Consider the following 72089-nt stretch of genomic DNA (forward strand, 5'->3'; position numbering starts at 1 on the left):
ATCAGTCTTTTCTCAATCTGGGATTGGCATTTTTCTCTGCCTGCCTCACTTACTTTGATACCAAGACCACAATTAGTGACCTGGGTTTAAAGTCAGTTGTACCCACCCACAGTTGAGATACCCGATGATTCACTATTTTAATATACTATGTATTACCAAACAATTGCCCTTTCCCATGACAGGTTAAAATTCATATCATGATGTAAAGAAATCACCTAAAGAAATGTGGTAGCAAACTTTATAGTGCTTTTCTTGAACTGCTTAGTGATGGAATGTTTAGTTTTTGCACATTTCTGTTATTTCTGTGCTAGAAACAACAAGACTATATAGGTTATAGATTTCACTTTGCTGTTACATTAAAATAAACAACAGTTTATTTTTCTAAATAACAACTTACTTTTCTACATCACATTTAATCTAACTATAGTCCATATCACTTCTGTTATGGTGAAAATTTTTATCTCAGTTATTATGTCTTTAGCCTCTTGTGATGATTTCAGATTTAGAAGTGGAGAAGGGTCTTGTACTCTTTAATGCACACACAGGTTATTCCTGGATAAGTATGACCAAATCTGTATGGTCATAAATTTGATTGGCTCTGAGTTGTTATGCTAAACAACAAGGCTGGGAGTCCCTGGTCCCCAAAATGAGCCTCCCTCAATCTTGAAAATATCTCCCATTTCCCTGGTCTATTGCTTCTGTGTCCACCTTTCCAACCACATCTCTCCATTCTGGCTTTTTGTGGAAGGATGCAATATATTTTCTTTTAATTGTTTTTAGAAACAAAATGTGGTTTCCTTCTTACTGAGAATGTAGGATACGGAAAGCATCATTTTTTTCTGTATCTTTATCTATATCATTTGTCAGTTGTTAAAACAATGTAATCAAAATTATTTTTTTCTTCAAGACCTCTTCCTGAACTCCATCCTCTCTTCCTTGCATTGCTAGTCATGTGAGATTATTGGCACTCTCTAATGGGTCAGACAAGTTAATGTGTTGCTAGAAAACTAGGAACCTGTACGGTATAGCCTTGATACTGAAAAAGAACAAAACATTGCCTAATGTCAGGTAACTGATATGACCTCACAGCTAGATTTCAGTGTTAAAATGTTACTTGTGCAAACTGATCTGACATTCACACATAACCCTCAATATTTATTCCAAATGATATGAAGCTTATAGCTAAATTATACTGTTCTCCTGTTGGACATAAACAGTATCATAGAACATATATCTCAATACAAGGTCACCCTGAGACCATAATAAAGTGAGAAAACAATAAGGTCACTGTGAAACCCATAAAATGTCAAACATCGTGTTCTTCCACTAAATGAGTAACTACTACCTCTTCATTAATCATGACTTCATTCTCACTGTAGTCTTCTCTCTAGATGAGATTTATTCAGATACTCAGTTGTGAAATTGGCCCCACTTCCTGACACCATCCAATCCAGAGCAATCCCTTACATGCATAGACTCTCCCCCAAATTACCCAAAAAACCACAAATCCTGTAACAAGTGCTTTACCAGACCTTCTTGCTGAGATGCCCCATGATTCTAAATGGTATATGTTCTCCCTTGCTGCTGTTATTGGTAAACCCAATTTGTTGAACTATAGGAATTCCTGGGAGTCTGGCTGAGTGGCATTGACAATGCAAATCACTGCATTAATACCGGGCTGAGAAGAACTCATCGCAACTTCACAAGGAAATCATTGAGCACACAATAAAGTTAGTTTCAAATTAATCCTTTTTTCCAACAGAATTCCACTATGTAAACAACCTATATACTTCCACACTTCCCTAAAATAGATATAAACATGTTATTTCCATGCCAATTTGATTTTCAGGATTCCTGCACATGGTAACAGTGCTACTAGTATGTTTTTTCAATATTTACTTTGCATATAGATTTACATATTAACAGATTATGTTGAATACAAATTTCTGTGGCTTATATTTAAGGGCATTTTATCAGTAATTTCACTGATAATCATTGAAATTTAAGGTCATTTCATTGGTAATCATTACATTGAAGAATATAATGTATTATGCACACGTCTTGAGTCTATAGCTTGTTACACTTTTACAATGAGTATATCTATGTAACTACTAGCCAGATCAAAATATAAAATATTACCCACAGTCCAGAAGCCTTCTTCAGGTAGCCACCCAGTTGTAACCCTACACAAAATAAACTAGTATAAGCTCTATTATTCAAATGAAATTCTATTTATTATATATATGTATTATTGAATATATCAGTATCTACATTTATAATTAATGTCCATACATTAAATATGTGTTAAATATTGTATGTTAAATTATGTATTATAGAGCTTGTATATAATATGTGATGTATATTGTAATGTATATTACATATTATATATATTTTAAATTTAGTCTGTTTTGGGTTTTTTTTTTTATTAAGGTATCATTGATATACACTCTTATGAAGGTTTCACAAGAAAAGCAATGTGGTTACTACATTCACCCTTATTATCAAGACCCTTCCCATACCCCATTTCAGTCATTGTCCATCAGTGTAGTAAGATGCCACAGAGTCCGTGTTTGTCTTCTCCGAACTACACTGTCTTCCCCGTGACACCCCACACACCATGTGCACCAATCACGATACCCCGCAATCCCTTTCTCCCTCCCTCCCCACCCATGTTTTGAGCTTTTTATAAGTGATATGAAGGAGTCTTTTTTTCTTTTTTCTCTGGATTCTCTCATTCAATAAATATCGTATGAGTTCTATCCATGTTCTGGCATGTAGTGGTAGTTTGTTCATTTAATTGCTGTAGAATATTCCATTCTATGAAAGTAGTAGTTTATTTAACCATCCAACATTTGATGGGCAATGAGTTGTTCCCAATTTGTAGTGACTACTAATGATGTTTACATGTTGAATATGTATCTATGGATGCAGTTACTGAATCATATATTGTGCATATATTCAATTTTAGTATGTACTGACAAATAGTTTCCAGATGTGTTTTCCAGTAGTGTTCTAGATGCTTCACATTCAAGCAAATAATTGTCTTTTTAGCTTTTTTTTAATATCTGTATTTTTAATGTTAGCCATTTTGGGTATGACTAATAAAATCTCATTGTGGTTTTGCTTTGCATTTGTTGATGAATAAAAAATTGAATATGTGTCCATATGCTAACCGGCATTTTGCTACTCCTTTCTGTGAGTATTCTCCCATTTTGCATAGATTGATTTTCTTTTTCTTATTCATAAGAAACTTATATAATCTTCATATAAATTCTTTATTACACACTCCCCTACAGATACATGCACACACAAAATCTATATAGTGTTTTTCTAAATATCTCTCCCATTTTGAGGCCTGAAAAAATTATATATCCTGCAGTTCTTATATACTATGTTCTATTAAAATCAATTAGGCAAACTTTGTTAATTATATGATTCAAAAATCTCTCCTACACCTCCTCATCTGTTAGTCTTTTTCTGAAAATTACTGAGAAAAATGTTAAAATATTTAGCTTCAATTATGGATGCAACTATTCCTCTTTTTTAGTTCTGTCAGTCTTTGCTTTACATATTCTGAGGCACATGTATTAAGTGCATACAAATTTAGAAACTTATGTCCCTATTGAATACATTATATTTATTTTTGTCTGAAAATTTCTATTTCTATTACATCTTAGGGTTTCTTTTTTTTACTGTGTATTGAATTCTGTTTTGATTGACAGTTAGTTTCCTTCCCCAGTTTATAGATGTTATTCCAAATTCCTTTGACTTATTTTGTTTGAGCTGAGAAGTCTTTGTCAGAATTATTTATTTATTTTTTATTGAGGTATCATTGATATGCAATCTTACACTGGTTTCAAGTATATAACAGTGGTTCAGCAGTTACCCACATTATTACATCCTCACTTCACCCCCACTAATGCAGTTACTACATTTCTTCAGAATTATTGCTGCTGTTTTTAAAGGAACATTTTTGTCTGTGAGGCTTTGAATATTTTTACTGCTTTCTTCCTTTGGTGTTCAACAGCAGTATGACCATAGCATTCTTAGGGATTTTAAATCTTTGCTGTTCATAGTAACTCTTTAATTTGTGGCTTTGTATCATCTGAAGTTTGGGAAAATTCTTAGTATCTTTTCAAATATTACTTCTGCCTCATTTTTTTTTAACTTACTGATTTCAAATATATATACTTTTCTCAGGACCCATGTTGTATTTTTTTTTTTTTTTTTTTTTTTTTTTACATGGTGAACGAATTCTTACAGAGTGAATAAATTCTTACATGGTGAACAGTACAAGGGCAGTCATCACAGAAACTTTCGGTTTTGATCATGCAATATGACCTATAAACCATCAGGTCAAATATGAATATTCATTTGATTTTTGTACTTGATTTATATGTTGATCCCACATTTCTCCTATTATTATTATTATTTTTATTTTTAATAAAATGCTGAAGTGGTAGGTAGATGCAAGATAAAGGTAGAAAACATAGTTTAGTGCTGTAAGAAGGCAAATGTAGATGATCAGATGATCAGGTGTGTGCCTATGGACTAAGTATTAATCCAGGCTAGACAAGGGCAGCAAAACATCCACGGATGCAGAAGATTTCTCTCAAAACAGGGGGGGTGAGGTTCTGAGCCTCACCTCTGTTGATCCCCAAATTCTCACCTGATGGCCCCCCTGCGACTGTGCCTGTCTTAGGTTGTTCCTCCCTTGAGGAATCTTACCCGTCTCTGGCTAACCAGTCATCTTCCGGGGCCATACAGGGAAATGTAAAGTTGGTAAGTGAGAGAGAAGCCATATTGTTTGCAAAGGTTAGCTTTTTACTTCTTTGCAGATTTATGCCCTGTGGCTTCTATGCCCAGCACTTGTCTCGAGGTATCTTTACCACCTGGAGGAATTATGATACTCGGTAAATTCGATATGAGGCACGAATTCTATTTAAAGTTTGTAATTAGGAAGGAAGAAGAAAAGCTATAGATGTAGCATATGAAGGAAACTTGGGAGGATTGATTATTTCTTTGACATATCTTCTTGTATAGTACCTTAAGTATGTATAGGTTTTAAACTACTAACTAATTTGCACACACATATTGACATAATAGGAATACGGTGACATAAACAAAGCAAATCTATAATTACCAGCCATCTCCAGTGAAGCCAAGAAAACCATTTAGGCACCCTAGGCATTTGTGAAAATTTATCTATGATATGATGGATATTTTCCAACTGTACTTGAACCATCAGACAAATTAAAGCAGCCCATTTCTGGGATCTGTTCACATCCCATATGTTCTTTTAACCATAGATAGTCTATAGTCATGAGATTTTGGGGTGCTACAACTTGCACCCCTCCCAACTCCTGGTTGAGTTCCAACAGACAGATCCGGTCAAATTCGTTGTCTCACTGTATGCACATGCCAGCCTAGACATCTCCCTCCTCCTTCTCATGGCAAGTCCAGGAGATGGTGGGCTGGATGCAGCCACAACCGCAGCATCGTCCGGATCCCTGTGGAGGCTTTTTGATGATCATCCCCCGGCACGAGTCCTCCAGAGAGTGCTGATGCCGGAAGCTCCTCCTCATATCGTATCTTAGTTCATTTTCTGGGTATCCAAGCTAGGCCTTGATCTTCTGCGTAGAAACAAACAGACCCTTTGCCCACACTTTGACATGCCCTCTATACCACTGTGCAGAACTCATTGGAGGTCAGCACACAGTAACTGCTTTTTTTTTTTTTTTTTTAATTAAGAGAAAGGAATATTATCAGAAAAGAGTACCTCCATAGCTGATCATCTGACACCCTTTAAGTGATCAACATTAAGGATATTTAAAGCATGCGTTGATCTTTGATTTACCAATAGTTTTATCCTGTTAAGGAGTAATCCCCCTTTTCTTTCTTTCTTTCTTTTTTTTTTTTTTTTTTAAATTTTTAATCTACACTTACCTGAAGAATACTATGTTTACTATGCTCTCCCCTATATCAGGTCCCCCCTAACAACCACATTACGGTTACTGTCCATCAGCTTAGCAAAATGTTGTAGAGTCACTACTTGTCCTCTCTGTGTTGTGCAGCCCACCCTCCCCTTTCTCCCTCCCCCCCATGCATGCTAATCTTAATACCCCCCTTCTTCTTCCCCCCCCTTATCCCTCCCTGCCCACCCATCCTCCCCAGTTCCTTTCCCTTTGGTACCTGTTAGTCCATTTTTGGGTTCTGTAATTCTGCTGCTGTTTTGTTCCTTCAGTTTTTCCTTTGTTCCTATACTCCTCAGATGAGTGAAATCATTTGGTATTTCTCTTTCTCCGCTTGGCTTATTTCACTGAGCATAATACTCTCCAGCTCCATCCATGTTGCTGCAAATGGTTGGATTTTTCCACTTCTTATGGCTGAGTAGTATTCCATTGTGTATATGTACCACATCTTCTTTATCCATTCATCTACAGATGGACATTTAGGTTGCTTCCAATTCTTGGCTATTGTAAATAGTGCTGCGATAAACATAGGAGTGCATCTGTCTTTCTCAAACTTGATTGCTGCGTTCTTAGGGTAAATTCCTAGGAGTGGAATTCCTGGGTCAAATGGTAGGTCTGTTTTGAGCATTTTGATGCACCTCCATACTGCTTTCCACAATGGTTGAACTAATTTACATTCCCACCAGCAGTGTAGGAGGGTTCCCCTTTCTCCACAGCCTCGCCAACATTTGTTGTTGTTTGTCTTTTGGATGGCAGCTATCCTTACTGGTGTGAGGTGATACCTCATTGTAGTTTTAATTTGCATTTCTCTGATAATTAGCGATGTGGAGCATCTTTTCATGTGTCTCTTGGCCATCTGTATTTCTTTTTTGGATAACTGTCTGTTCAGTTCCTCTGCCCATTTTTTAATTGGGTTATTTGTTTTTTGTTTGTTGAGGCGTGTGAGCTCTTTATATATTCTGGACGTCAAGCCTTTATCGGATCTGTCATTTTCAAATATATTCTCCCATACTGTAGGGTTCCTTTTTGTTCTATTGATGGTGTCTTTCGCTGTACAGAAGCTTTTCAGCTTAATGTAGTCCCACTTGCTCATTTTTGCTGTTGTTTTCCTTGCCCGGGGAGATATGTTCAAGAAGAGATCACTCATGTTTATGTCTAAGAGGTTTTTGCCTATGTTTTTTTCCAAGAGTTTAATGGTTTCGTGACTTACATTCAGGTCTTTGATCCATTTTGAGTTTACCTTTGTATATGGGGTTAGACAATGGTCCAGTTTCATTCTCCTACATGTAGCTGTCCAGTTTTGCCAGCACCATCTGTTGAAGAGACTGTCATTTTGCCATTGTATGTCCATGGCTCCTTTATCAAATATTAATTGACCATATATGTTTGGGTTAATTTCTGGGGTCTCTAATCTGTTCCACTGGTCTGTGGCTCTGTTCTTGTGCCAGTACCAAATTGTCTTGATTACTATGGCTTTGTAGTAGAGCTTGAAGTTGGGGAGTGAGATCCCCCCTACTTTATTCTTCTTTTTCAGGATTGCTTTGGCTATTCGGGGTCTTTGGTGTTTCCATATGAATTTTTGAATTATTTGTTCCAATTCATTGAAGAATGTTGCTGGTAATTTGAGAGGGATTGCATCAAATTTGTATATTGCTTTTGGCAGGATGGCCATTTTGACGATATTAATTCTTCCTAGCCATGAGCATGGGATGAGTTTCCATTTATTAGTGTCCCCTTTAATTTCTCTTAAGAGTGACTTGTAGTTTTCAGAGTATAAGTCTTTCACTTCCTTGGTTAGGTTTATTCCTAGGTATTTTATTCTTTTTGATGCAATGGTGAATGGAATTGTTTTCCTGATTTCTCTTTCTATTGATTCGTTGTTAGTGTATAGGAAAGCTACAGATTTCTGTGTGTTGATTTTGTATCCTGCAACTTTGCTGTATTCCGATATCAGTTCTAGTAGTTTTGGAGTGGAGTCTTTAGGGTTTTTTATGTACAGTATCATATCATCTGCAAATAGTGACAGTTTAACTTCTTCTTTACCAATCTGGATTCCTTGTATTTCTTTGTTTTGTCTGATTGCCGTGGCTAGGACCTCCAGTACTATGCTAAATAACAGTGGGGAGAGTGGGCATCCCTGTCTGGTTCCCGATCTCAGTGGAAATGCTTTCAGCTTCTCGCTGTTCAGTATAATGCTGGCTGTGGGTTTATCATATATGGCCTTTATTATGTTGAGGTACTTGCCCTCTATTCCCATTTTGCTGAGAGTTTTTATCATGAATGGATGTTGAATTTTGTCAAATGCTTTTTCAGCATCTATGGAGATGATCATGTGGTTTTTGTCTTTCTTTTTGTTGATGTGGTGGATGATGTTGATGGATTTTCGAATGTTGTACCATCCTTGCATCCCTGGGATGAACCCCACTTGGTCATGGTGTATGATCCTTTTGATATACTGTTGAATTCTGTTTGCTAATATTTTATTGAGTATTTTTGCATCTACGTTCATCAGGGATATTGGTCTGTAATTTTCTTTTTTGGTGGGGTCTTTGCCTGGTTTTGGTATTAGGGTGATGTTGGCTTCATAGAATGAGTTTGGGAGTATTCCCTCTTCTTCTATTTTGTGGAACACTTTAAGGAGAATGGGTATTATGTCTTCTCTGTGTGTCTGATAAAATTCCGAGGTAAATCCGTCCGGCCCCGGGGTTTTGTTCTTGGGTAGTTTTTTGATTACTGTTTCAATTTCTTTGCTTGTAATTGGTTTGTTTAACTTTAGTGTTTCTTCCTTGGTCAGTCTTGGGAGGTTGTATTTTTCTAGGAAGTTGTCCATTTCTTCTAGGTTTTCCAGCTTGTTGGCATATAGGTTTTCATAGTAGTCTTTAATAATTCTTTGTATTTCTGTGGAGTCTGTCGTGATTTTTCCATTCTCATTTCTGATTATGTTGATTTGTGTTGACTCTCTTTTTCTCTTAATAAGTTGGGCTAGAGGCTTATCTATTTTGTTTATTTTCTCAAAGAACCAGCTCTTGGTTTCGTTGATTTTTGCTATTGTTTTATTCTTCTCAATTTTGTTTATTTCTTCTCTGATCTTTATTATGTCCCTCCTTCTGCTGACTTTAGGCCTCATTTGTTCTTCTTTTTCCAGTTTTAATAATTGTGATGTTAGACTATTCATTTGGGATTGTTCTTCCTTCTTCAAGTGTGCCTGGATTGCTATATACTTTCCTCTTAAGACTGCTTTCGCTGCATCCCACAGAAGTTGGGGCTTAGTGTTGTTGTTGTCATTTGTTTCTATATATTCCTTGATCTCTATTTTGATTTGTTCATTGATCCATTGATTATTTAGTAGCATGTTGTTAAGCCTCCATGTGTTTGTGAGCCTTTTTGTTTTCTTTGTAGAATTTATTTCTACTTTCATACCTTTGTGGTCTGAAAAATTGGTTGGTAGAATTTCAATATTGTGGAATTTACTGAGGCTCTTTTTGTGAGCTAGTATGTGGTCTATTCTAGAGAATGTCCATGTGCACTTGAGAAGAATGTATATCCTGTTGCTTTTGGATGTAAAGTTCTATAGATGTCTATTAGGTCCATCTGTTCTAGTGTGTTGTTCAGTGCCTGTGTGTCTTTACTTATTTTCTGCCCGGTGGATCTATCCTTTGGGGTGAGTGGTGTGTTGAAGTCTCCTACAATGAATGCATTGCAGTCTATTTCCCTCTTTAGTTCTGTTAGTATTTGCTTCACATATGCTGGTGCTCCTGTATTGGGTGCATATATATTTAGAATGGTTATATCCTCTTGTTGGACTAAGCCCTTTATCATTATGTAGTGGCCTTCTTTATCTCTTGTTACTTTCTTTGTTTTGAAGTCTATTTTGTCTGATATTAGTACTGCAACCCCTGCTTTCTTCTCACTGTTGTTTGCCTGAAATATGTTTTTCCATCCCTTGACTTTTAGTCTATGCTTATCTTTGGGTTTAAGGTGAGTTTCTTGTAAGCAGCATATAGATGGGTCTTGCTTTTTTATCCATTCTATTACTCTATGTCTTTTGATTGGTGCATTAAGTCCATTTACATTTAGGGTGACTATTGAAAGATATGTACTTATTGCCATTGCAGGCTTTAGATTCGTGGTTACCAAAGGTTCAAGGTTAGCTTCTTTAGTATCTTACTGCCTAACTTAGCTCGCTTATTGAGCTGTTATATACACTGTCTGGAGAGTCTTTTCTTCTCTCCCTTCTTATTCCTCCTCCTCCCTTCTTCATATGTTGTGGGTTTTGTTCTGTGCTCTTTTTAGGGGTGCTCCCATCTAGAGCAGTCCCTGTAGGATGCCCTGTAGAGGTGGTTTGTGGGAAGCAAATTCCCTCAGCTTTTGCTTGTCTGGGAATTGTTTGATCCCACCATCATATTTAAATGATAGTCGTGCTGGATACAGTATCCTTGGTTCAAGGCCCTTCTGTTTCATTGCATTAAGTATATCATGCCATTCTCTTCTGGCCTGTAGGGTTTCTGTTGAGAAGTCTGATGTTAGCCTGATTGGTTTTCCTTTATAGGTGACCTTTTTCTCTCTAGCTGCCTTTAAAACTCTTTCCTTGTCCTTGATCCTTGCCATTTTAATTATTATGTGTCTTGGTGTTGTCCTCCTTGGATCCTTTCTGTTGGGGGTTCTGTATAATTCCATGGTCTGTTCGATTATTTCCTCCCCCAGTTTGGGGAAGTTTTCAGCAATTATTTCTTCAAAGACCCTTTCTATCCCTTTTCCTCTTTCTTCCTCTTCTGGTATCCCTATAATACGAATGTTTTTCCTTTTGTATTGGTCACATATTTCTCTTAGTGTTGTTTCATTCCTGGAGATCCTTTTATCTCTCTCTATGTCAGCTTCTATACGTTCCTGTTCTCTGGCTTCTATTCCTTCAATGGCCTCTTGCATCTTATCCATTCTGCTTATAAATCCTTCCAGGGATTGTTTCACTTCTGTGATCTCTTTCCTGACATCTGTGATCTCCTTCCGGACTTCATCCCACTGCTCTTGCATTTTTCTCTGCATCTCATCCCACTGCTCTTGCATTTTTCTCTGCATCTCATCCCATTGCTCTTGCATTTTTTTCTGCATCTCTGTCAGCATGTTCATGATTTTTATTTTGAATTCTTTTTCAGGAGGACTAGTTAGGTCTGTCTCCTTCTCAGGTGTTGTCTCTGTGATCTTTGTCTGCCTGTAGTTTTGCCTTTTCATGGTGATAGAGATAGTCTGCAGAGCTGGTACAAGTGACCGCTGGAAGAGCTTCCCTTCTTGTTGGTTTGTAGCCTTTTCCTGGGAGAATAGCGACCTCTAGTGGCTTGTGCTGGGCAGCTGTGCGCAGACAGGGCTTCTGCTTCCTGCCCAGTTGCTTTGGGGTTTATCTCCACTGTTGCTGTGGGCTTGGCCTGGCTGGGGCTGTTCCTCCAAAATGGTGGAGCCCCGTTAGAGGGGGAGCAGCCAGGAGACTATTTATCTCCGTAAGGGGCCTCTGTGCTCCCTGCTGCCCAGGGGGTTAGAGTGCCCAGAGATCCCCAGATTCCCTGCTTCTGGTCTAAGTGACCTGTCCTGCCCCTTTAAGATTTCCAAAAAGCACTCTCCAAACCAAAACAACAACAGCAACAATGAGAGAGGGAACAGAAAGGAAAAAAAAAAGAAAAAACACGCGATTTTTTTTTTTTTTTTTCCTCAGGTGCCGGTCCCAGGCACCCGCGCACTGGTCCTGCTGCCCTGTCTCCCTAGCACCAGGGTCCCTGTCCTTTCAAGGCTTCCAAAAAGCACCCACCCACCGGTCCCGCAGGGAAGGAACGCTCAATATTCTTTGTCCTCAGGCACTGGTCCCACGCACCCGCTCACCAGTCCTGCCGCCCTGCCTCCCTAGCACCGGGGTCCCTGTCCCTTCAAGGCTTCCAAAAAGCACTTGGCAAAAAGAGAGAAAAAAAAGGGGAAAAACGCGCGATTTCTTCCGTCCTCAGGTGCTGGTCTCAGGCACCCACCCACCGGTCCCACAGGGAAAAATGCGGGATATTCTTTGTCCTCAGGTGCCGGTCCCAGGCACCCGCTCACCAGTCCCGCCGCCCTGCCTCCCTAGCACCGGGGTCCCTGTCTCTTTTAGGCTTCCAAAAAGCACTCGCAGAAAAGAGAAAAAAAAAAGGGGAAAAACGCGCGATTTCCTCTGTCCTCAAGTGCCGGTCTCAGGCACCCGCCCACCGGTCCCGCAGGGAAAAACGGGGGATATTCTTTGTCCTCAGGCGCCGGTCCCAGCCACCCGCTCACCAGTCCCGCCACCGTGCCTCCCTAGCACTGGGGTCCCCGTCCCTTCAAGGCTTCCAAAAAGCGCTTGCCATAAAGAGAAAAAAAAAAAGGGGAAAAACGCGCGACCTCCTCCGTCCTCAGGCACCGGTCTCAGGCACCCGCCCCCAGGTCTCGCAGGGAGAAACGCGGGATATTCTTTGTCCTCCGGCGCTGTTCCCAGGCACCTCCTCACCGGTCCCGCCACCCTGCCTCCCCAGCAACGGGGGCCCGTCCCTCTAAGGCTTCCAAAAAGCGCTCGCCAAAAAAAAAAACTGCTCCGGTTTCTCTCCACCCGCCGGGAGCCGGGGGGAGGGGCGCTCGGGTCCCGCCGGGCTGGGGCTTGTATCTTACCCCCTTCACAAGGCGCTGGGTTCTTGCAGGTGTGGATGTGGTCTGGATGTTGTCCTGTGTCCTGTGGTCTCTATTTTAGGAAGATTTTTCTTTGTTATATTTTCATAGCTCTATGTGTTTTTGGGAGGAGATTTCCACTGCTCTACTCACGCCGCCATCTTGGCTCCCGCCTCCCATGTTGTATTTTATGTTTTTTCCTTGTAATATATTATCCCCTTTTTCCTGTTTACTTCAATTTGGATTATTTTACACTGATTTATGTTTTAGAATATTAATTGTCTTTTCTGTTACTTCCAACTGCTTTTAAGTATCTACTCTATTCTTTCAGTAACTGTGTTTCTCCATTTTTAAAAAGATATATTCTTTGTTATACATTACAAATGTATTCTTTGTTATGAATTACTAATAAATTGCTTTATCTTTTCCTCAACATTCATGTACATATTAGTCATATTAAAACCCATTTCTACTAATGATAATATATGGTACACTTTGCATCTATTTATTGCCTGGGTATTTAGTTCTTTGTTTTCTTTTAGATTCATGTCTTTTCTTGTTGTGACATGTCTAATTTTATATTAAATGTTAGATATTGTGATTAAAAATTATAGAATATCCAGATGATATTATATGCCTTCAGGGAAGAATATTTTTCTTCTGGCAGGCAGGAAATATGGATAAATGAACTTGATCGAATGAAAAAGTGAAATACATTGAAGGTACATTTCTGGCTTTTTGGATGGCTGGTGTATCTCTACTTTGCCATTACTCCTAGAACTGAGGCTTTTGTATTCTCAATCGAAAAACAGGAGTTTTTACCATATTTACTTTTTTTTTGGTTGACTCTTAGTTCCAGTTGTTGACTTCTCAACAATGACAAATAACTGAAATCTCAACTTCGTTTTTTATCTCTGTAAGTTTTACTTCGTGTTCAGTTTTTCAGAAACTCTAACCATGGTCCATATGGAGATTAGAATTGTACATACCTTAAGGTAGAATTATGTGCAGATTATTTGACTCATTTCTGTGCAATTTCCTTTTCTGCAGAACTTTGATTCTTTAAGTATTTTGTAGTCCTGTACTTCATGTTTATCAGTTATGTGCTGTGGAGAAAAAGCAGCAGTGAATAGAAGGTGCACATTTGGACAGCTGGTGTATCTACCTTGCCGTTACTCCTAGAACTGAGGCTTCTGTATTCTCAACCGAAAAACAGGAGTTTTTACCATATTTACACTTTTTTTTGGTTGAATTACTTTGAACTTACTTTCTGTCTGGGATCTTGGATTCTCTAGTTCTGGATATCATGGTGTTTCTGATACATTCAAAAAAGCTATTTTAGTACCTTTAACATATTTTATTTTTATCATCAGCAGAAGTGTTATTTCATGTCAACCATGTAGCAATAGCTGAATATGGCCATGTCATGTGTTTTCCCTTAGTCATGTTCTATAAATAACTGGTCCCAGAGTTGGTTCCAGAGGTGAAATATTAAGAACCCTGGATCTTTCCACTCTAAAATCTTCTGAGTGTTGGGTTTAACACAGAGGCTTGCCACCTCATAGATGTAAGAGCTGATGTAACTTCAGGTATAATGACTTCTCATCACAGAATCCTAAGCCAGAATACAGGAAGAAAACAAAAAAGGATTTTCACTTTGTAGATTTTTCTCCTTTGACAGAGTGATGATTCCAGCATTTCCAGGTGTCTCCAGAAGCCATCCTTGGTCAGAAAATTTTCTCTTTTTAGCCACTAACTAGTAAAGAGGAATGGGCTACCATGGTTAGTGTGGGCCAATTATAATTTACTCCCTGGGCTAAGCAAATTGATAGTCCCTAAATTTCGGGTACATTTAGTAGAGAAGAAAGGGGAATGAATATTCATTAGGCAAACAAACCCTGTCAGACAAAACACTTCACAATCTTTACTTACTCCCTTTTTTCCAATGTCAGCTTCCACTCTCGCTACCATGTCTCCTGTGTTTCAGGTCAGGGTTTCTCATGGCACTGTTGATTGACCTTTAAGCCAGCTAATTATTTGTTGTGGATGTTGTTATGGTGATTATAGGATGTTTGGCAGCATTCCTGGTATCCCCTCTCACTGATTTGAGAAAGCAAAAATATCTTCATGTATCACCAGATGCCCTCTGAAAGGCAAAAAATTCCTCCAATCGAAGGTCACTTATCTAAATGGCTAGAGTAGAATGGAATAGAAAAGATGTCTTGAAAAAGGGAATTTGTCTGCAGAATTAAACATCTATCCAGAAGATGAACATACATTGTTTATAGAATAAATTAAAGTACATGAAAAAAGATATGCAGTACTTACTGTTTCTTTGTAATAAACTTTCCAATCACACAGAAGCAGTAAAATGCTTAATCCAATTATTGGCTCAGCCTGCTATGGCTGTAAATGGAATGACTAATTCATTAATATAAAAGAATATATACAAAAAATGCTTAACATATCAAAATAAAGAAACTGCCAGAACTGCAAATTTCCAATAATCTTCCTTTTAAGATGAGGAAATCAAAGAGGAATTTAGCAGCCCTAGACCTGGAATTCTTAGGAGTCTCCAGGAATGTGTTTTCCATTGTGCATACTTAGAAAATTGCATGGTATCTAGTCCAATGGCACTACCAAACTTGGATCCCTGTGGCAACATAGAATAGTGTTATGCCAGGCACAGGTCTCCACAGTGCTTCCATTTGTACCCACTGGACTGTTAAGGGGAAAATTTTAGAGAAATAGTTCAGCAGTCATTCTGACTTTTGAAATAAAATCAAGTAATTACTTTCAGAATATATCTGTTCAATATCTAGATTCAATGTTCTATGTTAGGTTTGGAGCAAAGGTATTCTCAAAAGCACCATTCATTCATCTTTGACAGACACTAAGAAGTTCAAATTTTCAATAATACAGAAAGAGTTCTGCATTGCCTTTGTACAAAGTATTACTTAGAAAACTAAGGAAGTTTGCTAGAAAGTTTAAATACTACTCTGGTTATTTTTAATGTTTACATGTAGAACCCAAGTTATTGCTTAGTATAATGTTCTTATGCTTCAATTTCATTCTTTCTTTCTTAAAATTGATTTAGTTTCTCCAGTCCTATTAATTGTCTCTACTTCTCTGACAGGGTTTTGCTTGTGATCTCATTTTATATTTTTACTTAGATTAATTTTACAGTGTTGACTAATTTCTCATTTTATATGCTTTGTATGCTAGTGAATGGATGAGAAATTTTCTTGCTGACTATCATAATTCCCTTCTCAATATTTAACACTATTTACTCTTCAAAATCCATTGATATGAAATATTGGAAGTTCAGTTTCCAAGGAACATATGAGAATATCTCTTGGTCATGAAAACAAACAAGACAAATATAGATAATAAACACAGTTAGTAGTCTTATGGTCAAATGAGTGCCATTCAAGAATCTTGAGCCCCAAACCATTAAGTTTCAGCTACCCATTGACAAAAGGATTCTTATTATATATTGATTTAGTTTGAGAATTTTCATAATTACATATTTATGTCTTAATTATGTATTTGTTTCACAATTAAGGTTTGTTTAATGTCTGTTTCCCAAAGAGGAGAAAGCTCCTTAAGGATAATAATTGCTCTATTGGAGAGTGACATCAGTGTCATGGTGGAGTGAGTCGTTCCTTTTCTCACTCCCCTTCAATTTACAACTAATCTAACACCTACAGCCCAAAGAAATGCCTTATCACAACACAACAGGACTCAAAACACCCATGCACTGTGTACACAGAAGCGGAAAGTTGTGGATCCAGGAAAGTGGCAGTGGAAAAGGCAGCGGCAGCTGTAGTGGCCGTGGCAGAAGTGCCGGTGGCAGAGGCACCAGAAGGCCAGCGTGACCTGTCTAGCAGAGGCAGAGGGGGAAGGTGGCTCATGAGCGTCTACCAGCTGCTGGTGCTGTAGCTGGAAGGACCCACTGTTTTCCCTGAGAAGAAATCACAGTGACTGGAGAGAGGGAAAAGAAGACGAAGAAGGCAAACAGAGATGAATGACTGTGTTCCTGCTCTTTGCCCTAGGATTCTGGCAAGAGTTTGACCGACAGATCTCTGGGACCCCAGCCCCCTTCCTGTGGCTGCCCCTACCAGGCTGTAGGCACACCCAAAGCTCCAAGTGCCAAACACATACCTCCCTCCACTCTGCCACCACCACCCCCCTTTTCTCTTTATCAGTTTTTTTTTTCATGCTTACTCCTAATCTTAGTGATGATTCAACTCTAGTAAGACAAACAAGAAACTTGTGCTATACCACCTCCTTCTGGAAAATAAAAGGAAGGCGCCCAATTACCAACCTGTTGAAATCTTAGAATCAAAGTAGTCAAAGCCTTACCTAAATAAAAAAATGTTCACTACTTCAAAAGTGGTAGCAGAGTCACTTTTCATCAAAAACCATGAAAAATCATGACAATACAGTATAACAGAAGGTTGTGTTACAACTGCTAAGGTATTCAAAATAGCTCTTATGAAGAAATTCGGCAGGAAAACTCAGAAAGGCAATACCACGATATTAGAAATATAATTAATGAACACGAGTACTTTACCAAAGAGATTGAAATTCTGAAAAACAACAAGGAAATTATGGGGCTGAAGAACTCAATAAATGAAGTGAAGAATGCATTTCTACTCATTAAAAATGAGTAGATTAGATAGAAGATGGAATAAGTGAGCTCAAAGATAGGAACATAGGAACGTTTTAGGTGGAAGAGGACAAAAAACTAAGAGTTTTAAAAAATGAATAAATTCTATGAAAACTTCCATACTCCCTTACAAGAGCCAAAATAATAGGCTTACCCATTAGAAGGGAGCAGAGAGCATATTTAGAGATATAATAGCTGAGAACTTCTAAACCTTGGGAAGGAACTGGATATTGCAACTCCAGAAAGGTAATAGAACACTTTATTATCTCAACGCGAAAGACTTTCTCCAAGATGTATTACACTGAAACAAACAACGATAAAGAAAGAATGTTAAACAAAGCCAGGGAGAAAAAGACGGTAACCTTCAAAGGTGCCCCTATAAAGCTATCAACAGATTTCTCAGCAGAAACTCCATAGGCCAGCAAAGAGTAAAGTAACATATTTAAAGTATTGTAAGACAGAAACTGCAGCTAAGAATACTCAATCTGGCAAAATTATCCTTCAGATATGAAGGAAAAATAAATGCTTTCCCAGGCTAAGAAAAGTTGAAGGAGTTCAGTACCACTATACCTGCCTTGTAAGAAATGTTGAAAAGGGCTTTTCAGGTGAAATGAAAAGACAAAAGTACACAAAATTCTGCTCAAGGTGATAAATCAATTGCCAGAATTAGAAAACTGTTAACTCTTTTCTATAATTATATATTAAACATTTATCAAGCTTAAAGGAAATGAGCATTAAAATAACTATAGCTACAACTTGGAAATAAAATCTCAACAATGAAATAATTTGTGGCATCAAAAATATAAAAGGGGGCAAATAAAATGATGGAACTTTTATAGGCTAATGAAGACAAAGAGTCAGTCAAAACCTTGGAATTAATCAACAATTTCAGTAAAGAAGCAGAATACAAAGTCAACATTCAGAAATCAATTACATTCTTTTAGACTAATGATCAATCATCTGAAAAAGAAATATAACTAACCTATTCATAATAGCATCAAAAACAATAAAATACTCAGGAATAAGTTTGACGAAGGATGTGAAAGTTGTACAATGAAAACTTCTAAAACTGCTTAAAGAAATTGATGACACAAATGGAAATAACATCCATGTTCATGGATTGGAAGGCTAAAATGGCCACATCCAAAGCCATTTATAAATTCAACACAATCTCCATCAAAATGCCATAGTCATTCTTCAGAGATACAAGAGAAATAATTCTAAAATATGTGTGGAATCAACGAAGACTCCAGAAAGCCAAGGAAAAAGAAAGCCAGAAGTATTACAGCTCTGGATTTCAAATGATACTACAAAGTAACAGTATTAAAAACAGAAATAGACATATTGGCCAGTGGAACATAATATAAAGCCTAGAATTAAATCCTAGTGTCTATGGTCAGTTAATATTCAACAAAAACCAATGTCACCCAATGTAGAAGGGATAATCTCCTCCATAAATGGTGCTGGATAAAAAGGGGGAAACACATGCAGAACAATGACATTGGGCCTCTATATCATACTCCTCACAAAAATGACTTGACATAGAGCAAAGACTTAAACATTAGATGTAATACTATAAAACTCCTAGAAAAAAATGCACGGGAGGAGCTCACTGATATCGATCTTGGCAGTTTTTCTGGACATGATGCCAAAAGCACAAGCAACAAAACCAAAAATCAACAAATGAGACTCCATCAAACTCAAAAGCTTCTGTACAGCACAAGGAACCATTAACAAAATGAAAAACTCTACAGCATGGGAGAAACGCTTTTCAAATAATATATTGGATAAGGGGTTAATATCCAAAAAATATAAAGAATTCATACAAATTAATAACAACATAAATAACAGTCTGATTCAAAAATGGGTGGAAGAACTAAACAAACAATTTTCCAGACGTCTTTAAAATGGCCAACAGGCACATGAAAAAATACTCAACATAACTCATCATCAGGAAAATACAATACCATAATGATATATTACCTCACATCTCTCAGGATGCCTATCATCAAGAGGACAAGAGACAACAGGTGCTGGCAAGGATGTGGTGAAAAGGGAACCCTTATACATTGTTAGGGGAATATAAGTTGGTACAATCACTATGTAAAACAATATGGGGAGTCCTCAAAAAGATACAAATCTACCATATGATTCAGCAATTCAACTTCTGAGTATATACCCAAAGGAAATGAAAGCAGGATTTCAATAAGATATTTGTATTCCTATGTGAATTGCAGCATTATTCACAATAATCAACATATGGAAACAATCCAAATGCCCATCAACAGGTGAATGGATAAAAAAGAAGTGATACACATAAGCAATGAAATATTATTTGGCCACGAAAAAGGAGGATATCCTATTTGCTACAATATGGATAGACCTTAAGCACATTATGCTAAATGAGATAAATCAGAGAAAACCAAACACTGTAAGGTTTAACTCCTTAAAAAAGAGCAAGTAAAATGGTGGTTACCAGGTGACAGGGGGACGATAAGATTGGTGGTGTTTAAGGGTACAGACTTGTAACAAGTAGTAAGTTAGCCAGAGATGTAGCACAATATGACTAATGTAAATAATAATATTGTACTCTAATGATATAATTTAATAAATATCATGTTTTAGATATGTAATAAACATCAATATAATAGATACCATGACAATCATATTACAATATATAAATGTATCAAAGTAACACTGTACATCTTAAACTTATACAAAGTTACATGTCATCACTATTCAATTAAACAACACTAGTTATATTCACTGCATACTCACCCACAGCTCTGGCATAGGACTGGTACAAAATAGGCACTAAATATATTTGTTAAATGTATAAAGTATAGTTTAACCAATTAGACATTTGTGAACAACTAAGTTTGCTCTTTCTTGACATCCTGCATATTCTATTCATGTTAATCTTAACACCGTTTATTCTTATAGCATTACACTTTTTTATTTCTTACATATAATGACATTTACCAAATATATGCCAGCCACTGTATTAAGGGAATCTCTTATATTATTCAAAGTAATCATCATAATGATTCAAGCACACACTTGTATTAGTAAATATGGCTATTATTATCTCCTATTCACAGATAAAGAAATGAGGCTAAGAAAGATTGTGTCTTGCTTAAGGATATACAAAATTGTTGGAGGTGCTCAAATATAACATAGGCAATTTGATTCCAAAACTAGCACTCTTAATTTCCATGCACATACTGAGTTTTGCAATTGAAATAGATTCTTGGAAAGATCACACTAACTAAAGCATTGCTTGCTTAATTCCACTTTTAGATCACATCGATCACATTTATACACCCCTTAACCTGGTAAAATTAATTTCAAATCATCTTTTTCATACCTCAGGAATATTTTTCAATAAGAAGAAAAAAGAGGAGAAAGAGAGGAATCACTCCCACAAAGAACTAGAAATATCGTTAATAACCAACTGAACCTTGTGTTCACATTACAGTGGAATTTTTTGGAATTATTTTAAGGTAGAATTCTGCAGATGATTCCAATGCAGTGTAAGTGCAAGTATTCACACTGATAACAGTTGCCATAAATCAAGTATCCCATTGCTTTGCACCTTTGATCATCTTAGAAGTCAAAATAAACCCACAACAGTAGAATATGTGCATCATTTGTGTTTAAATATACCCAAACACACATACAAACACACATATGCCTGTGCAAAACCATAACCCAGTGCTAGGAAGAGAAAAATGTGATTAAATTTTTATTCTTTCCCATGTTTAATAGACTTTTTGTAAGAAATGCAACTAAAACACTGATGAATGAAACATACATATTTCTAAATAAAATACGTGAAAACATGTAATTTTGCCAAAAATACCTTTAATATAACTAATATGTTATTTCAGATAGGAATAATTTCAGAGCTGAATGCAGAAATTGAACATTTCTGAACAAATATATACAGTGTTAACAAAGAGTAAATATTCTATGTCAATACTCTTAACTGTTAATCTGTGATATTTGCATCCATAGCTCAATTCTATGTGTAAAAGCCTACCACATCCTATTGTATTTTGAAAGATGTTCATAATCATCAGTATTTATCAAAGCACTTTTTCCTGCACAGCTAGTTCTTTGTTTGGTGTTACATGCTCCTATGTTTCACCACAGGTTATATTAATGCTTATTAAATCAATTTCACCAGCTGGGTCCATCCTTGCTCAAATTAAATTATGAAATAAGACAACAACCTTTAAAGACTATATCTAGCCATTGATAATTCTATTTATTCAGTCCAAATAACATTCTTCAATTATATTCCATCATTTCTATGACTTATTTTTCTTGAAGGGGGGGTGGAAACATAAAACACTGCCATTCAAAAAGTCCACAGTTATATCTCAAGTTCCTATATCCAATTAGTTTTATTCTCATGTAAATTACACACCACTGCCTCTGTGATTTTTACTTAGATTTAAACAGCTTCCTGCTCTCAAGGAAGAAGAGCTGTCAAATAGACAGGTTCCCTCTTTTTCATTTTACCCTGAAGCAATGACTTTCCCAGGAGACAACCCACTGGAGACTTTCAGTTAGAATGGCTTTTGAAAGTTTTCTTTTCCACGGTTGGCTCACTCCCAGTGGGTATTCAGTAAAGCTACATCTTTCATCTGATCCCTTAGATCATTTGTAATTTAAAGGTTATGGCAGGTGAAGAATTAGTCCATCCCTTTCCTTAAAAGTTGTGTAGAAATAATTTTCTTCTTAGAAGAAAAAATGAAAAAGAAGTACTAAAACCAAAAATTATAAATTATTTTTTATTTAGAAGGACACATATATTTTTTATTTAGAATGATCATGCTGCTGTCATTTTGTCACATGTCTGATATTTTCTGAAGAATTATTAAACAAATGTTAAGTAAAATATATTGAGTATAACCACACTTATTAAAGAAATATCTACTCTGTAACCAAATGGTTCCCACTTAAAGAAACAGTGGAATGATACCTAAAAAATGTTGATCTTTAAGTATGGAGTTTTGCTGTACTATCAGAATTGCAAAGTGCTTTTATTTCTTAGTAACAAAATATGCAATCAGAACAAGTTTAGAAACAAATTGACTTCTTAGGTGTATATCCAAATGCTAATTTTGAACTAGTTTGAATATTTAAATACAAATATTTACTTATAGAGAAAATTTCATTTATTTTCTTTTTCTTTTTGAATAAAATTATAAAGTGTACAACATGATTTGATATATACTAGCCAAGCTAATTAACATATCTCTCATATAGTGTGGGTAAAATTGCAATATTTCCAGAATCTCACACCTGACCTTAGTTCATCTCCGTATCAATGGATGCTTCCAGTGGGTGGAGAAAAGCATCTCCATATCAATAGTGATTACAAGTGGGAGCAAGGGAATATCTGGACCAGAAAGGTTGGGTGGGACCTCTATTTTGTAGCTGAGTTGCGAGAGACACAGGCAAGCAGAAGTGGACGACTGCTTGTAGGCATTTCTCCCACTTTATTTATTCCTTTGACTAATTTCAGCTTCAAAGGTAATTTGTCCCAGGATGGGAACTTATTTTCCCCCTGGAGTTACATCTGGTGGTAGTTGGCAGGACCTCTGAACCCAAAATCTGTCTTCATGGGTGCAACACTTGGGCAGGCTGCCCCTAGAGATGGTGGGGAGATAACTGGAAACCCCCCAGTGGCTGGTGGGGAGGGTGCAGCTTCACCAGGAGTCCCCTACCTGTGAGGCTTCCAACTGGGGAACTCCTATGGGAATTGGTCTAGGGTAAAGCACCTCCTACAGGGGTGGTGCCTACCCCAGAATTGGAGAAGGGTGAAGACAGTGGAAGCTGTGGAATTAGCCCTCTGTGGGAAAGAAGACTGCTTAGAGGCTATGAGTAGCCATGCAGAAGCCAGGATCATGGATATTGGTTTCCTGAGATAGTGGGAAAGGTTATCAAGGAGAGAGAGAGACTTCGGCAGGAGCAAGACACACTTCAGCATTGGTTGGAGGAGCTGGGTGATGACCTATGGGGTGCTCTTAAGAAAGATAGTTATTGAGAAGACAGGTCACATTCCTGAAAGATATATTAGCAGCAAGGGAGAAGGCAGCAGGAGAATCCGCATTAAAGGAGGTTGTGGAGGAGGGGGAGGAAAGACTGGTGCCTTCAGCGCTAGATCACACTGCCAACTCCTCTCCACTCCCACTTTTAGAGCTTTAATTGGAGTCCATGTTATCTAAATTCTCTAAATGATTATTATCATCCTCCACCTGAATATCCCTTTCATCCCTGCCAGGGTAAATGTTTGCATAGAAAACATGAAGATATAACTGTGTCACTTGATAATCCGGTCTTTACTTTTCTGGCAGCATTCTCCCCTTTTCAAAAGGAATCATGCACATGTACCTAGTTATGGATTTGCGTGCAGGTATACATTTTTAACAACAAAATGCAGAATTGGTTAAATTGAAGAGTGAATCCTGAAACTGCAACTTTTTGCCTTTTTTCTCATACAAGCAAGAAGCCCTGAGAAGCATCTGTGGAATAATTGGATTTTATAAAACATAATTTGAAAACCATTCTGTACTGACTTGAAATCCAAGCTTCGAGAGCTATATGAGGACTTTAAGAATCTGACTCCAGAAGTATATTCTGTTTCATTATTGCTACTTCTTCACATAAGCCTCTGTCACAGCTGTGCATAAATGGCTCTATTTTCCAAAACATGACACTTTTTTGTACATCTCTTGCCTCTGTATATGCTTGCTCTCTGCCTGAAATGTCATTTTTTTCCCTGTCTCTCTATCTGAAGATTCTTCTAATACTCAGTACAAATATCTGATGGTTCTCCCCTAGCATATTCAGGAAATTTAAATATACAACTTTTACTCCTTCTTTGCCTTGTTGTAACTACATTTTAGCATTCACCATGCCTTGTTTTCATCTTTATCTACACTAATATTCCATGTCTCCTGTATGAATTATGACCTAAATATCTCTGTTTCTAGCAACTGGTAGAGTTCCAGATACTTAGTGAGCACTTAATAAATGGCTAATAAATCAAGTAAATTTTCATTTTAAAAGGTAGTATGATTTAATTTAAAGAAATTCTCTTATTGTTAACTTCCTTTTACATAGTCTATAAAATAGTTATATCTAATTAACAATACACTACAAATCAAAAATATTGAGCACTGACACAGTATGCCAGACACTCTGCTGTGTGTTTTATATTCATTATGACATTTAATCTGCTCCCAATATTATGAGGTACAAACAGTTAGAAACCACGAAGGAATCTTAGGTTATCTAAATTGCCCAAAGCCACACAAATAGAAAGTGACTTAGTTGATAAACATATCTTCTCAGACTATTGAATGTGCTTTTATCAATGTTGTGAAATTTAAATTAGAGAGTACTGAATTCTGGGATTCTGCAGATGTTTATATACTATTTATTTCAACAAAGAATCAAAAGTAATTTAGTGAAGTACATTAATATTTATTTCTAATACTTGTCCATTTTATGTCTGTTTATAATAAATTCTAGCCAATGCTTTCATCAGTTTGGAATATCATTTACAGCAAATCAGGAACTCACAGTCACTGAACTTGGTACAGTGCCTTGATGATGTCAGTAACAATATCTTCCTAATTGTCCTCACCTAATTTTTTTCTCCCTGGTTGCAAAAGATTGTCAAGTTGCAGACATTAGATTGATGCTGAAGGTAGGATGAAGAGGAAAGTCAAGTCTATTTCCTTTTTTAGAAAAACAGAATATTTCCCAGAATCCTTATGATACTTCTGCTTTCATCTTATTGACCAAAACTGAGTCCATTATCAGAAAAGCAGAATATTTCCCAGAATCCTTCTTATACTTCTTTCATCTCATTGACCAAAAAACTGAGTCATGTGACACCCAACAAACTGAAAGTTTCAGAAGTTTTCGTTATCATATGTTTGCACTTTCCATATTTGTTCATTTAGTTCATCTGCCTTTATTATTTTATTTTCCAAGTGATCATTTTTGGACCCCAAAACCACTAAATGACAGATTTAGGCCCTAAAAATTCATCAGATTTTTTTTATAATACTAGTTGCAACCTTAATAAGAGATTTTAACTTGTGTGCAAAAATTTCTTTCTACAACAGTTTCTGCTTCTGCTTGGTTGCCTTGAAGAGTAACAATGACTAACATGTATATATACTGCATCTATCTTAAGGTTTGATAGCAGCAAGCTAACAATAGAGGCAAGAACCCAAAAATAGAAAATCATTTTTAACATCCAAGAAAGCTAACAGACTGTCTGCCTATTTACAAAAAAATGTATGCTCTTTACGGTCATTGAAATTGCCTTCAGCACCTTATCTAGAGATTCTAACCTGAAGTTTGCACAGAATCAGCTATGAGTTTTATATGACTACTAAGTATACAAGATTGTAGAGGCAGACTATTTGATAAAATACAATTAGTTATAAGCTTTGTTACTGTCACAGAACCTAGAACTGGGTTTACCAGTAGATGAAAAAAAGAAAGCAGGTTCATAAATTATAGAAGCACCAAAGTGTGCTAAGATTAAATCTAGTATTTGTTCTACAACATACACAGACATACACACACATAAATATGCACATACACTCCAGCAAAGCATTATAAACAATGTTCATTAACATATTAGTCATCAAATAAAAGTCAATTTCATATGCAGAGTATTTTTCAAAAAATCACAGAGATATTTAGCATTTTAGCAAAATTTCTATAAAAATAGTTAACAATATTGGTCTTGAAGGCTTAAAATTATTAAAATGATGTTATTCAAAAATTTACTTTTATAATGCCTTTTTCTCTGATAGCAGACCAATATGACCCTACTTTGGACAATTAGCTAGTTCTTGGTTCTGAAAGGAACTCATAGTGAAGGCTTTATACATAATTTCTCATTTAATGTTACTGAAAAATAGATAACAGTGATAAAGCAAAGACATAGTAAATTTATTTTAGCTATAGAAATCATGCAATTTTTATTTGCTAATGCAGTAGATTTTCAAGTTTCCTAAAAATAAACTATATGTTATTATAAATCCAATTTCCTAGTGTTTTAAAATGTCATATCCTACACAATGCATACTCATTTTAATATTAACTACTATATAGTCATTTAATTAATATTATATCATTACTGTTTGAATACATCCAGTATTATAAAAATACTAAATTCCTCTGAAATGTTGCTTTTACTAAAAAAGTCATTCACATAAAAAAGAAAATATATACATTTCATGTTATTTCATGATTTCAGAAGTTTCCATTTTTATCAATGTTTTGAGGGCTCAAATTCCGAAGTGACTAAAAATTGTTAAAAAGCCATTGGTATCTTTCCTATGGCTTTACAACAATATGTATACCTGCTATCTAGGAAGATTTTCAAGTAATGAATGCTTTGTTTACCCCAGAAAATGTCAAAATGAAAACATGTTGTCCACTATAAAAAAGGCTCTCGGGCTTCCAGTAAGATAAATTGTTTTTATTTATTTTTATGGTATTTTTTTTTAAACAGAGTAGTTTTCCACTTACAATCCATGATCTCTACATTCAAACATCAAAGACCAAACTAGGTTATCTTCTCATTTTGAAATGTGATAAAATAATATAAGGTTACCAGTATTTCTCCAATAATTTAAAAACCTCAAATATTTAAATTCTATTGAAGCATCTGATTAGGATAGCTGAATAATGATAGAATTTTATGTTTTTCTTAATTCCTCACTTAAACAAAGGAACAGAGTTCCCAGTACCTGAGAGTTGGCATTTCTACTCCATTTAATGAATCATAAAAAATGGGGATTATCTACATTTTCTTATCTTAAAGAAACATCACACATTTTTAAGTCAGTGAATTTTTAATCTCAATTAATTTTTAATTTTAACAATATATTTGAAAAGCTTCATAAAAATTCATAATTTTAGCATGGCTAGACACCTCAGTATCCTCAGTATTAATCTGGTTTACATTCTAACCAAATAAAATACTGCAGAATAGGTAACACATTCACTGTTTTGTGGCTGCTCTAGATTTGTCTAGCCCATAAGAACAAAGGTATCTTTCACATGATTCATAACATCTGTTATGCCCAAAACTTCATTAGGAAACCATTTCAAATACCAGCTATATATCCTTGCATATGATGCTTGGAAACTGATTATGACTCATTCATTATTCAGTTAGTCTTTCATTTGTACAACACATTTAATAAATACCTTATTGAGTGTTGACAGAGATTTGCTAAGTACTGAGGTTTCAGTGATAAACCCAATAGGTGTAATCTTTGTCTTCATGTAGTTTCCAGTCTGTTAAACCTAACAAAAGTCAAATAGATGAGTATGGCATTTCTTATTGTTCTTAGCAAATGTACTCTGTTTTCTAGATACGTAATTCCTTGAATCCTCATTAGGTGATTTTACTAGAGAATGATGTACAGAGTACATCTCTGACTGCAGCTTGTCTCTGTAAGATTCCTGATTGCCTGATTGGATAAACCTAGGTTAATGGGAAAAGGTATTGATGACAATGTGAGAAACCCCACAAAATGAGAATTTTCAGGCTAGTACCCAAGTTCCTTAGGAATGCATTGAAGTAGGTATAGTCAGGGTAATAAGAGTGAGAAGTGATTGGAACAAAGTAACATGGATATAAAACTAGCAGGAGAGTAAGAGAAGGGTGCCAACCCAGCACAAGGCCCTAAAATAAGCAGATAAGGAATAGTGTGAACTCTTCTCTGGAAAGGAAGCAAATAATTCTACAGCTTGGGGAAAAGACAGTTTACTTGCAGGTGAGGAAGTACAAGCACAGGGCTTTCATTAAGGACAGAGGTGATTTTTCTGGAAACTGGGAGAAGGAAATAGGAAAAGAGCATGTGGTCATAAACATTCCCAACAACAAGCTAATAGAGGAAATTTCAACTTTCTTTGTTGATTTAGAATGTAAGGACTGGAAAAGCAGTGCTAAGAGGTAAACAGGAAAGAATTGTGGTACTAAACAACTGTTGGGATTCTGATTGGGTGGAAGATTTTAATTGGGGGTAAAGATTTCTGTCTCTGCAAAGTCTCTATTATTTGTCTCAGTATATGATGGTAAGTCAGGCCTGTTTTTCAGGCTCATCCATATTCTGAAACAGCATTACAGCAACAGATTTGTGTGACCAGGTCAATATCTGGTTTCCAGGAAAGTTATAATCATCATTGTTTCCTATTATAAGAGATTAGTGGCATTCTCATATCTGCTATTCCATTATAGTCCCTGTGATTCTTCTTTAGTAAGTGGAGACTGCTATCTTTTCTGCACTACCTGAAAACAGGGATTCTCTCTATTTAAAAATAACTTGATAGCAATCATAGAGCTCAAAGTATAGAGTGATTTTTTTTGCTTATCTCTTCTCCCACACATCTCTAAACTTTCATTCAACAATTTGGGATTTCATTTCACTTTCTTCCAAATCTTTGGAATAGTTTTTATTTTATTCCCATTCATGCAGTTTTTCTTCCCCATCCTTGAATTTAATTAATTATTTAGATACTTGCCTTAAGTTATTTCATCTTCTTTAGCTGGTGTGGAGAAAATATTATATAATACTTGGAGATGAAGCAAATGATGATTATAAGACTTTTAGTATCATGCTAGATCATTACCTAATACATGTCTCTAATGGCCATATGTCTCTTGTGGAATTTAACTTTGTTGGAATAGCTTCACAATTAATTGAGATTCTGCTGTTTTACAACCCTGTACAGTTATAGGTTAACTTTGCATAAAAGTGTGAGCTGTGTTGTCTTTACTTTTCCATTGAGAATATGACCCCAACAGTTATAGTACAAATAGCCTTCAGTTCAATTAACAAGTTCATGCATAACTTGGTAATATCTTGTTACTTGCCCTACTTAACTATGTACATATTTGTTTTTCATATTGGAGGACCATCTCATGTCATTTGCCTACTGACATTGTTACTTCATGGATTAAATAAAACTTCAACTCTTATTCATCCATTTGTGTGAGAATTAGGTTGTAATAACAATTGAGAAAGGTCATTCTAAATAGCTCTTGCAGTATAGAGTGTGTATAACAGTAGATTATGTCAAGCAGAGTAGAAACAAAGTTGAAGTCCTTCAGGCCACTGGAAGAGTTCCTTCAATGACCACACTCTCTGTATCTAAAATTTGAAGTACAATTCTTTTTATATTTTCCTACCAAATTGGCCTGACATCTATCTGCAGTCTGCCTTATAGATGAGAATTCTAATATAAAAACAGTTCTCACAGTTCATCTATACAAAAATCTTAACAGTGTTCCAAGAAACTTGATTCTCTTTCCCTCCCTCCCTCCGTCCTCCCCCCTCCCTCCCTCCCTCCCTCCCTCCTTCCTTCCTTCCTTCTCTCCTTCCTCCTTTTAGGCTGGATATTTTGGGGACCTTAATTTTATGAGGATTTCTAAAATCAGTTCAATGTATTAGAGATTTAAGTCATGTGATTTTCCTTCCTCTAAAATTCGAAGGAGAATAAATAAGCTGACAACTTTCTTCACAGTAAGGATATAAGAAATACAATGCTACATGAAATTAACCTAAACTTCTCTGAAAGTAACCCTGAAACTTTTTTTTTTTGGTGGAACAGCATAGAAATGCCTTTGAAAATGAAAATTTTCAAAGGTGGGATATATATTCCCTCTTCACTGATCTTACATTTCCTTTTAATATTCTATTCTGGATCTATTATTCATGGCTTTCCTAATTCCTTCTTGAATTCACTTTTATAAGGAGCTCAAATACCTTTTGAAACTTCAGATTCACAAAGTAAATTAAAATTTATTTTCCTTGACCTCTAAAGAAACACTGCATACGCTTATCCCATGTGATAAGCTGATTAAATTCCCACACCATCAGGTCATAGGTTAATCTTTCCTCTTCTTGGATATCATAGTTAAGAGGCATTGCATTAATCTCACTTTAGGTAAACACAAAGAAAATTTCATGTATAACAATAACCAAAGATTTCTTCCTATATCTGGACTGTTTAAGAAGTGCTTCTCTGGCCTTTCCTAGTTCTATTACAACATCCTTAAGAAGATATCAAGGACTCAATATTCAAAATGAGTTGATAACACTATATTGTATCATAACATCATGTTTTCTTTTAATAATCTTATGAGACAATAGCCCCCCCAAAATTTCCTCAAACAAGGTTTTATTTATTTATACTAAAATAGAAATAAAAGGAATTATTATTTCCTGCATCTTAATATATTTATTAGTCAAATGGTTGTACCTACTATCTAAAAGAACTGTATCAGTTACTGGAGATGTGAAGACATATGACTATTTCCTCTTCATTAGAAACTCACATATTCCAGGAGCAGACTCATGAAAAAAGAAGATCAGTTTTAAATAGCACAGTGTATGCAATAATAAAAATTAATGTGGGTGAAATTAATGCACTGAAAGTGACAGCAGAGGAGATCCAACCTAGCCTGGGAATAGTCAAGGTAGGCTTCCTGGGGTAGGTGACATTTTAGCTGAGGCTTAGGGAGTAAACCTGGGGAAAGGAATGTCCTAAAACTGGAGGGGATTGCTAACAACAGCAGTCATTATCTGAGTACTGACTGCATGTCCCTGTGTGCCAGATTTGTTCAATATTTATATAACTTCATTTAATCTTTACAATGATCTGACAAAGTGAAGATGATTATTCTTATTTTAAAGAAAGGAAAAATAAGAGTCAGATTAAAAAACTTTTTCCCAAGACAACTCAGTATGTAAGTGATGGCTCCAAGAATTGAACTATAATTGTCTGGCTCCAATGATTATGTTCATTAGGACTCAGTTCAATTTCATTATTTAAATATTTACTTATCATCCTTTATGTCTTAGCCACCGAACCTTTAATTCTAGAGAAATGAAGGCAAATAAGATGGAGTCATTGCCTGGAAGGAATTCATTAGCATGGCTCATTCTATCACTGCACCTTTGCATTGCCTTCCCACTTTAAACAACTGGAAAAGCCAACTCGATTTTTAAAAACAATGTTCAGCTTTGAAAATGAAAAACAGGTATAGTTCAGTTCATCACAATTAATAATTTGGGGATGTGCTTAATTATTATTTTGTGGAGTTTTAATAACCTCTCATAACCGGATTTATAAATTACTTCTCTATATAATGTTTAAATCATTCTATTATTTTCTTCTCTTTTACTTTGAAATTCTTCTCAGGCCCAGTGGTACTTAGAACTTTCATATCTGGCATCTAAACTAACATCAAAAAACATCTCTGATGCTAATTTGAAGGTGATACTCATTTCTGTGAATAGTCCTTCCAATCCATTAACAGTTTGCTTAAATTATTACATTTCACATTTCAGTATAGATAATTATTATTTTGCTTGCTTCAAGGCTCCCATACTGGATTTTCCCAATTCAGATGGTAATATATGTCACATGAAAGTTTCTAACTTAACTCTTCTGTCATTATGCTATGCTTCCACACACATTAGCACACACATACTTTAGAGCTGTGATTCGCCTTGCATTCAAAAGAATGCAAGTGGACAAGGCCAACTTGCACAGTGTTGAGAAACTGCCTATTTGCTTTCTCCCAGAAGAGAGGCTTTTCCTATAATGTTTTGGAAACATAAATTTCCCACCCAAATACAAAGATTTGTGGGAAAATGATAAGTTTCCAGGATTGTATAACATTCTCATTTATGTTACCCTAGGCATAGAGCTCTGGAATTGTCTTTTTCTTCTCCTTTTTGTTTTCTTTCCTTTCCTTTTCTTTTCTTTTTTTCTCTTATATAGTACCTCATATTTTGATGGCCTCATTATTTCCTTCAATTTATAAGAAGAGAGACACTCAGCCTTATGACCTGCAACTCTTCTTTTGGAGGTTCTCTTAGAAGCAGCTGACTTACGATCCATTGGAGCAATGTTTTCAAGGATATTTTTATAATACATATTTCCAGGAAACTATAAATAATGATAGTTTCATTTATAGTTTTATCGTATTATCTTTTAGGCCACTTCCTTGCAAATGTTTTTTCAGCTGCCTTATGAACAATCTTTAATATAAAAGATACACCTGTACAGTAAAAACCAAGTGAGATCCTAATAGTTTATAGAAATTAAAGAAATTTATGAAATAGAGAAAATATTCCTGAAGCTATTTTAACAGTGATTCTTCTGAGCACGGAATTGACCTTCAGCACATCCTTGTTCTTAGTCAACATATGGTCCATTTATACCAAAGCATCCATATTCAGATGCTAGGAGCCTTTTCTCTCATTAATAATGTCCATTTTTAGCATAGACAAATGTTATAAGTGATGATTAATCCTCTCTCGTGTTTAATAGAAATTCTTAATCAATCTCTTATGCCTCTCAAATGACATTAAAATGGAAATATCTTCCTCATGAGCTACTTCCACAGTATGGAGCACTGCTTTGAAAGTATATTCCTTACCCTTACCTGATTTGATTTAAAAGTGCTTGGTAAATATTTCTGAATAAATGAACAAATCATTTGAATGCCATGTTTTTAGTATTTTCTATCTTATCCTGACACATTTATTCAACAATACGTAAAAATGCCCATTCTGCTGCTGTACTAGGAATTTGGGAAATCTTAGGAAAAAACAGACAACTTTTTCCATTCAGATACTTTCTTTCTAGTCAACCTGCATTTGAATGACTCTTTAAATTATTTTTATAATTAAAGAAATTAATTATTAAATGATAATGAATCTAAAGAGATCTGCATTCTTACAAACCACCAAAACCAAGTTTTAAAAAATATGTTCTCACATGTGTCTATTTGATTTTGAAGTGGTTGAAAGACACCTTGAGACTGAGTTTATACATCAGACAAAAAGCTGTCATTCAAAACTTTTTCTTTTCTTTCTTTCTTTTTTTTTTTTTTTGGTTACCTCTCCAGAGATACAATCATTCCTCTGTTTGGCAGGTTTTTTGAGGCACTAATTATCCCAGTTTAGTTGCCCTGTTGATGAGTTACTAGAGATAGGAACTACTGGAGGCACCCAGGATAAGAAGATACACAGCTACTTTTCATCATTAGTGCCAGTTGATAAGAGTAGCAAGGGCAACTTAATTCAGAGATGTTTTAAATTAAAAACTTAGTATTTTAGATCAGCTTTAGGCTCACAACAAAACTGAAAGGAAGGTACAGAGAATTCACATATATCTTCTACCCCCTTGCGTACATAGACTCCCCACCTATCAACATCACTCACCAGAGTATCACATTTGTGACCAAGGATGAACCTGAATTGACAATCATGATCACTCCAAATCCACAGTTTACCTTGGGGCTGGTTCTTGGTGTTGTACATTCTGTGGGTTTGGGCAAATGTATAAACATATATCATCATTTCATACAGAGTACTTTCACTGCCATAAAACCCTTGTATGCTATGCCTATTCATCCCTACCTTTCCCTTACCTTTCGCAACTACTAATCCTTCTTGGCTCTGTAATTTTGTCCCTTCTAGAATGTAAGACAGTTGGAACCATAAAGTATGTAGCCTTTTAATAGTGGCTTCTCATATGCATTTAACTTTCCTCTATGCCTTTTCATGGCTTGATAACTAATTTTACTAGTACTGAATAATATTCCTTTGGCTGGAAGTACCATAATTTATTTGTCCATCCACTTACAGAAGTACATCTTGGTTGTTTCCAAGTCTTGGTAATTATAAGTAAATTTGCTATTAACAATCATGTGCAAGTTTTTGTGTGGGCATAATTTTTCATCTCCTTTGGGTAGATACCAATGAGCACAATTGCTGCATCATATGGTAAAAGTATGTTTAGTTTTATTAGAAACTGAAACTATCACACTATTTTGATTACTGTAGCTTTATTATGGTAAGATTTGGAGTCAAGAAGTGTCTGTCCTCCAACTTTGTTCTCCTTCAATATTGTGTTGACTAGTCTGGATTCTTTGTCTGTCCATACAAACTTTTGAATCAGTTTACTAATATTTATTTAAAAAAACAATTTGGGGTTTTGATGGGGGTGCATTAAATCTATAGATCAAGCTGGGATGAACTGACATCTTGAATATTGTCATTTTCCTATCTATGAACATGGACTATCTCTCCATTTATTTAGTTTTTCTTTGATTCCATTCATCACAGTTTCATAGTTTTCCACCTATAGATCTTGTATATGTTTTGTTAGATTTATGACTAGTTCATTTTGAGGGATTCTAAGGTAAATTGTATTATGTTCTTAATTTCAAATTCCACTTTTTCACTGTTGGTATTAATGCAGAGACTCTAAGACTGAAAAATCTCATATAAGACCTAAGTTCCAGCGCTTGTTTACTTCATGGCTTACCACTGGCCACATACTTTGCCTCCTGGCATTGCTGTTTGTATATGTAGTTTAATTTCAGATTATGTCAAGAACCTATTGAAAATGCAACTGATGAATGAGGACTAAAAGTGTGTTACCATCGTTTGGTACTGGTTCTTGCCTTACTAACTGGTATGGATTGAATTGTGTTCCCCCAAATTCATGTATTCAAGCCCTAAGGTCCAGTGTGACCACATTCAGAAATAGAGCTATTAAAACTTCATGATTAAAGTTCAGTGAGGTCCTAAAGTGAGACTTTAATCCAATAGGACTGGTATCCTTTGAGAAGAGGCAGAGGCATCAGGGATATGTGTGTATAGAAGAAAGGCTGTGTGAGGACATGATGAGAAGGAGGCTGGCTATACGCCCAAGAAAAAGGCCTCAGGAAAAAACAAACCTGTCATTACCTTGATCTTAGATTTCTGGCTATCAAAAATGTCTTTCTGTTTAATCACAAAGTCTGTGGTGTCTTATTAAAGCAAACTGAACAGGCTGATTCTCTAATCTGTCATTGACATCCAGGTTCTCAGTTCTGCTTTTCCTGACTTAAACATGAAACAGTGGATTTCTTCGGGCACTGACATTATTTGGGTGTTCCCATCACTTTTTAATCCTCTTCAGTGTCATCACTCCTTTCATCTCTTCCATCAGGACTTTGGGAAAAGGTCCCAATAATCTGTATTGCTATGACCTAACAGCCAGAAATTGTAATCACTCAGAAATTCACCCAAGCATTCTCTGAAGATTGTCTACAAGCAGGCCTTGAGATATTTTACAGGTTCTGTCTTCATATTTACCATTGGGTTTAATCTTTAGTAAGTACCGCTGTGTATTATGGCACCCTGTTCTTCACTTCAAAACAATTATCCAAACTTTTAATTATTTATCTACAAGCCTATTGTGCTAGTCATATAAGATATTTTTCAGTAATGTATATTGCAACTAGCATATAATGAAATTTCAAAAAGTGTTTTGGTGATAAGTCAAAAAATAAAATACTCATTTTAAATTGTGCAAAGGCTAAAAACATTTAGTAATGTATAATGCAATAATTTGAATACTACAGTATTTATGGGATTTGAGAAACAAATCTTTAATAATCAGTTGATTACACTTGAACCTTTGGCTTTCGCTTTTAAAAAATGAGAATAACTTGAAATACTTATTTTGTAATCTGCATAATTAAACTTTGATTCCTGTAAACATTATGATATGTAAATACTTAGATTTGAACTATCCTGGGAAACTTTGCTATATTAGTAATGCCTTTTGAATCTTTAAAGAGCTAGTTTAATTCAATACAAAATGTCATTAAAATTATTCATTCTATCCCAGTTTAAACAAACATTTATATACCACAAAAAATAAAAGTTAAATGAACAAAAATCATAAATATAATAATCAGTTAAAATAATTTTTCATATGCCAAGTAGAATAGTAACATTTTAAAAAATGTTTCTGAAATTTAGACAATGTGGCTGGCAATACTAAATGAAGTAGATGATAAAGTACTTAGTTCATGCTAAATAGTAGATTGTTAATATTTGATAGTCATGTTATTTTTAAAGAAATTATGACAGCATTAGCATCATTATTAAAAATTATAAGATGTTATATATGTAATGATTGATTTTTTATATTATTTATGGCCTAAATGAAATGAAAAAACCTAATATTAATTTTTAAACAATTTTGAATAGACTGAAAGACATTTTATTAATTTTCTATCTATACAAATTGAAAAAATACGGCACAATAGGAAATTGTTTCTTTTTTGAAAAAGAATATTTGTGATAGTGAGGTAAAAATAACTTCAAAAAAACCTTTTACTCACTTTCTTTAAGAAAAACTAGATACTGCTACTAGAAACAGAAATCAACTAATCCTCAATTTCATTGTAATAATTCACCCTGTCACCAATTAAAGAAGGCTATTCACCAACTCAAAAGATGTGAGGCAATGTTAAACTTTTTAGAAAACTTGTGTCTGATAATTGATTTACTTGAGTCCTTTTTAGGAAAAAAATAATTGAGTTATAACATGACCCTTTGTTACTAAAAAGTTTAGCTACAACCCCTGATATCATTTCAATAAATTAGTAGCACTCCTGGCAAAGAAAATAGAATTATATGCCAAGCAAGAGACTAATTTTCAAACATGTTTTATTATAAACTAGTGTATCTAAAATTAATATGTTATTTGTGTATATGATCTAAACAACTGGGTAAAGCAAAGTAATCTTTAAAACAAGCTAGGAAGTATATCTAGTTTCCTACAGCCTGGTTTCACAGTCTTGCTAACAGTGTGGTTTAGATAAGTTTTATCTGGGCCAAAGTAAATGAAATATGTATTTCAATTTTTAAAAATTCTACCTAATAGATATTTTCATTTCCTTGGTCTTTCCGAAAAATATTTTGTATGTGGGAAACCGGAGGCATTTTCAAATAAATTATGATCTCTGTTGGAACCGTATTTATATCTTGAAAGATAGTAAGTGAGATCCTTTGAAATATGTCAACCCTTTTCATACTATACCATGCATAGTTCTAGCTGTTATAAATTAAAACTTATTTAATAATATTTTTAAAAATTAAGTAAATAACTCAACATACTAGCTTCTAAAATATTGTGAAGACACTTCAATGCCATTAGGAAATAGAGTAGGATATCTAAAGGTGAAATGCGGCATATTGTACATGGCATATATGTCAAGAAAAGTAAGCCTTATTAGTTATAAGCTACAAAGATACAAACTAAATAATAATAAGACACTGAAAAGTAAAATATTGAAGTAACATTTTAACTCACCTATGTGTAAATGTACATATTCTCCTGCAAAGTATGTATCCAGGGCTGATTCTGGCCATCAGTGAATTCACTACTGGCTTGTTCTGAAGTTACCTATTGCCACAACCAAGAAACAAAAAGAAAGACAATGCTTTCAACAAAGATCAGACCCATGGTTAGAAAATGGAATGAATGCCAGGATCTCATTGTTATAAACCACCAAAACTAATGTGACAGTCAAACCATCAAAATGTAGTAGTTAACTTATTTTAATGGACACAATCCAGTAAATGACCAATGCAGAATTGCCCAGAAAGGTTATAACATACACCCAAGAAATGAACAATAGTGCAATATGCTGCCATTTTGAAACCAACCAATCAGAATATGATATGACACTGTATAGACTAGAAATAGACCAGTGATTTATCACTGAGCATTCTGTGTTGACAGGTAGATTAAATAAACATGTCACATATTGGAGTTGGCTATTGCAAAAGGAAATCTACTAACTGAATCTGAAATTAATATTTTCAACATGAGGCTTCAGGAGAATTGGAATTTAACCAAGTGACAAATGGAGAATGTTTTTCTGATGCAGCAGAAGCAGAAAACTACATTAAAATGAGGAAGGAAGTTGAATAAAGGAGGAACCAAATGTAACTAGTGAAAAGCATGAGTATTTAGTTGAACATCCTCCCCACTGAGCAGACAACTGTGTAAAACATCAACAAATGTCTTAAAAGTAGAGCATAAAGCCAAATTGTATAGCCACATATTTAAATTCCAGGACAAAGTAAAGTCCTTGTCCAAATTATGAGTAAATATCACATACCAGGGAGAGGTAAATTAAGATTGTAATAAATGGTATATGTTTGGTAGGTGAAAAAAATTTGCTTGGGAAGGAATAAATAATTCAAGATGTATTATGTAATAAATCTTATTAGTAGCCTGACTTCTTTCCTATATCTGCCTAATTAAATTAGGTAAGTAAATTGTTTAATACATGGTGAAATTTAAAAAAAATACTTGATGAAACTGAATGGTGTGTTTCAGTGTTTCATAATGATAAGGTTGTCTTTTAAATTTATCATATGAATTTAAAAAGAAAAGTATTATGAAGCTCTATAATTATTTTCTAAATTGATAATTGTAAGATATATTAAAAAGAATAAGAAACCTAGGTGAACGTAACTTAAAAATATTTACAAGCTATATCATTAACTGATAGTAAACATAACTAAAACATTTGAGTAAAATCTAAACTGTCTTTATTTTAATATCAAAAAATTAAATATTCCTGTTTTAACTTTTATGAAGACATGTATTGAACTTAGATGCTATGCTCTAATAAAATCTTGTGAAAATATTGCATAGTTATGACTCTACACTGAGAAATATAAAGTCAAAATAGTAATGAAATGCTTAAAAATATGCAATACAGCATGCTACCTTTGAAGTCACTAATTACTATAATAAATACTTTTTGTTTAAGTAAGAAAGGTAAAGAAAATATATAACTCTGAAACCAAAACAGTAGTATGTATATTTTAATTTGTAGCTGGGGATTTTTTAATAGACAGAATACTTGAAAATAATCCATTATGTAGGTAGGAAATTTTTACTCTAAATCTACATAGGAGTCTGCCCAATAGGGATGACTTTCTTATAGTTTATCTAAATGAATAAAAACACATTACACTCATTAGTAGAATTTAATATGTATTAAATTATCATTAAATATGTATTAGATTTGGGGGGACAGGTTTTCAGGAAACAGCTCTTGATTCTGCTATTTGATGACACTCAGGAGTTAAGAAAGCCAGATGAAATAGTCGATATAAAGATTCTCTGAAATGTTTAAAGTATTTTGCAAAACAGGTATTTTTATTAAAATGATTTGGGTGTTAGCTGGCCATGAGTCCCTGTGAGTTTGCTAGTGACCCCTTAATTTCACAGAGCAAACCTATTGAGTCTTGTGCTGACATGACCAGAAGTTAGCATTATAGTCAACATAATTTTCCGTGGAGCAGGATGGTTTACAAATAAAGGAGACAACAACTATAATGAAGTAAGCACTTCTTCAGACATATTTTACAACTGCACTGATGTTTGAAATATGTTTTCACTGCTCCATATTTGTCCCTTGGGCTTCAGTTAAAAAAAATAGAAATCAGCTTTATTTAAGTATAATGTTTTCTATCAGTGGTGGTTTTTGGATTGCTTTCTTTACATAACTATCAGCAAGAAACTTGTGTTTAAAATAAAGTGTTCTTTCATGCCAAGGCATAATTCCTCTTCCAAATTGAAGTTGTAATTCAAAGTTCTGGCCAAAAGAATTATATTTGCAAAGTTCCGAAAGTTAACAAAGTAAAGCTAATTGATAAAAATCATTAGTGGATGATGTTTTCAGTTGTGCTTTTTAGTTACTTTAGCAGATGCAATATTGGCTTCTTCTTTTCACAGTAAATTAGATATGCAATTACTAGAAGCAAGGAATAGATTTACATTATGTAAAAATGGTCTGTATAAGATTAATTATAAGCAGAGACCTAAAAACGTGTCAATATTGAAATAGCTTCACTAGAGGGACATGCAGATCCAAATGATTAAATTAGCCTTTTGGACAGATGATAACTACTTCCCAGTCATGAAATTAGTCAACTGCAGGAATCAAAAATCATGACTTTCCTCAAAGTAAGATTGATACAAATTTTTACACTTTATGGGACATCATTTGATTTTACCTATTATGAATTCTTCTTTCACCACTTTATTCATACGTATTAATATAAAAAAGTGATAAAACAAACTAGGAAGTTTGTCTAGTTTCCTATGGCCTGGTTTCACAGTCTTGCTAACAGTGTGGTTTAAATCAGTTTTATCTGGGCCAAAGTAGTATTTTAATTTTTACAAATTCCACCTAAGATATTTTGATTTCCTTGGTCTTCTGAAAAATATTTTGTATGTGAGAAACTGGGGACATTTTCAAATAAATTATTATATCTGTTGGAACTAGAGATAGATCACTAGTCATAGATCTCTGCAGTTCTCAATCATGAGTACATTGTCCAGTATAATATCTTCATACCTGACACATTTGTTCCATGAATTATTAAATCACATAAAAATAATATACTGTCATTAAATGACAAGTATATTGTTATAAAATTGATGACACCTTTGTTCTAAGTGAGTTCATGTGACATAAAGAAAACTCACTTTTACACAATTCTGGTCCTAGCATTTACCTTTACCTGTTCTACATTAATTTTTATTTTATTAAAAATTCTAAAATTTTGCACTGAGAATATTCTAAAATTAACTCTCTTTCAATCATTCCAAAAGGTAGATGATTTTCTATTTATGTATTCATTAAATATTATTGAGTATCTATCATAAAGCATCTATGATAGAAAGCTGCTTCTAGGCTCTGGGATATACCAGCAAAAAAACACCTGAAGTTTACATTATGGAGACAAAAAATGAGCAAGAAAATTATCATATAGTAGGGGAAATGACTGTAAAATCTATGGAGAAAAAAAATGGAGAGGAAAATCAGTAGTAGGAAAGAGAGGGAAGCATTTTGTAATTTAAAGTAGATAGGAAAGGCCACATTTAGCATTTGAGCATATGTGTATGCTCTATATATGTGTATGTATATGTACATATACAGATTTCATATATATATATATATATATATATAAAATCACAAATAGAATAGATGGTGCTTTCTTTTGGTGTAGAGTTTTATGAATTTTAACAGTTATAGATTGACCCTTATGACCACTACCACAATACTCAAGGTGTTTAATGAGTCATTCCAGCTGCTTTTCTAAGAATGGAACATAGTGCAGCAAAACAGGAAACAGGAAAACCACTGAGGAGTCCAGGTGAAAGATGACAGTGACTTGGACCAGAGTATTAGTAGTGAAGATATTTTGTAGTGGTCAGATTTTGAAGATAGTTCTAATTGCTGGGAAGACAAATGTGAAGGAATGGGAAGAATCAATAGTGATAAGAGCTTTAGCATAAGCAAATATAAGAATAGGCTTTTAGTTTACTGAGAGGGACGAGATGGGAAAAGCAGGAGAGAAGGATGTATACAGTTCTGTTTGGGGCATGTAAGGAACATTTGAAATTCCTTTTAAGAATAGGAAATAGTATAAAGTAGTTGGGTATCTGAGTCTGTAAATGAGAAGACAGGTCAATCTGGAAATACAAAGTTAAGAGTCATATAAGTTTATAGAACAAGACCATGAGCCCAGAGGGGGATTCGTGGTGAAAAAACTGCATCAGAAGGCAAGGTGCAAACCTCCTCCCACAGACACTCCAAGAAAGTAACTACAGCAAATACAGCTGAATCTGAAAATGACCCAAAGACTACAGAATAGACCATCTACACCTGGAGAAGAAGAGAGGACCACAGAGCCATGAGGGATTGGGACCCAAACTCTTCTCCAATCACAGCCCACAGGCAGGAGGAAGAGGAATGGAGTAAGGAGGGGATACACACTCAGGAACTCTGCACACCTGGCCCTGGAGATCTTTTCTGTGAAAATGAGTCTGCATTGCACTGGGCTTTGATAATTAATGGGGCTGGACACCAGGGAGAGTTCGGGAACTCTGAAAGGCTGAAACTCCTGTCACTTGTGGAGGACAGACATGTTCTGTTGGTCTGGTAAGACCCAACACAGAGGCTGCAGTGGGAAGTGTGCCAGAGTCAGTGATCAGAGGGAAGTCTGGAGAAAGAGCAGGCAGATGACACTCTCCCAACCCTCTTTCAGAACAATTGGTTGGCACTTGTGGGAGCCATCCCCAGAATGCTACATCTTTCTCCCTGGTGTCTCAGCCCAGTGGAGGCGCTTACCTATGTATCCACCAGGTACAGCCCACTTGGCCCAGCAGCAGTCTGAATTTGCTGACTGGCAGGTAGTGGGTGGGCTACACTTTCCTGGCTTTCCCTGTTCTCTGTCAGCTCAACTAGACAGACAGTTGCTGGAGCCAGTGCCCCATAGCATGCACAACCTGACTGTCACACTCAGCCCAGCAAGTGTCTGTCTCTTCTGGGTCTGGGGTGGGCTGTGCTCTTCTATTATTCACTGACCTCTTACTCATGATCACCTACCTGGGTTTGTCTCCATTTGTGTATGTGTTGTTGTTTTTTTTAAACAGTTGGTCATATCTTTTGCGTTTCTCATGAAACTTCTCCCATTGCCCTCATTGCTCAGAGTGCTATATTAGGGCAGGATTCTGACACTGCCTCCTCTCCATGAATGAATTTATCCTTCCTGCTCTGGGGACATGAGGAGTGGCCCATTTTCTTTTCCTTTCTATGCCTGGAGAGATCCATGGTTTGGTTTTTTTTTTTTTTTTGGTTTTAATTTTTTGTTCTTTCCTTTTTTGCACCAAAGTGGCAACTGGGTCAGTGTGGGAGGTAAAGCTGGCCCTGAGGGTAGAGAGGGCCCCCTCCACCTGCTTCTCCTTGGTTTGAACAGCATTGGAGTTCATGAAAAGACAATAGCTCTCTAAAGCAAAAGGGGCGTTGGGCCAAGGAGAGATGACCTGTTGCTGCTGGACCCCTACCCACCCTTTCCTTGTGCCAGCATATGACAGTGTTAGAAGAGTGGAGAGAGCACTGTTGTGACTATGCCCCCCAACCCTGCAGCAACCAGTGCAGGGGGGCAGTTACACTCCTCCCTCTTCCCTGTCCTTTCCCTTTCCTTTCCCCAGATAAAGAGTCTTTGAACTTAGGGGGACCTTGAGCCTGGAAAGGACTTAACCCTGTGAGGAAGTGTAGGGGGAGCCCTTTCCCACTCCCAGCCCTCCTGAGAATGGTCAATATTGACAAGCCTGAGCTCCCAGCCCAGGACTCCACCCCATCACTATCCTATCCAGCCCTGTCCATCTTCCTGGGCCCAGGCTACTGTCCTGCCCTTCACAGGGTTGGGCTGAGTGCAGGCGCTATCCTGTGTCCCCTTGTGTGCCTTGTAACTGCAATCACTTCCACCCCCAGACTGTGTGACTCCCTTCCTCCAGCTGCCTCTTTAAATATTCCCTTTTCCCCATTAAAACTTGATGTGTGTGCTCCATGTTCATGGATAGGAAGAATTAATATTATTAAAATGGCTATTGTGCCCAATGCAGTTTACAGATTCAATGCAATATATATCAAATTACCAATGGTAGTTTTCAATGAATTAAAGCATAATCCTAACATTTACATGAAGCACAAAAAACCCTGAATAACCAAAGCAAACTTGAGAAAGAATAACAAAGCTGGGGGTATCATATTCCCTGCCTTCAAGTTATTCTTCAAAGCTGCAGTAATCAAAACAGCATGGCACTGGCATAAGAACAGACACATAGATCAATAGAACATAATAGAACCCAAAAATAAATTCATGAAAATATAGTCAATTAATATATGACAAAGGAGGCAAGAATATACAATGGGAAAGAGACAATCTCCTCAATAATTGTTGTTGGAAAAACTGCACAGCTACATGCAAGAGAATGAAACTGGATTACTTTCTAATATCATATTCAAAAGTAAATGCAAAATGAATTAAAGACCTAAATAAAAGATGTGAAAGCATAAAACGTTTAGAAGAAAACAGGCAAAAATCTCTTGAACGTAAGCCTGAGTAATATTTTTCTGGACATGACTCCCTGGGAAAGGGAAACAGAATAAAAAATAAACAAGTTGCACTACATCAAACTAAAAAGTTTCTGCAAAGCAAAGGACACCATCAGTGAAACGAAAAGACAACCCACAGTATGTGAGAATATATTTTTAAATAACATATCCAATAAGGGGCTAACATCCAAAATATACAAAGAACTCATGTGACTCAATACCAAAAAAACAAATAACCCAATTAAAAATGGGAAGAGATCCTGCACAGACAACTAAAAAGAAAACCTGCAGATAACCAACAGGCACGTAAAAAAATGCTCCAGTCATCAGGGAAATGCAAATCAAAACCACAGTGAGACATCACCTCACACCAGTCAGGATGGCCACTATCCAAAACATAAGAAATAACAAGTGCTGGTGAAGATGTGGAGAAAAGCAAACCCTCCTACACTGTTCAGTGGAAATGTGAATTGGTATAACCACTGTAGAAAACAATATGGAGATTCCTCAAAAAACTAAAAATAGAAATACCATACAACCCAGTAACTGTATTTCTAGTAATTTACATGAAGAAAACAAAATCTGATTTGAAAGGATATATGCACCCCCATGTTTATTGCCACATTATTTACAATAACCAATATATGGTTGCAACCAAAGTGTCTATCAATAGATGAATTCATAAAGAAGACATGATACATATACACAATGGAGTATTATTCAGCCATAAAAAGAAAGAAATCCTGTTATTTGTGATAACATGGATGGATCTAAAATTAATTCTTAATTTTAGAAAAATATCAAGCATTTTACCTACACATTTTAATCCCATAGCTATATTGTATGTTTCATAATACAAATTTATTTATAACAAATAAACTATACTGTTTTAATATATAAAGAGCATAAGACTTTGTTTCTATTTCCAGGTCCTCCTCATCTCTTGCTTAGATCCCTATGCCATCAGACCTACCTCCCTTTCTTCAGTCTTGCTCTTACAATCCATTTTCCAATCAACATTCTGCAGTGATTTTCTTAAAATGTAAATTTCATCATTTTATCCTCTATTTAAATATGATCTTTGTTTGCTGACAGCTGTCAGATAAAATCTAACAGTCATAGCTTGGTGCACTGAGCTGTCTGTGATGAGTCCCTAATTGATATCTCCAGTTTCATTATTTCCTTTTTGATAATTCATAGGAGTCTTCTTTGACCAATTCATTTATTTCCAGGGCTCAGTCAGCCTGGGAACTGTTTCATCCTCTCTCCGTACACCTCCACATTGCATAACTAAATGTTACCTATCTTTTTAGCTTTACATGCATGTAATTTCTCAAAGAAACTACTAGTCTGGTGAAATGCTTTCCTGTGTTCAAGAGCTCCATGTTCATACTCTACTTCAGCACATACCAGTGTGTATAATAGCTGTCTTTTCCCTTCCCTTCACTAGAATGTAAGCTCTTGGGAACAGAAATCCTCTCATTCATCTTTTTATTTCAGAAACTTGCCCCATGCATATACAAAATAAAAGTTAAGTGGCTTAATAATTCACTGGGTAGCACTTTACATTCTCACACAAAAAGTAAAGGAGACTCATGAAAGAAAAAGAAACAGTAGAACAGTATTTTTCAAAGTGAAATCAGAGAACTTCATAAAGAGAGTTCTTGTGGCAAATAATGGGGAAGCTAAGCAAAGCCTTGCTCTTCGAGTTAAAAATGCATCTTACTATGTAAAACTCTTAAAAGTCCATAATCAAAATATGCTGTACAACTTCATAACTTGAAGGGAAATGTGGCACTCATCTTGTTTATTTAAAAAACAAACAGCTCAAGAGGGCTAGTTTTGAATAAAAGTTAAACAAGCATATTTGTCAAACAACAAAAAACAAAATGTATTTTAGCAACATACATTGAATTCTTTATACCTTGTGATGCATACTTTTCTAACTTCTTTACAACAGCCTATATAGTAAGCCAAATTCATACAGCCTACATTATATACATTGATATTCTCAAAATTCTCAGAACTGTGCTGGGAAATTTGCTCCTCTGTGGACGGTCCTGGCCTTCTCCCCACCTGCCCTTCTTCAGCGCCCCTCGGCCTAATATCCTTCCTCCCCTTCTTCCTTTCCCTCTTCTTTTTTTTCTCCTCCTTCCTTCTTCTTAGTTTATCAAATCAAATTGTCTTGTTTTGGTGATTTGAGGAATTCTGTCCAAGTAAATAAATTTTGTTGAATAAACTTTGTGACATTTAATTTATACTGGCATTCTTTAATTTTAGATTTTTGAAATATGGAGAATGAAAATTGCTGGATAACTGCCTTTACTTTAAAAATAATATTGAAATTTTATAAGATGTGAACATTCAAAACATTTTTATTTTTGTTTTCTATATCTGGAGGAAACATATCAATGATATATCATTTAATAGAATAAAAGGAGAAGTTTTAAAGAATTGATTTACTCAGATTATTCTTTAAGCTTCTAAAGAATGGTATGCTCAGGCTCTTTCAGTTTCCTTTATTTCTTCTAGCTAAAGCTCCTCAACTATGAATATATATCAAATAAAGACAAACTCCTTCTGCCAATATCTTCAGTATAATTGTTTATCATTCCACTTTCCCCCTAGAGCTTATACAGAATACATACATAAGTATTACACACATGCTAATATGCATATGTACCCACATAAACAAATAAAATTGTGAACCTCTTTCTTTTTTTATCCCCAGTACAGCATTGGTAGTCCTACTTAAGGAACTGTGCTATTTTCCAGACCCTTAAACAAACAAACAAAAAGAAAATCCAGAAAACATAAGTGGCTGAGGATGCCATTCATTCTGCAATGAGTCTACACGTATTCTAGGGTGTTTGGAACATCTAATGAACATAAATGGGATGAAAAAATAAAAGGGAAAAAATTACATATGGCCTTCTATCATAAAGGAAGAGGCATGGTGGTGCCTCAGCTTAGAGCGTACACTCAAATCCTTGTTCACTAAGCAGAAGTGAGTGCGTTCATTTACATTAGAGAAGAATGTGGCAGAAGAGAATGAGCAAGATAAACTTAAATGGTAAAGACTAAGACTGAAGCAAAGAAAACTAAAAGGTCTAAGACTATTTCCTGTTAGAATAATTTCAGTGGTCTGCTTATGCTTTGAGTCTGTCAGTGTAGTTATTACCACATATTTCACATTAACATCATGTAGTATTATTGCCTCAAAGAGATATTTCAAGGAATATTGAGTATATTCTATTTTCTTGGCAATATGGCAGCAGCTATGCAGTTTGAGGTTGTATTCTAATGTGATTTAACAACTCTTATTCTTCGATCAAGCCAATATTAATTATTTTAATGGTAGCCTCTTTTTTAAAATTAATGTATCATTGATATATAATCTTATGAAGGTTTCACATTAACATTGTCTTTTCAACATTCACATATAATCAAATCAGCCCCACTACACTGTAGTCACTGTCTGTCAGCGTAGTAAGATGATATAGAGTCATTACTTATCTTTTTTGAGCTGTACTGCCTTCCCAGTGACCTATACCTATTGTGAGGGCTAATTATTGTGCACCTTAATCCCCTTTTCCATCCCTCCCCACCCACTTCTCTTTAATCAGCACTAGTCTCTTCTTGACTGTGTGTTTGCTGCTGTTTTGTTGCTTCAGTTTTGCTTTGTTGTTATACCCCACAAATGAATGAAGTCATTTGGTACTTGTCTTTCTCTGCTTGGCTTATTTCACTGCGAATACCTTCAAGCTCCATCCATGTTGTTGCAAATATTAGGACTTGTTCTCTTCTTATGGCTGAATAATATTCCATTGTGTATATGTACCACATCTTGTTTATCCATTTATCTGCTGATAGACACTTAGGTTGCTTCCATATCTTGGTTATTGTAAATAATGCTACAATAAATATAGGGGTGCATATGTATGTCTTTTTGAGTAAGGGATCTTGTTTTCTTTGGATAAGTTCCTAGGAGTGGAATTCCTGGGCCAAATTGTTTTCTATTTTTAATTTTTTGAGGAACCACCATATTGCCTTAAACAATGGTTGAACTAATTTACATTCCCACCAGAAGTGTAGGAGCGTTCCCCTTTCTCTGCACTCTCACCAGCATTTGTTTTTCCTATTCTTTTCTATGTTGGCCAACCTAATTGGTGTGAGGTGATACCTCATTGTGTTTTTAATTTGCATTTCCCTGATAAATAGCAATGTGGAAAATCTTTTCATGTGCCTCTTGGCTATCTGAATTTCTTATTTGGAGAAGTATCTGTTCAGATCCTCCACCCAATTTTTAATCAGGTTATTTGTTTTTTGGGTGTTGAGGTGTGTGAGCTCTTTATATACATTGTATGTTAACCCACTTTTGGATAAATTATTGACAAATATATTCTATTCTCCCATACTGTAGCATGCCTTTTTGCTCTGCTGATGGTGGTCTTTGTTGTACAGAAGCTTTTTAGTTTGATGTAGTCCATTTCATTTTTGCTTTTGTTTGCCTTGTTTGAGGAGATTTGTTCAGGAAAAAGTTGCTCATGTTTATACTCAAGAAATTTTTGCCTGTGTTTTCTTCTGTGAGTTTCATGGTTTCATGACTTACATTCAGGTCTTTGATCCACTCTGAGTTCACTTTTGTATTTGGGGTTAGATAGTAATCCAATTTCATTTTCTTATGTGTAGCTCTCCAGTTTTGCCAATACCAGTTGTTGAAGAGGCTGTCATTTCCCCATTGTATGTCCATGGCTCCTTTAGCATATATTAATTGTCCATATATGCCTGGATTTATGTCTGGGCTCTCTATTCTGTTTCATTGATCTATGTGTCTGTTCTTGTGCCAGTATCAAATTGTCTTGATTATTGTGGCTTTGTAGTAGAGCTTGAAGTTTGGGAGTGTAATCCCCTAAGCTTTATTCTTCCTTTTCAGGATTGCTTTGGCTATTTGGGGTCTTCTGTAGTTCCATGTGAATTTTAGAACTATTTGATCTAGTTCATTGAAGAATGCTATTGATGTTTTGATAGGGATTGCATTGAATCTGTAGATTGCTTTAGGTAGGATGGCCATTTTGACAATATTAATTCTTCCTATCCATGAAAATGGGATGTATTTTCATTTATTGGTGTTTTCTTTAATTTCTTTCATGAGTGCTTTGCAGTTTTCAGGTTATAGGCATTTCACCTCCTTGGTTAGGTTTATTTCTAGGTGTTTTATTTTTTTTGATGCAATTATAAATTGAGTTCTTTTCATGATTTCTCTTCCTGCTAGTTCATTGTTAGTATATACGAATGCAAAATATTTCTGTGTATTAATTTTGTACCTTTCAATTTTGCTGAATTTAGTTATTAGTTCTAATGGTTTTGGGGTGGAGTCTTTAGGGTTTTTCATATACAATATCATGTCATCTGCAAACAGTGACAGTTTAACTTCTTCCTTACCAATTTAGATGCCTTTTATTTCTTTATGTTGTCTGATGCCATGGCTAGGACCTCCAGTACTGTGTTAAATAAAAGTGGGGAGAATGTGCATCCTTGTCTTGTTCCCAAACTTGGAGGAAAAGCTTTCAGAAGTCTTTTCAGTCTCTCCCAGTATTTCTCACATCTTTGCTTTCCAACTGCACTAATACCCAGAACACTATGTAATGTGGATTTATGCTCCTGGAGCCAATCTCCATGTCTGGGTGTTCAGTAGTCCTGGGCTTCCACTCCCTCCCCACTCTGTTTCTCTTCCTTCCATGTGTAGGCTGGGGTTGGAGGAGGATTTGGTTCTTGCCAGATCATAGCTTTGCTACTTTACCCTTTTCTGTGAGGTCTTCTCTTTTCCCCATATGTAGGCAGTCTGTTCTGCAATCTTCAGGTCCCTCTTTCAGGATTAGTTGTATTTATTCTATTTTCATGTTTTATGTGGTTTTGGGAGGAGGTTTCTGCCTCACTTCTCACACTGGTATCTCTTTCTGACTCAACAGTGATCTCTTTTGTATAATGAGATCATGGTTATATAAGCTGAAAGAATAAATTATAAGGCCATGGAACACTGAAGCATGTATATTCTTTCAGTGCAGTTTTTTATTAACACAACTATAAATATTGTCCATAAATAAAGTTCTGATTTTTAATTACATAAATGTATACATATACATATGTGTGTGTGTATATATCTTGCAGTAGGAATTTGTCTCTCACTAGAAACACTTCTGAACAAAAGCAAATAAGTGACAAAAATAGAAACACACATTTTAACAAAAGTGATGAGAATTACCTGATATTTGAAGATATGAAGACACTCTATGAACAATTTACTTCAGCTAGTACTGTTGCTATAACAACAATTTTATATAATACTGTGTGTTTTTTACAGGTGATGTTTAAATAATTCAGGGAGATATCCAAAAGATAATGAGAAAATTTAATAAAATAAAGAGTAAATGCTTCCGTTAGAGTATTCCATACCTAGTAATTAGAGTAATAACCTGAGACTGATGTTTTAAATAACACTGATTAACATTGGTGAATTCCTAAAAGCATAATGTTTTTAAAAGCTACTCAACAAGCCCCAGTCGTTTCCTTAAAATGAATTGGAAACTGTTTCAAATACGTTGAGCAAATCATTTGGAATAGGATGCTAACTAGACTTAATTCTATTTTCAAATTAATGAAGCTTATTTACTTTAGTAACGTGATTGAATGTTTTAGTGATTTTTTTTAATTTAAGTTTTCAGAAAATTCTTTTCTATTTGTAATTATTAAGAAAAACACAAGTTAAAAAAAAAGAAAACACAAGTTATAATGTATCTCTTACAAAACTTGACCAAATCCAACTTTGATTTGGTTAATGGAATACTTAATATGCTTTTGAGGATAGTCCAAGACCAAAAGTAATCATATGGTTGATATAATAATTTAATCGCTTCAAGAGGAAAAAACATACTTGCAGTATAGTTTTCCCTGGAATCTTTCTCTCTTCCTCTCCCTCTAAATACATATGTTTCTGAAATTGGGAAATTAAAAGGAAATTAAAATAGTGTTTCTCTGAATCTAAGATACATAATTGATTGACATTTTTGCTTAAATTTTACTAAAAACCTATAGTCTGTGAGTCAAAAGTTTAGGAGTATACCAGTCAGAATTTCTCAACATTTTTAGGAGTTTGAGTTGGTCTGTCAACTTCCTAAATAAAGAACCATGATCAATTAAAAGGCAATGATTATAAAATCTATCTTTATAAGGTCAGTTGTCAGAATCAGATATTTTGTATGGATAGATTGATTGTGGAGGTATAGCTATCATATGGTCAAAGCAGAGCAGCCAGAGAAAGGAGTGAGGAGAGAAGATTTGAAGTCTTAGAAATGGAGAAGTTTGCATAAATGATTAGAACTGTGACTAACACATAGCTAATATATAAGTCAAATACACTGAAACATTTTAGCACCATTTTTTTATAGTGTGTGAGTTACCTTTCTACTAAAAATTTCAACAATAAAAAGCATAGTGATTTGTTATTTTCAAGCTATACCATTCCTCAAACAAAGTGCAAATGCAGAATGTCTGCATAATGATTTGATAAATCAGTCAATTTGAAGCTGACAGAGTATCAGTAGCACGGCTTTTATTTAATAGTGGGAATAGAAGGGTTTTTGAAATTGATCCCCAGATAATGACTAAAGATAATCGAATTAATATTGACTGTTGCATTGAATGATAAACTGCAAATCAATAAAAACCACTAAGCAAAAATATAAAATATTTCACAATTAAATTTTCTAGACATGCTCCCAAAAATAATTTAAAATTTAAGTTATATAGCATGGTATTATCACAGCATTTCACATTTCATACAGAACACATACTCTTACTAAGTGTTAAGAATACACTTTAATAATGTGATGTTCTGTAAATGACATTGTGTAAGGCTATTCCCTTTTCTAAAAATCTCCAAAATGTATCACCAATATTGTATTTACCTGCCATAAAGTGTATTTTTATACAGTTCAACACTACAGAATCTCTAACTTGACACTAATATTCTTCATATGACTTAAAATTAAAGGGTGCTTATATATATATATATATACTTTTCTATATGATACATAGATAGGTAATTAGAGAGACAGAAACAGAGAAAAAAAGAAGAGCTATTACCAGTTTTCAAAGAAATTCTATTCTGAGTGTTTGCTTATTATTCCAGTTATTCTAAATGTGGAAAATATTTTCTTTTGGAAACAGCACAATATAAGATGGCTGGTTCTAAGATAATTGCACAAAAGCAAATTTAGTCCATGCTGTAACCAAACGGAAGTCCAGTTAACACTATGTAATATTAATACCAAGGTTTTATTTTTTTTCCCCTTTGGAAAGTATATGTAGGCCTATATGGCTTATATCAATCTTCACAGTTAAGGAATTGCCCTTATCTGCAAAAGAAAAGAGATTTCCCTAAGAGTGAAAACAGTATTCCTTTGTTCTGAGTTGTTGCTACTATGACTTTCAGTTGATTGAATAAAACAAAAGACAAAAGCTGGGATCTGAGCTGTGGAAAAAGTAGAGGATTCCTGAAACTGTTTTAATTAATCTCCCCTTGGGATCTAAGAGAAAGTATTTCTCAGTTTATTGACATCATGTACTGTGCTATGTAGGCAAAAGTAAGAACTTTGTATTGAACAGTTGCTGATTTCCAAATTTTATTTCCTAAGGTGATTAAATTTTACTTCATTAAGCAAGATAAGGTCACTGATCCCCTGGGAAGTAGATCTAAATATGCGTCTAAGCAGGTTTTAGGAGTACATAAGGAAATGGTAAACAAACCAAAAAAACAAAACAAAATCATCTTGCTCCAATGAGACCTTACTTTAAATGACAGAAACAGAGTACAGATTCTATGAGTAGCTTTAAACATTTTGTGGATTTCATCCACATGGATCAGATGGCATTTGACACTCAGTATTTGACTTCTCCCTTGAACAAGTGACAGGTTGGGAGCACAGTAGTTGACAAGCCAAAGTCTCTGCAAAATTGTTACCACTGCATTCAGCACTGGCTCCATCATCCCCACGGAGAGGATGCATGACTTTTCATGACTATATTGGAACATAAATATGAAATTTTGTAGTCACAAAATTTTGTGTCCACTGTGGCCCTAATAGATAGTCCACTTGTAAAATTTGCATAAAAATTGTTCATGTTCAAGGAGTTCTCGATACATATATATATATGAAGCCTGTATTTATTTTGTTGAAAGATTTCACAAATTATTTGTCAGTTATTGAACTAGAATAATCTAACTGAAAACAAAACAATATCATACGTAATAGTAATTTTAGTAAAACTTTCTTTCATTCTTTTTCTTCTCTCCTATTCTCCCTCCTACAATCGCGCCCTACCTTTCTCCTTTTAACATGAAGTAGATATCCTTTCATATAGTAGCACTGTGAGATAAATATGTGTGGATGTGTGGATGTTTGTGTGTATAATAAATATGTGTGTGTGCATGTGTTATATATTGCACATGCACACACACACACGCTTCGTGGTTCTCAATCAGGAATGATTTTGCCCCCCAAGGAATATTTCACAATGTTTGGAGACAATTTAGATTGTCACAGCTGGTGAAAATTGCTACTGGCATCCAGTAGATAAAGACCAAGGAAGCTGTTAAATGTCATACAAGGCACAGGAAAGCCTCTCACAACAAAAAATTATCTGGTCCAAAATACCAGTAGTGCCTACTCATGGGACTTATAGCTTAATAAATCTGAAGAACTATGCACTATAGAACTGTCATATTATTTAAAGATCATCATTTTATATATTTTATGTAATTTCATTGGTAAATCTATACAAATATTTCTCTGTAATTAACTGCCTGGCCAATTGTATAATCATTTAAAGGAAACAAATCTCAAAACTCTTCTGAAGATATTTTTACATAAAAATAAGGATAATTACATTTCTCCTAATTGCCCCCAGTAAATTGAAATGATGCTTGGAGGATTATGTCAGGTCCAAGATATTCTCATTACCATAAATTTGACTTAATTACAATTAAGGAAATGGATCTGTGCCATTTAAAATTCATGTTTGCTAATTGTGAAGCAAGTCCAGATTTACTGTTACATTTTTTTAAAGTAAGATACTATTGATACACACTCTTATGAAGGTTTCACTTGAAAAATGATGTGGTTACTACATTCACCTGTATTATCAAGTCGCCCCGATACCCCGTTGCAGTCACTGTCCATCAGTGTAGTAAGATGCACAGAGTCACTACTTGTCTTCTCTGTGCTATCCTGTCTTCCCCATGATCCCCCCTGACACCATGTGTCTTAATCATTCTGTTACATTTTACCATAAAATGTTTTTTGGACTTACTAGGCCTATGTCATTATGACACTGGTGATTCACTTATTCCAGAACATATTGGTGGGGATAAAGTTCATCAGGATAGTTCATTACTTACCTGGGGCTATTTAGGGACATTTTTAAAAGGATCCATATCCAAGACTGTTTCCCAATGGGTCAGCTACAAAGGATCTGAAGTATCATTGAGGTTTATTCTTTCAGCCTATAGTTCTTCATTTCACGATTCCCTGTGTAAGTAAAAATACACAGAGCAAAGCTATAACAATATTAAGATACAGTAAGTTACTATGAGTTTTTGGGGGAGGAGACTAGTAAACAAGTCACTTCAAAAGATCTAGAGGTAGAACACAGGGGAGATAAACATTCATAATGCCAAAAGACAGCAGAACAAGCCAGGGAGAGCTGAAATGCCCTCAAGAACTCCAAGGCCAGACACTAGGTTGTATACTTATATAGAGTATGTTTTAGTTTGGACTCCAGACAAAACGGACCCCAAAACAAGGAATTAAGTAAATGACTATAACATAACTGAGAGAGTGGGGAAAGTGAGAGCAGAGAAAAAAGAAAGGGGAGCATTAACAAGCAGGGTTCTGGTGTGGGAAATTAGGGCTCATTCTGCTAGAAAGTCTCTGAAGAATTATATAAAGCACACCTTAATATTTTCACCCCAAGAGACAGGCAATGTGAACTAACTATCCAATTAAATCCTTTTCTCTTCTCCAGGTGACCCTTAACCACAACCTGAGAAATTTTCTGTAGTAGCAGTTAGGGAAAAACCTTCAAGCACAGAGGTAGGCAATAAAGAATGTCCACTGCAGCTTTAGAAGAACTCAGAGGTGGTCCATGGGGAGAGGACATCAGCAGTATCTACTCCAAAATTTTGATTTTCCTCAGAGTAATTAAATCATTATTTCCATTAAAGAGACAAGAAATCACAGTCAATTTGGCAAGAAAGCTGAGACTCAAAGTCATTAACTAACATATCCTCAAATCACACTTGAGACACTGAAATGTTTGTGTCTCCCAAAATTTATTTATGAAAATCTATTTCTGCAACGTGGTGGTATTTGGATGTGGGGCCTTTGGGAGGTAATTAGTTAAAAAAGGTGGAGCCTTCCATGAATGAAATTATTGCCTTTATAAAACAGATGCCAGAACATTGCCTTCCACCTTCCACCACACGCGATTATAGCCAGCAAATGGCTGTGTATCAGCTAGGAAGTGGGATCTCACCAGACACTGAATCTGCCAGCACCTTGGTCTTGACTTTCCAACCTTCAGAATGATGAGAAATAAATCATAGTCTAAGGTACTAGCCCACATAGGTTAAAACAATGCAAGTAACAGATGTCTAGAGCCATGCCTGAAATACAAATACTCCAGGCTCAGGCTTCAATCAAAATTATGCCCATGTTTTTTCACATGCCTACCCTATGAGGTACACTAGGATACTCAATACTAGTGCTATAGCAGGGCAATATTGGCCCCTAATTGGGTGAGATTGAAAGAGAGGTTGATCTAAGGAATTAAAGAAAAATGATGAAAATAAATGAAACATTTATGTCAAGGAAAATACAAATACATAGCAATTAAAAATATACAAGGAAGACTGGCCACCCAAACTTCTAAGTGCTAGTTCTTTGAATGCTGCAGAGGAAAATCTAGTGAACAGAACAATTATAAAAGTCAATTTGCTTGTGACAACCACTTGATTCCAAGAAAAAAATAGCACCACAGCAGGGTCTTTCCAGTTACTGGAGTGGTAATAATCCATCTTTTGTGAAGAAAAGGAAGAGAAGATGGCAACTGAAGGCAGAGCCTCCTGCAGAACTTGGTACACATTAAGCATACAAACCCTACATCGATTCTGGCATAAATTCATCTAGTAAAGAAATGAACAATGATGGAAGTAAATGGTAATGTAACAAACTAATGTCACAGGAATAAAGGAAAGGTACAGTTTCCTGAAGAGAATCACTGATGGTTTGGAAACTTATTTTCTCCCCACTTTCAGTAGCTTAGATGAGAGCTGGCATACCAGGTCTAGGTGAGGTCAACAGGAGAGCAAGCTGACCCCTGACTCCAGAGACTCCCATTTTATAACATATCTCCTTGGACCAGTGAATTCCAATTTTATAGTTTTATGGATGTTGTCAGCTCCTTGACCCCACAAATATGTAGAATATTATAGTAACAAGTATACTTTCTATTGGACACTCTATGGTGGTCATGATGAATGCGGACTGTATGTATCTGGTCTAAGCCAAACTTAGGAAAAGTTTTTTCTCTTTGCCTCTGTTTTAATTAACCACATTTCTAAACCTTGAGAGCTATTTTCCATGATATAATGAGGTTTGGGTTAGGGGGAGTGGGGTGCTTATGTACTCTACCAGACATCTGCTTATATGTTTTCCTAATAAGCCCTGTATCCTCACTAATGGTGTGTGCCTTAAACCATTTGCACAGTGGTTTTCAGTTCTCTTCACATTCATTCTTATATTGACTAGATGCCTTTTGCATTGATCACTTGAACTGAATTCTTGATTAACTAAATATTATCTTCAAAATATTTCTTCACTTCTCAAATATCAACCCTATTTCCCATTAACCAGAATCCAGGATTCCCACTTATTTATTAACCACAGGTTACCTACTTTAGTGGTAAGCTTTATTTATTCCTTTTCAGTCATCATCAACCACGCCTAGGCTCTATTATCCAGAGACCTTGAAAAGATGATGCACCAGAAAACCCCCCAAAATTCATTGAAATATTAAACAGTTATTGTTACCCTCATCCCCTGACATCTGTATATTAGTTTGAACCCTGGATTAAGCCAAAGGGGCACATGATTTAAATGATCAGAAATGTGTCTGTTAATAGGAGTATAATTGTCTATAATGTGACTTTTTAACTGGTCAAGATATAAAATGTATTAAGAAGCCATGGTTTCCTCTGTCTTGGGTAAGGTCTTCAAAAGCTGTCCTACATATTGCCAATGAAGGGCTTATGTTGAGCAGTTCTGCAAATGGCGTAATTCAAAAACTGTTTGAGAACTCCAGACAACTTAGAAGTTTTTTTCTTTTTGCCTCTGTTTTAATTAACCACATTTCCAAACCTTGTGAGCTATTTTCCAATGAGCCAATACACAACGAGGTATCAAGAGTGCAATATATTTACTGCAGACTGGAAAACCTTTTAATTTCTAAAGCAGATCTGCTCAATAAGTTTCACATAGAAGTAAACCAAGTGAACTTTTATTTTCATTTTAATTGCTAACACTGTCCATTTTAAGAGGAGGAACCCTTTTGTGATTAAACTAATCTCTCAGACACTAAAATAAATTGCACTGAAGCATGCAACCTTTTCAAATCTATTTTTTTAATTGTCAACATAACACACAACATTATTTCAGACCTTAAACATAGTTAAATGTCAGAAAATGTCATGTGAGTTTTGCTTCAGTAATGATTTGTTAATTATTCTACCAGGGTACTGAAAAATTCTTTAGATATCATAGTCTTTGCTTCAAGATCCTCAAACTTTGCTAAATATAATCATTAAATAAGCTTCTACTCTTTCGTTAGGATCTTTATTTTCTGGTTCTTTAAGCACAGGAGAACAGCTTCAGCATGACCATGCATTCAAATACACAAGGTATGTTGCTTCATGTATAAGCCTTAGCAAATAGAAAATGACACATAAAATGAATTGACTAAAGTGAAAAGAAGTTACATCTATGTATCTATTTAACTAAAATAATTTGATAATTCAGTATCATGAGATTTTTGGTTCCAGGGTTTAATTTTTAAGTTTAATTTTTGGATAACATTTAAATCAGCCTTACCTGTTACCATGGTGAGCAATCATTTCTTTATTTAATTTTAGTGTACCAGAAGGGACTACTTGGCTCTCTTCATCCTCCTCATGCTTGAATTACTTTAATAATAAAAGTCTTATATTCTTCAGTGAAAGGTCAGATAGAAAATTCAAATATATCTGGGAAAAAGAAACACTTTGTTTTAAATTCATACTAACATACAAGTGACTGACATGAGATCTTCCCTGACAGATTTTGATAGGTGAGTGTTTGAATAATGTGAGAAAGCATTAAAGAGGAGGGGTTCTGAAGTGGAATTTTTGCCTGGAGACAACTATACATATGTTTCATGTACAAAGTTGCTTATGAAGAAAAAAGTCACTTAGAAATATACAGTTTTAGAAGATTAAGTTTTCTCAATTCCAGCTTCACTACTACTACCTGGATTTGGGTCACTGTCATCTTTTCACTATGGTTGATAAACCTGTTCAATCGGCATAGAATCTCCTGGTTAAGGGTGCCGCCCTATAGATTCTGACACAGGACTTACAGGATTGACAGGGTCCTGTGATATTTTGTATCTTCCCAGATGACACTGTTGCACTTTCAGGAGCAAGATTGCAAACCTTGAAGGTTTGCAATCATTTGTTGCATCTTCCACTATTCAGAAGAACAAATTTCACATAATCACTGTGCTTAGAATCTGCTCAAAATAGTTTTATAATTCTTTTACTATTTGGCTTCAAATACTATCCCAACCCCTCTACACATTTTACCAAAGTTACTCCTTCCAAGGCACGCTAAACAATTTGATGGTTCCCAGATTCTTCACAGGCTTCTGTGCTCATCTGGAGCCAGCATCCCTCTAGTCATGTTGCTTCTCAGCTTCAACCCACTTGTCACTACTCTGCTTTGTCCGGATTTCTCCATGACCAGCTGGTACAAGACAAGCTTCTGTCAGTAAAAGGTGTTGGGAGGTCACTACAAGGTCATGATGCAGGAACAGCCTCTCCTCTTGGTCCCAGGGGCATTCCTCCTTGCTCCTCCAGCACAGCTGCTGAGGGCTTGCGGGAGGTCCAGCAGTACTCACTAATCATTCTCTGAACCAACTCCTGCCTGCAGGCACCCAGTGGATATCTCAACCACACAGCCCTGGTTACTGACCAACTCTAGCCTGCTCTCATGTTCTAGCTCCATAGGAGGTGGCTCCCATAAACCAGCTTGAGCTCCCACATTCTGGCAAATTTCTTCACCATTGGCAAGATGCTTACTCACCCTCTCCAGTAAGGTCTGACTCTCAGCCAGGGTTGGGTTGGGGAGTAGGGAGGGAGTGTGTTTTACCAAATTGGTTCTGTGTTTGGGTGCTCTCTCTCAGAAATACAGCTGCTTTCTGTATTTGCTATTTCCTTATACTTTTGTGTTTTCTCTTTTTACTCTTTTAGCCAGTTTTAGTAGCTAGCAGTTCTTTGTGTTTCCCTGTTCAAATTAACCAATGTGATTTTGGTCTCCTGACTAGTGTCTGATGAATGCATCTTCTTTTTGCCAAGCATCTTCTTCCCCACTCTGTCTTCCTATCCTTCAACAAGATACAATGGGAAAATCTCTCCCAGACCTAAATACCCTTTGTGTCTGAATGGGCCTCAAAGAAAGTTAACTACTCTTCTTTATTCACTTTGCGTATACATTTATAATAATTTTCAAAGTCTACTGAAATTTATTTATACACATTCCCTCCTTCATTACATGTAGAGCTCCTGAGTAATAATGACCAGGTCTTCTTTACCTTTGTTTCTCCAAAGTTTTAACATAAAGGCATTTAATAAATATTATTGCATAAAGAAAAACAAGATAAAAGCATACACTAAAGACCAACATGTCCCATAGGTCAGTCATTTGGGCACAAAAGGGATGTCAGAGCCAAGGTTAGATGCTTTGGAATCTAATGCAACATCCACAATATTTTAATGACACTTTGTAACATAATTGTTTCTCCCTGTTTGTATCATGCATTTAAAGCATAGGGAGACCCTTACTTGACAAAGTCAGTCCTGATTTAAGAAGTTATCCTATTTTTAGCCATATTCTATGTATTCAACTCTTTTAAAATATATATAAATAAGTAGATTATAAAGATTAAAACTTGCCCTTTTTATTTTTTTTCCAGTTACAGGAAATAATTAGGTTTTCAATTTACAAGAATAATGTATATTGTATTTCAATATCCCAAATACATTGCCAAACTTTTCTTTCCTCCTCAGATCCATCCAGCAAATTTAAATCAATCATTAATATTTGAGCATCTCTTGATTGCCAGCTATTAACTAAGCTATACCAGCCAACTTGAATTCAGTGAAAACCTAAAAGATCTGGTTGTGATCTAAATTGTTTGGTTGAAGTTTTATACCAATGGGAATTAGTGAAACTAAATTGAATCATAATTCCTCTCTGCACAACCTCTGTCCTTGTCACCCAGGAAAACTTTATATTCTAAATCTATATAAAGACTCTGTGGCAAAGTTTAGAGAGTAGAAGTGTCCATATCCACTGTCATTGCCATGGCAGTTATTCAGCTTTTACCCTAAAAAAAAACGAAAGAAAGAAAATTAAAAAAAGAAAAGAAAACGTAGCACAAAGAAAATGCAATATTTTCACATGACCCTAGAAAGACCCAGAAAGTCTTGTAGAGGCAAAGCAATCTATCCTGCTGTCCTAATTATTAGGGATCTATAAACACTAGTCAGGCTACTGTGTTGAGTTATAAAAGGTTGATATTATAAAGTGTGAAAAGACATGGAAAGGATATGATTTACACAATGTTTTCTGAAGTTTTAGTTCAGAGAGTAAGTAAAAGGTTGAGCTGGCTATTTTCTCTTTTAACCTGAATATATTGATCTCTTTTGGCTCAGAAATCAGAATTTAAAAAACATTTCTGTCCAGAGTAAAAACTTAGCTCAAAATGTCTTCAAGACATTAGAAGATTTTTTTCCTTAAACATTATATATCTCAGCAGTAAGATCTAATGTACAGCATAATAAGAATGAAGCATGAACAAAGTCTTAAGCAGTGTCTCATAATCTTCATCATAACTTTAGACCAAAATTCAACTCCTCTAACCTTTCAGAGTCTGTGATTGGTTTTGAACCCCCTGATAGCAATGCATTTATTTGTAGGAAACCCTGACTACTCACCTCTCAAAGATTAGCTTCTGTAAAAGAAGTTTCTAACCAGAAGATTTAGGAATTATATAGTCCTACACTTTAGGTCACCCTGATTCTGCAAAGTCCTAAAAGTGTGATTTCTCATTATAACTTCATCTTTGAGGGCAAAAGAACTATAACACTGTGTCTTACTGTCCACTGGACATTTTATAGTTGCAGATTTCCTGAATTGCTAAAAATGCTAGGGAAAAAATAAGTAAAAGGTTTACTTTCTATTTTTCCTACTGTGTCTGTGGGCCATATTTTATTCTCTATCATCTCTCATCTAATTAACTCTGCATAGTTTAGTACCCTATTGAATTAGAAAAATATTTTGGTTGGTTTTGCATATCTTTGAAACATTAAACATACATATTCCTGAATATAATTTATTGTTTTATATAAATATAGCACTAAATTAGAGTTAGCACTTTAAAGGATATAAGTAAAATTTTAAATGATTTTTTAAAAGCAGTCTGAAAGTATCATAATTAATCAATAGCTTTAAAATATAAGACATCCCTAAAAAAACTGAATACATTGCCTTGTAGAAAAGAGACAACGTTCTAGTAACAACTCCTACACAGGAAAGAGAATATTAAGGCGCTGCTCTAAAACACTCTCTCAATTAAGCATCCATTATATCATCAAGAAGAGAAAAATTTTATACCAGTCCATTGAAAAACTTAAATAAATGTCTCTCTGTCTCTCTGCCTTCTCCCTCTTCCTCTTTCCCCCACAAAGGAAATGACTATGAGCCTCCTATGGTAGGTAAAAGAATGGCCACCCAAAGATGTCTACTTTCTAACCTACTGGATGTGCAAAGAATATGTTATTTTATATGACCAAGAGGGATTACAGTTGTATATGGAATTAAAATAGCTAATCAGATGACCTTAAAATAGAAAAATTATCCTTGATTATCCAAATAAAGCCAATATAATCACAAAGTCATTAAGAGTAGAAAGGGAGGCAGAGGGGGATGTGACTATACAAGAATGATGAGAGGCATACTTTGCTGAATTGCTAAAAATGCTAGAGAAAAAATAAGTAAAAGGTTTAGTTTCTATTTTTCCTACTGTGTCTGTGGGCCATATTTTACTCTCTTATCATCTCTCATCTGACTTTGCTGGTTTTGAAGATGAACAAAGGGGGCCAAAGGTGAGGCCAGGAATGTGGGTGACCACTAGGAGTTGGAAAATATAAGGAAAATAGACTTTCCCTAAATCTTTTAGAAACACAGCTCTGCCAACACTTTGAACTTAACCAATTGAGACCCATATCAGATTTCTAACTTACAGAATTATAAGTTAATATATTTATATTGCTTTAAAGTCACTAGATTTGTAATGATTTGTTACCTTAGCAATAGGAAACTAGTACATGGCTCAAAGTGAAGTTTTACATTCTTTGCTTTGCTCCATGATAGTAACTAATTCAGTGCCTAGAACATTCCACCAACACTGCTGTTAGTAGTTTCTTGCTGTGAAGAGCACAGTTATAGTTCTTTAAACCAATAAATAAACACCTATTTTGTCATACAGGGAAGGAGTCTATTAGACTCTGGGAACATCATAACATCAATCAGACACAAGCCTGTTATCAATAGGGATCAACAGGTGCAGGCTACCATGCAGATATAGAGATTTGAACCTTCAGTAGCTCACATTTTTTTATGTTAAAAGCTAAAAAAGAAGTTTAGGAAATGCACAATAAGGATTTTGGCATACCATAGTAAACACTGGCATATATCTAAGAAAGCTTATATAAAATAGTTAAGATTGGACAATTACTGGTTTTGCCTTCTGTATTAGTTTGTTAGGGGTGTTGTAACAAAATATGCCCAACCAGGTGGCTTAAACAACAGAACTTCATTGTATCAAAGTCATGGAAACTAAAAGTTCAAGATCAAGTTCTAAGTGGAGATGGCTCATTCTGAGAACTATGAGGATAATCTTCCAGGCTTTTCACCTAGCCACTGGCAGTTTTCTGGGAATCTCTGGCATTCCTTGGCTTGGCTTGTAGAAAAATCATGCCACTCTGAGTTTATCTTCACATGGTACTCTCATTATGGGAATATCTCTGTATCCAAATATCTTCTTTTCATTAAGACTGTAGACATATTGGATTAATACCCAACCTAATGACCTCATCTTAATTTTATATGTGCAATGATCCTATAGCCAATAAGGTTGTATTTGGAGGACTCAACAGGTGAGTCTTGACAAGGATAAAATTCAATCCATGACACTTTCCCACAATCCATTCTTACTACTTTTAGCAACACTACTTCTCTATTTTTAGGAATCCATTTAAGATGCCTAAATGTGAATGACTCCTATCTACCTCGGCAGAAATGGGCATGTGATTTAGGCCAGGCTATATATTAGTGCTTGTACCCCAGCCACAGTGGTTGTTTTGGAGACTGGAACACAGTCAAGCAAAGCTAGTGAGTACAGTCTCTTGAAGTTGTTCTCAAACTATGGGGAAAGAGATACTCTCATGTAGTTGATGTTAGAATAAAACCTTGGAAGAGCTCTTGATTCATTTCTTTATTCTACCATAGGAGTAGACATTGACTAATGTCAACACAGAAAACCGGAGCACTGAGAAAGTAAAACAGTATCCTGATACATGAAAGTACTTCTCTCTGTGTGTACCTCAAGGCTTCCCCTTGAACTCTCCATTTTATTATTAAATAAAATCCTCCCCCTTGAATTTAAAAAGTATATTTTGGATTTCTGACATCTAAAACTAAGAAGTGCTCTGCCTAAAATAATATCCTGGAGCAGTCTGCAGGGAATTATCAGGTAGACCAATAATTCCAGTGTCAATAACGCAAAAACTTATTTGGATTTACCTTGCAATGAAACTTAAAAGGCATAATTAAATATACAAATATCATTTGAACTGTTTTTATGTCAAAATTCTCTTTTAAACATGCTTTCAATATTCAATCTAATCAGTTTCAAATAAAAATAAAATTACATTTCTAGATAAAACACAGGGCATTGTGGTGATACTTTAATATACTTTATAATCAGTTATTACCCTTGAATTGAAATTGTGAGAAAACTAATACTACCCTGTTTCCTTACTGTGCATTTTTCTGTATCAATATAGACAAAACCAAGAATTGTGTTTCCTAAAATATGCTTCTCTGTATGATTCTGTTATTTTTTGCCCAAAGAAATGCTTCCAGAAGATTTGGATGATGAAATACAGTAGTAGCAGCCACTGTTAGTGGAACTTTATCACACTCAGATATGGTGACAGACCCACAGAGATACCTGACAGGCCACACCATTCCATGTCTTTCCAATTGTTGTCTTTACATCTGTTGAATCTCTTATCTAACAGTGGCCCCCAGTTTCCTCCCTGGAGGCTTGGATGCAGATCCACAGAAGCAATAGGTACTCAGAGGCAACAGCTTCCCATCGACCTTTCTGCAAGTTCCCTTTTGTGAATTCACTGCAGGCGTAGGTGATGGGTGTCTCCAGATTTCCCTGAGTCTTACCTGTACCAGAGTTTCAGTCAGACTGTTGTTGATCCTTCTCCTGATCCTCCTCTACTTCCTCACCAGCTTTTTCCACATCTGTGTAACGTATAATTTTCAGAGTAACTCACTCATACTCATCTTACTTATAGTAACTCTGCCTTCCTGAATGAAACCTGAGTGATAAATATATGAAAATAATTATTTATTTAGAAACCATGTTGAATCTTACCTTCTGGCTATCACTTATTCTCAGTGTTTGGGTTATTTGTCTGGTCCTTCCGAATGCTTAGAAGCACAGATAATTGATAGAGCAAGTTTATTTTAGTTTACATAACAGCTACATTTAAATATTAACTATCCAAACACCATTTTCAGCACCAGGGGTACTGACAATGCAGTGATTATTCTCTTTTTTTTTTCTGGTTATTTAATTCCAAAGGAAAACCAAAGCCGAGAATTTCGAATATAAACTTGATGAGGTCAGGAATAGTTTGTTATATTTTTATCCCCATTTACCCACAACAGTATCCGGCTTATAGTAGAAACTCCATAAATGTTTATAGAATGAATAAACAAGATGAATAAGATTTTGCTAATTTTAAAATTATTTATTGAAGAAACTGTACACAATTTTTAAATGCCACCCACCCCCACTTAGCAAGTTATTTTTTTCTTTGTAAACTTCCATCTCATCACTTCAAACCAGTGATTCAAATCTGAACTACCATAGCCTACATATTTGCCATAATTTTCTTATCAAGGCTTGATTTTGTGACTCAAATTGAACTCCACTCAAGTGGCAAAAATTGATATCTCAGCATGTGCAATTGAAAAAAGCAGCCAAATCAGTTTATTTTCCCCATTTTTTTTTTCACTAAGAGAAAGGGGGCAGTTGGGTGACAGACATTGCATGTTTAAGATTTTGGAGCTCAAAGAGCCAGTATTTACTCCCATGTGGAGGAATCTGTTGGTGGTGAAATGTATAATGTCACTATACAGAGAAGCAGAGAATAGAAATAAAACTTCTTTGAGGTATCCAAAACACTGTTTCCAATTCTCCCATTTGTAACCCTACATTTCCTACAGTTGAGATGACACACCATTCAGATAACTGTAACATCACAATACTTTTCATTTATTTTATGCTAATTCCAGTTGGGTTTCTTACCCTTTCCCCAGGGAAAGAGGAGGATGTGGCCTAACAGTTGTTGATTTGTTGGGCACTCCTTAGTAAGCCAAGATTCCTTGTAAGTTAGATTGGCACTCCTTATTGAGACACGGTATATAATGGTGAATAAAAAATAAGAACCATTTTATTAGGCTATATACAATTTCATTTCTGTGAGAAAATACAAGGGAAACCATTGATAGTTAATAATTAACATGTAAGTGGAGTTAAACTTTTAAACATTTTGTCACAGAAAACAATAACATTAATACTCCTGAAATGTAAATGTTTAATAAGTAATGCTGCAGTGTTTATATAGTCAGTAATTGAGTCACATGCATTTATTGGATATGAAATTTGTTTTCTTCAAGAAATCAAAGATACATTACCCCTTTCAAGGCAGAGAAGAAAAAGCTAGTGTCTTTCTTTGAGGATCTTTAAAGTCCCTACTGAATACAAATTATAAAATTGGTCACTGAAATTCTACATTTTTCAATAAAAATATATTTATCACTTTCTCCATAGAATTTATTTGCATTTAACAGATGTGATAATATCAGAATATAAATATTTCCACATTGTTGAAAAATATTTTGAACTTTGATAGGACTCTTCACTCAGTGAAAGGATTCTTAATGTTAAGTTTTTAAATCCAGAATTTCCCAAGTGAGTTGCAATGATTCATCTTCAAGTCACTTTTATACACAGTAATTGACCACTTCTGTATTAGGTAAATATTATTTCTTTTTCACTAGTATTTGTACAATCAGAGAAGAAAACCCATTACATTATGTGATTTCATTATAACCATTAAAATGTGTTTACATGCGCATTTTCATATACACAAAACATGAATAAATAACTTTTTAAACTTGAAATTTGATCAGATAGTATCCCTAAATAGGCACAAATTAAGCACTTAATCAAGAGAAATGTTGCTCATTGACTTACTTCAAGATCAAGAAACAGAAAAGAAAACTGAAGGGGAAAATCTCATGTCTTTCATCTGTTGGTGAGATAAAGATTAAGCTGTTAATGCAACCCCATGGGCTCATTAGGTCATGTCTAAAATTTGGGAGGAAGTAATGGCATTTCAGAGACTCTTGCTGCCAGCATTTCAAGCTTGATGCTACTCATTTGCATTTAAGATAATCCAATAGAAATTCCAACTTAATACACAACCTTTGATATTTTGCCATTTTGGGCCCAATGGGTTTATCCTTATTTTTCACATTTGAATTCATCTATGCCCACATGTCTCTTGATAACTTGCTGTCACTGAAACCTGTCTGCTTAAATGAGATAAGAAGGAGAGAATTGATATGCTAGCCTTCAATAGAGCTTAAAGAGGTAAAGCTTTCAATGATTCACGTATTCCCTTAACAAGGAGAGATATCAAGCTCTCTGAACTATTGTGAAATACAGTGAGTGGTTTTCTGATCCCTCATACTTGCCTACAAGTAATAAAGCATAGATCATCTTGTTCAAATTCACCTGTTCAAAGTCTTAAATTTCCAGGTGAATGAAAATACAAAGTTGGGAAAAACAGGTGCTTTGTTCACAAAGTCATCAGGATCTGAGAGACTGATTTTTGTCAGCACTCTTATCCTAAGGAATCTCCTTGAGGGAGAAAGAAAGAACACAGAGCCTCATAGTAGAGCTGTAAAACAGAATCTGAAGTATATTTATGGTTATAATTTGCACAGATCACTTGGTGCTCTAACACCATGCTCTTGATCACAGCATAAATCACACTTTAATTTTAACCTTTGCAGTTCATCAATAGATTCAATATCAAAAATAATTCAGGACTGACACTGTTGGTTTACAGATAAGTTTAACAAGAATGGGGAGGCTTAGTGATGTATTAGTTGACTTGTCAACTGAGGCGTAAAGATTCATGACTCTTAACCTCTGTTTCCATCACAAACTCAGAGCTATAAATAATGCAAGCAGCTAATCAGACATTGAAAAGATATATAGCATTATTGAAAATCAATTATCTTTTCAAGCTGTAAAAAATATATCCTATGTAAAGCAATCCAGGAACATAATTCATAAAGGATCTAAGCTTACTCACAACACATATTCAGTATTTATTTTTAAAGTTTTATTAATTCCATAGAATAGCATTATTTCTTGAACAGTAACAGATTTTTTAGACAGAATAATTTATCTTAAAGTTACGTTATGATTTACACATAACATTAATTGGTAAGATTTAAAGTAAATTTCAAGATAATACTTTGTAACTTCTTTTCTTTTTTAATACTTGGAAGTTAGCAAAAGGATTTCCAACAGATGGGAAAATGAAATAGAAGTTAATACAAATTTAAGAGACTAATTGAAAATTGCATTGACAAGAGTGTTGATAATTTTTCCTCTGAACCTGTTTATTAGTTTCCTGCAGACATGAAACAAAGTATCACAAACTGGGTAGCTTAAAGAACAGAAATTAACTGTCTCACAATTCTGGAAGCTAAAAATCCTAGATTAAGGTATCAACATGTTTCGTTCCTTCTAAGGGCTGTGAGGAAAATCTGTTTCGAGCCTCTGGTTTTTGGTAACTTTAGGCATTCCTTGGCTTATGGAAGGCATCCTTCTTGTGTTTTCATACATCATATTTCCTCTGTAGATGTTTGTCTCTGTGTCCAAATTTCCCCTTTTCATAAGGATACCAATCATATTGGATTAGGGTTCAACCTAATGACCTCATCATAACTTGACCTCTATAAAGAACCCATCTCCAAATAAGGTCATATTCTGAGGTGCTAGTTTGTAAGACTCCAACAGGTTTTTGTGGGGGACACAATTCAACCCATAGCAGACCCTAGCAGCCCACCACATTCTTGAAACATTATGTTCAATATTTTAAGAAAAAGAAAACATTATGAAAACAAAATTGAGTACCCAATGAGTATTTCAAATTATTTGCAAAGAAATGACATTTTCCAAAATCTAGAAATATTGCATAACACATTTTTAATGCAACCCCATGGGCTCATTAGGTCATGTCTAAAATTTGGGAGGAAGTAATAGCATTTCAGAGACTCCTGCTGCCAGCATTTCAAGCTTGATGATACTCATTTGCATTTAAGATAATCCAATAGAAATTCCAACTTAATACACAACCTTTGATATTTTGCCATTTTGGGCCCAATGGATTTATCTTTATTTTTCACATTTGAATTCATCTATGCCCACATGTCTCTAGATAACTTGCTGTCACTTAAATTTCATTGCAACTTGTTAAAAATATGTGAAAATTTTAAAACAAATTATTAAATTTATGGGGCTTAAAATAACTTAATCTTTTGTAAATTCTAGTGAAATTAAATTATTGGAAAAAAAGCTTGCAAATGGGAAGACCTTGAAATTTATCCTACAAATCAGAGTTGAACTAAAGATTATAGAACAGATAGCAGACAAAGCTTGATTTTGAAAATCTATAAACTTTAGCATTTCTCAATTTTTAATAATCATTTTTATGTTAATATCATCAATAATTCTGAAAGAACATGCAAAGTTTATCTCAAATTATAGCATATACAAGAATAATTCAAATACATTTTTAAATCGCCACTGTGTTGTTTTGAGCTACATAAATTTTTAATCAAGTAATTCTATACTATTTTCATTGACCTCTTGACAAATAACATGCAGATTTGTAATTGGAGTACTTCTTTCTTCGAGCCATATTACCATGCATGGTGGCATTTTGGCATGTTGTTTGGTATAGGCAGTCTTCATCATGAGGAAATGCATTAAATACACTAAGACATGATCTGAAATGTTGAAATGCAAAATTCATGAAATGATACATAGACAGGCTTACTGTTTACAGAACTCGTCCAGTTTTTGTTTTGTTTTTTTCTAAAACACAATTGAGAAGCTTTATTTTTTATAATAAATGTGTGTGTGGTATTTATTGCTGTATATTTAATATTAAGAGTTTATTCCTATATTCCTGATGGGAGAAAATTTCCATTCTGACTAACATCAATGAAAACTTAGTCCTCCACTTACAGTTTTACACATCGGATGATGGGAAGAATTTTCCATATGTCCTGGTTTCTGGTTCTTTCCTTTTTGAACCTTGTGTCCTTTCACTTATACAGTATTCTGGTGTTTGATTCTGTAGGTCCTGCTCACACTGGAATATGGTCACTTCATTTCATGGCATGATATCAGATCTATTTAAACAGGGTACAGATTTTCTGTAATTTCATTCCTACAGCATGAAAATATGCAATAACTAAAATAAACACAAAAGGGACTCCAAACCATCTAAATATAGCTAAATAAGCCTTAACTAAATGAGCTTCCAGTGCAAATTCTGTTAGATCCCACAAAAGAATGTAGCTTCTTCAACATCACCCAACAAGAGGAAAAAAGTAATAGAAATGAACAGAAATAGAAAACCTAATGTGTGGTAATTAAAATGCCCAGTTTTGCAATTTAAATTTATCTCTAATTACATTGTTAGAACTATTTTGAGGACATTAGAAGAATGGTACAATTGAGAAACTTGAAGCTTAAACTTCACTTGTGTCACAGGAAATTTGCCACTAAAATCTGCAATCACCTCATTCTATATGTTGATAGCAAAATACTCTTTTGGAACAACAAATTAAAAAAATATATTTTTGTCAAGAAATTAAAGTAAAATTAAGAATAGTGACATTACTAGTTAAGCAAAAACCAAAATACATAAATCTATTGAAAAAGAATAATCACAAACTCTAAAATTAATAGTAATTTAAAGGAGAATGTGCTAGCAGCTGATAATTTAACACATAAAACTGCAGGAAATACATTGACCTCTCCCCTGTGAACATAACTTTCCACTTAGATCAAAGGATGTTCTACGAAAAACATTTTGCTAACTTTCTATTGCATTGTTTTTGAACTTTTACTGTGCTTTTACAAAACTAAAGCCATAGTTGTGAAGTGTTGTCTCTATTAGCATAAAAAGGAATTTTCAAACCCTGCAGTGAGGCCAGTGTCATCTGCTTCTAGGAGAAAAATCAATTTATTCTAATAATGGTTTCATCACTTGAGATAATTTATATAATCAAAATAAATCTTTTGGAGGTTGATTTGATTAAAAATGAAACATTTGGTATTATTATAAATGGTACTGAATATTAATTTAAAAATTCAACACTAAAGAAAACAAAGTTTAATGGAGTCATGATCAGGATAATGTTTTTATTATATTATGAAACTCAATATATCATAAAATACATATTAAATTGGTTGTAGTATATTCATAATTTATAATTGTTTCCAATAAAGACATGATTACCAATCAACAAATAGTCAAATAATTTTCTAAATTTACTAGTATGCTTAAAAGAGACAAAATATTTTGACTAGATAAAAATTATGAAAAATTAGAGATTGAATTTAAAAAACATATATGAGAGGTCAGTATTCTGTTGGACTCTTTGCTAATGATTATCAAAATTTTACAAATATTTGGAGTTTTGACATATCTCAAATAAATGTAAATCTATAACAGCACTGGATATTATCATAAATTTCTTAAATTTCATTGCAACTTGTTAAAAATATGTGAAAATTTTAAAACAAATTATTAAATTTATGGGGCTTAAAATAAATTAATCTTTTGTAGATTCTAGTGAAATGAAATTATTGGAAAAAAAGCTTGCAAATGGGAAGACCTTGAAATTTATCCTACAAATCAGAGTTAAAGATTATAGAACACATAGCAAACAAAGCTTGATTTTGAAAATCTATAAACTTTAGCGTTTCTCAATATATATTGAAAGAATATTAAATAAAAGCTTCTCTGTTAATCTTGAAAGAATAAAAAAGCCACTTTTTAATTAATGGTTTTCAACCAAAGGTGATTTTGTACCAGAAAGAACATTTGGCA

This window comes from Manis javanica, chromosome 3, assembly GCF_040802235.1.
Source record: "Manis javanica isolate MJ-LG chromosome 3, MJ_LKY, whole genome shotgun sequence".
Taxonomy (NCBI): domain Eukaryota; kingdom Metazoa; phylum Chordata; class Mammalia; order Pholidota; family Manidae; genus Manis; species Manis javanica.